Source organism: Trichosurus vulpecula, chromosome 6 (genome assembly GCF_011100635.1).
Source record: "Trichosurus vulpecula isolate mTriVul1 chromosome 6, mTriVul1.pri, whole genome shotgun sequence".
In the NCBI taxonomy this organism is placed as follows: Eukaryota; Metazoa; Chordata; class Mammalia; order Diprotodontia; family Phalangeridae; genus Trichosurus; species Trichosurus vulpecula.
This window is the reverse complement of record NC_050578.1, coordinates 163129847-163201935: the sequence shown is the minus strand read 5'-3', so window position 1 is coordinate 163201935 and position 72089 is coordinate 163129847. Positions and strand designations below refer to the sequence as shown.

Here is a 72089-nt window from a genome sequence, read left to right as displayed (position 1 = left end):
AGAGCAAGAAATACGGGGGAGACATAAACTGCTGAGAGAGTAAAATGGCAGGTCAATAGTAGTAGTACTGACATTTACACAGTATATTAAAGTCTGTAAAGCACTCTATACACTCCTCATTTGAGTCTCAGAAGATGTACCTATCATCTCTGCTTTAGATGTGGTGTACTATAAGTTACTCTGATCTAGTTCACTCATCCTAACCTGAACTCAGACTGATAGGGCTCGGATTCCAAGAGAGGGGGGCTGCTCACAATTGGCTACACCTCACAACCATGTCTCAGGATTCTAAGGGTAACCCTGATTGGAGGAGGACAAGGTTGTATTATTCGAAGTTGTAGTTCCTAAGGCCTAATTGGTATATTCCCTGTTACACAAAATCAGTTACTATGATATAATTACCTCTTAAATATAAAACATTTACTAAACGATAAGGTTTAACCAAATGTCATAGTTATTCCATAGAAGGCAAAAGCAGGAATAATCAAAATATCATTGTGACTTGTAAACCTTGGTAACACTCTCCCAACAATTTATAGTGTCTATGGTAGAGAATGGGTTCACACTTACAGAAGCCTAGCAGGGAGGCAAATACATAGGTTTGAGTGAGGAAATCCATATGCTTAAGGCAACTCTGAAGTTGAACCGAAGGCCTTGATGTCTTTAGTTCCTTCAAAAGCCATCTGTGCCACATAAAGCCACTTTTCTGCTAGCTGCTCCCCTTCTTTTCTTTACCACCTTCCTACTGGGAAGTTATCCCACTTTGCTATTGAGCCAATGAAGCAGTGACAAGAGGTGCCAGGAATCTTGCCAGTGTGCCATACCACCCATGGATATATAGCTTTCAGGCATGAACTTGATCCCAGATCTCTCTGACCCAACACTTTAGACACTGTTCTTTATACAAGACCTTATTTCAGGGATTAAGTGTTTTGCAAACTTTAAAGCCCTATGTAAATATATGATTTGTTTCTGCAGTTAATAACATATCAAGACACAGCTCAAGTAAACACAGCTTGAGACATATTTACAGGCTCATTTAATGATAGGATAGGTGAAATCACACATTAGTATTTCCTCACTTCCCAACTGTGCCATATGCTTGGACCACAGATTCTTCCAACTGTTTATGACCCAGAACTTGCATAGATCCTTTGTGATGCAGAGTAATGATAGAGCCATGCATGAAGTTTGAAAGAGTCATTTTCTTATCCTTTATAAAGGAATGTGAAAATCTTTAGGCCTTTATCATGGCCCCTGATGGTCTTCATTCCCAAGAAGATGTGGACTTTCTGTATGCACATCCACTATTGTGACAATACCACAGTAGTCTTAATAACGATGGTCAAAGATGTCTCTATCTCCCCCTAAAGGACATTCTTGCTAAAGGCAGCAGAGAAAATTCTGGATTTTCACAGTTGCCTGAGAAACATAACTGTGTTTCTGCAAGCTGGCTAAGGCTTCAGTGAAGTTTTTAATACTTACTTAGCTGAGTGCAGCTGTCTTTGCTATTTAATATGTATGCTTTTGAGGGGGGAATTTGGATTTTTGCAGATTCTGGTGGATGGTCACTAAACTTTAAATAATATTTACAACAATTAACATTTATTCAACACTCAAAGCAAATTCCAAAAGAATAATTTATGCTGCAGATTAAAAAAAACAGAATCATTAACTTATAGGCTCTATCAGTACTTCTAGCAAAGGCAAATAAGTCCCTTGTTGGTGCCTAAAATTTCCTGCTCCAAAGAACCTGGGACTGCTCCCAACACAGTTCTAGATAGAGTCTACCATGAGCGACTGTATTTATACAATTCAGTGTCTGTTTTAGTAAAGGGAAGAGGGAAGAATGTGGTTACTATGGAATGAAGGATGCCTTGTGTGTCCTTTTACTCTCTCCTGATATAGTGGACATATATCCCTGACTGTCTACATGTGGATAATGCCATGTGTGGAGGTACTGTGTCCTATAAATATCTCAGACATGCAATCTGGGAAGGAGGCATGGCTATCTATTCTGGAATGAGGTGATAATGAATTAAATGTGAGAAGGTTGAAGATTATTTCATAGTCCATTGTCAACTTGGATGGTGTAGTCACTAAAGACAATAAGATTAGGAAGGGTGGGAAGAGAAACTGTCTCTTATATTCTGTCGTTTGGCACAGTGGTGAGCAGCTTTTGGATGAAACACTATGCACCTACTTGTAGGCTGTACTAAAGAAGATGCTGTCACTATCCTATCCTAGTTGTTCTAAGATTCATGTGTAGCCAAATTGAGGTTAAAATCTTCTTAATAATATGTTATGTGCTTCAAGACACATTGGATCAAAATGCATCTTTGAAAGTTCTCCTCAAACAAGTTAACAATGAGTTTTCTCACTACCGAAGGAAATGAACCATATCTACTCTCATTTCTATGTTAAATATAAATATTTATAAGAAAGCTCTATGCATGCATCAAAGACTTCCTTGATGAAAACTTGAGAAAGAAACATCTTAAATTTCACAGATGATTTTTTTACACTGGACTGCATCTTTATGGTTCTATAGACAGCGAGGTGTAACATAATATGGAATCTTACTATTACTATTATTTACTGATTTTAAGGAAGTGTTTGACTCAGCAAAGCCAAATTCACAACTGAAGTCTTTCCTTAAGCATGATGTGTCACATCTAAATTATCTAAGATTCCAAGACAGGTACAATGACAAATATTCTTTTGTTCAACAACCTACAGAGTAACAACATCTAGCTATGTGCTAAACAGAGAAATGCATGCTCACCAGATTTGTTCACCATGGCCTAAGATGTCTTGAATGAGATTCAGGCAAAAGAAGGATTTTCCTTTTTTCTTTTTTTTTTGTAATATTTAAATCTTTTTTCTGTTTTCTTTTATTTCTTTAACATATTTAGTTTTCAGCATTGGTTTTCACAAAAGTTTGAATTACAAATTTTTTCCCCATTTCTACCCTCCCCCCACTCCAAGATAGTGTATATTCTGGTTGCCCCATTCCCCAGTCAGCCCTCCCATCTGTCACCCCAATCCCCTCCCATCCCCCTTTCCCTTCTTCTCTTGTACGGCAAGATAATTTTCTATGCCCCATTGCCTGTATATTTATTTCCTAGTTGCACGTAAAAACTTTTTGTTGTTGTTGGTTTTTTTGAACGTCTGTTTTCAAAACTTTGAGTTCCAAATTCTCTCCCCTCTTCCCTCCCCACCCACCCTCCCTAAGAAGGCAAGCAATTCAACATAGGCCACATGCATATCATTATGTAAAACCCTTCCACAATTCTCATATTGTGAAAGATTAACTGTTTTGCTCCTTCCTAAGCTATCCCCATTTATTGAATTTTCTCCCTTGACCCTGTCCCTTTTCGAAAGTGTTTGTTTTTGATTACCTCCGCCCCCAGCCTGCCCTCTCTTCTATCATCCCCCCTTTTTTATCTTCTTCCTCCTTCTTTCCTGTGGGGTAAGATACCCGGTTGAGTGTGCATGGTATTCCCTTCTCAGGTCAAATCCAATGAGAGCAAGATTTACTCATTCCCCCTCACCTGTCCCCTCTTCCCTTCCTACAAAACCACTTTTTCTTGCCACTTTTATGCAAGATAATTTACCCCATTCTATCTCTCTCTTTCTCCCTCTCTCAATATATTCCTCTCTTATTCCTTAAATTGATTTTATTTTTTTAGATATCATCCCTTCATATTCAACTCACCCTATGCCCTTTGTGTGTGTATATATATATACCTACATATATACATACATAGACACACACATTTTATATATATATATATATATATGTATACACATATATATATGTATATTCCTTTCAGCTACTATGATATTGAGGTCTCATGAATCATACACATCATCTTTCTATGTAGGAATGTAAACAAAACAGTTCAACTTTAGTAAGTCTTTTGTGATTTCTTTTTCTTGTTTACCTTTTCACGCTTCTCTTGATTCTTGTGTTTGAAAGTCAAATTTTCTATTCAGCTCTAGTCTTTTCACTGAGAAAGCTTGAAAGTCCTTTATTTTATTGAAAATCCATATTTTGCCTTGGAGCATGATACTCAGTTTTGCTGGGTAGGTGATTCTTGGTTTTAATCCTAGCTCCATTGACCTCCAGAATATCGTATTCCAAGCCCTTCGGTCCCTTAATGTGGAAGCTGCCAGATCCTGTATTATCCTGATTATTTTTCCACAATATTCAAATTGCTTCTTTCTGGCTGCTTGCAGTATTTTCTCCTTGACCTGGGAGCTCTGGAATTTAGCAACAATGTTCCTAGGAGATTTCTTTTTGGGATCTGTTTGAGGAGGCGATCGGTGGATTCTTTCTATTTCTATTTTACCCTCTGGCTCTAGAATATCAGGGCAATTCTCCTGGATAATTTCTTGAAAGATGATATCTAGGCTCTTTTTTTGATCATGGCTTTCAGGTAGTCTGATAATTTTTAAATTATCTCTCCTGGATCTATTTTCCAGGTCACTGGTTTTTCCAATGAGATATTTGACATTGTCTTCCATTTTTTCATTCCTTTGGTTCTGTTTTATAATATCTTGATTTCTCATCAAGTCACTAGCTTCTACTTGCTCCATTCTCATTTTTAAGGTAGTATTTTCTTCAGTGGTCTTTTGCACCTCTTTTTCCATTTGGCTAATTCTGCCTTTCAAGGAATTCTTTTCCTCATAGGCTTTTTGGAGCTCTTTTGACATTTGAGTTAATCTATTTTTTAAAGTGTTGTTTTCTTCAATATTTTTTTCAGTATTTTTTTGGGTCTCCTTTAGCAAGTCATTGACTTGTTTTTCATGGTTTTCTTGCATCATTCTCATTTCTCTTCCCAATTTTTCCTCTTCTTCTCTAACTTGCTTTTCCAACTCCTTTTTGAGCTCTTCCATGGCCTGAGACCAGTTCATGTTTTCCTTGGAGGCTTTTGCTGTAGGCTCTTACACTTTGTTGAATTCTTCAGGCCATATGTTTTGGTCTTCTTTGTCACCAAAGAAAGATTCCAAAGTCTGAGACTGAATCTGGGTGCGTTTTCGCTGCCTGGCCATGTTCCCTGCCAACTTACTTGAGCCTTGAGTTTTTCGTCGGGGTATGACTGCTTGTAGAGCAAAGAGTACTTTGTTCCAAGCTTGAGGGGATGCGCTGTTGATTTCAGAGCTATTTCTGTACAGCCAGCTCTGCCACCCCAGCACTCCTCCTTCCTCAAGAACCACCAACCCGGACCTGACGCAAATCTTCAGCAGGCTCTGCGCTCCTGCTCTGATCTGCCACTTAATTCCTCCCACCATGTGGGCCTGGGGCAGGAAGTAACTGCAGCTGTAGTTCTGTACCTGCACCTCCCCTGCTGCCCCTGGAGCAATGGCCGAACCTTGAACTCTGTCCCCCCGCAGCTTTTCCCACTAACCTTCTCTGTTGTCTTTGGTGTTTGTGGGTTGAGAAGTCTGGTAACTGTCACAGCTCACTGATTCAGGGTGCTAAGGCCTGTTCTGCCTGGCTCCTGGTCTGGCTGGTCCTGCTGCCTCCCATGCTGAGCTCTGCTCCCCTTCACTCCGTGCATGATAGACCTCATCCGTTGACCATCCAGGCTGTCCTGGGCTGGAGCCCTGCTTCCCTCTGCTATTTTGTGGGTTCTGCAGTTCTACAATTTATTCAGAGCCATTTTTTTAGGTTTTTGCAGGGATGTGGTGGGGAGCTCACGCAAGTCCCTGCTTTCCAGCTACCATCTAAAGGAAGGATTTTCTACTGATAATAACATTCACCAAAGTGGTGCAGTTCATAAATAGTAGACCCAATAATGCCTTGTCTGTTGAAGGTGGTCAATAAATACTCATCAAATGAATACATATATACAGGATTCACTTACCTAATAACTTACATGATTGAACGATCATGTTAAGTTTCTCAATGATGAAAATGACTTGGAAAAATGTACCATGTTGCAGAATTCTGTCACTTGGAACAATATTGAGCAGCTTTTTCAGTGAAACACTGCACACCTACTTGTAGGCAATACTAAGAATTATCAGAGTAATTTATTTGGAATAGCAAATGAATAAAATATTTGTAGATACAATGAGGTACTTCTCAAGTAAAAGAGATCTTAAAACTCTAGATCACAGAATATGTGAGCCTATGACTTTTGACTTATCTGAAGACTGATTAAAAGACTCACCAACTGAACAGCCATGGAAGTCTGATGCTCATATGTCTTCTCATTAGAAAATTTATTATGCCAGAACGATATGAAAAAGCATGTGCAGATAGCATACGAACCTTTCACCACATATGCACTAAATATATAAGATGGATGGAGAAATAATAATGATAATTAGAAACAGTTATGGAAAAAGTTGCCAGCTTCACAGTTCTTCAAACCTATACACTCATGAAATAACTAGAAATTGGACAATGTTTGTTAGGAAAAAATTGATTGAAAAAAAACCAGGGGATGTTTGCATTACAGTTCCATTTTAACACAGTGGGTGCTTCACTGTACTAACATCAGAATTTTGTATTAAACTACCAAAAGCTTTTTTCAGAATATGAGGAAGAAATGTTTAATGGAGCTGAATGGCTAAATGATATTTTGTCTAAGTCATGAAATATCTACAGACAGTGACAACAGATAGATGTTCACATAAATGGATCACAGCATAGAAAAGAAGCATTCGTTACAAGCTAGAAAAAATTATTTACCCACTTGATGCCATGAAGCATTAATTCGTTATTGAACAATATACCTTTAACTTGCAAGCCTGGTAGTATACAACACCACCATCTCACAAAATTACTGAAAAGACCAAGAAAACAAAGGTACATTCTTAAACTAGAGAAGGTAATGCCCTAATATAATTAAACTTAAAGATGGTTTAACGTAACATTCAAACTCAATCACTACCAATATGTGCTCAGCAACAGCCAATGTCCAAATTTAAAGAATGAACTTTATAATTACTTTATTCTGAATGGCTACAAAATTTTGCATAATGAAACAATGGAACCAGAAATATCCACCCAAAAGCAAAGCCTGCTTTGTCAAAATATGAGAGATTGTGATACAAAGCAAATTATCTCTATGAATTAACATGCCTTTTATCTTACATACATTATCATTTCTGAAAATGTCAGTTGCCTTTTTAAAAAAAAGCTACAAGAAAATGACTCAACTACATAAGACTACAATGTTGAAGGATTCTTTATATTTCATAAATCCATGAGATAGAAGCATCAGCAAGATGACAGGACATAAAATAAAATGAGATATAAGTAAAACTATCTTATCTTCAGTGACTTAATAAAGCAAAATACCTAAAAATATCTCAAAGGTATGCCCAGCACATTCTCTTCTATGTTTTTATAATTGTTTTCTTCACATGGAAAAATTAAAGATAAAAATAAGAAGAACGTTACTGGTTCAGACCATTGCTTCCCGATTTACGAGGCAGGACCCAAAGTATTACTGAAGTCCCACTAGATTACATCTACTGTTTGCTGTTTTATCTCCGTGACACGGTACTGTATCAAAGAAAAAGAAGTTGGTTTGGAAGAGTTCCCTCTTCTCACAAATCATGTTAATTGCCCTTCTAGGTGATTACTGAATTGATTGTTTGACAGTTTGTTCTGGTATCTTCACAGGTATCAAATTACCAAAGCTTTCCTTTCCTGGGGGTTTAAAGATGGGCTCTGCCTCTGACCTTTCTGATTCTTCAGGTACTTCTCCCTGAAATAACAGTATATCAATAATTCTCCAGACAATCACTTATTATCCAGCCCAAATAGACTGCTCATAAAGTGAAGGTCTTATTGGAGTGTTATATCCCCTACAGCAGCTGTTCAGTACAATCCATTGAACATGTTGATCAGGCCACTTCAATAGATCTTCTATCTTGAATAAAACAAGAAGGTGCCTCCCCCCCCCCCGCCCCAATCAAGGAAGAGACTGTGACTTGCTATGTATCCCTAGCCAAGTCACTTAACTTCTCTAAGTCTCAGTTTCCTCATTTGTAAAATGTGGATACTAATATTTAACACTACTTTGTAATTTCTCTAAATTGTAATTGTAACTGCTCAAAATTCTGTGCTCTTTGTAAATTTCAAAGTGTGATAAATGTAAGTTATTATTATTTTTCATCATCATAATCATAAGCTGGGGTGTTGCAGAAAGAGTGTTTTATTTGGAGCCAAAAGTTCTGGTTCAAATTCTGGTTCTGCAACTTGATATCTGTTACTCAAACTTTCTTGGCCTCAGTTCTCTCATCTGTAAAATTAAGCTAATGATACTACCTCTATAGAAATGATCTCATCATAATGTCACAACAACTCTCTGCCATAGGTGCCATTATTATCCCAGTTTTGCAAATGAGGAAACTGAGCAGCAGACAGGTTGAGTTACTTGCCCAAATGGCCGTAATGTACGTACAATATTTTGTAAAGGTACACATATACACATATAATACAAATTAATTCCTGTTATACTTAATATATCTCTCTTTAAGATACAATATTATATCTATACATAGCCACATAATGGCTAGATTATGAAGACTTTCTGTATGGGAAATATCTTATTTTTTGGTGCCCTCACAATGCTCAGGACTATGCTAGGCTCATACTGTTTGACTGACAGCTTGATGATAACACTGTTTTATGAAAGCAAGGATGCCATAGGTCAGTAGCTTCATTTTTTGCATGCCCAGAACAGTATTAACTTGCTATTATTCTTTATGCCTATGGTCAGTAGGGCATGCACTTTGTTAGTTTCAATGTGGGTTTACATTGATCCATCTATATCCCCCTTGTGACTGACAGCATGCATACAAGTTTGTAAGAGGGCTGGCTAGAGATAAAGGTATCTTTAGGTATCACTGGAAAGAGCATTCTAATCCACAGGGGGATTGAATGCAGGATCTTTGCCTCATTGGTAACATACTAAACTAATATGCATCAGTTGAACTAAAAAAAATACTGACTACCACAGTACAAAAAAACCTGTTTCTATAATATTGTTCCCAAATCATTAATGATGATTCCAAATGAAAGTGAGCAAATCCTGGTACAAATTCAAGCTCCCAAGTAGACAAATTCAATGAGGGAAATCCACAGATACCGAGCTCTGTCTAAATGTAAGTTATGACTCACCCTCACCTTTTTTCCTCAAGCCCAGCAACAGATCAACTTTTTCATTCAATTCAATTTTTCATTTTAAGTTTCAGAACTTGTCCAAAAAGAGAGTTTTCCCTGGAGTTCCTGTAAGCAGGTCTCTGAGATCTACTTCACGTACATGTTAAACTAGAATTAGAAAAATACTGTTAGGAACAATACAGCTGCAGCATCATCCAGGAACATAATGTTAACTGCTGCTTGCAGCTGCCTTTGGTAGTCATTTTGAATTCCTGTACATTAGGATCTTTGGAGCACTGGAGACCAGAGTGACTATGGATTTGGGATAGAAGGAAGAAAGTAGGGAAAAGGGAAGACTAAAAGAAAAAAATGCTGTTCAGGGGACCTATTTTCCCAGCAGCCTCCAATCCAGAAATGAGCTTTACTGTCCAGTCTCTAACTTGGTGGGGAAGAGAGAGTATTGCTTACTTGGGGAGTTGTTTGTTTAATGGTAGCTGATCTCAACTCCCAGAAGAAACTGAATTCAAGCTTCACTGTGCATCTTGGGTTAAGTGATTAGTAATGAGAATATTTGGTACTGTGTGCCAAATTCTGCTCAATCCACATTTTTATCTCTTTTTTCCCCAAGTAAATTGTCAATAGGTTGTTAGTATTATGGAACTAAAAAAATAGACTTGGAGACTAGTTTTGTTTTGAGGAAAATAATTCTGTCAGGCAAAACCTCCAAGTCTCTGAATGTTGGACTCTACTAGAAATCAAATACTTTGATTTCCTTCTTTATTATTATTATCCTCCCCCACTTTAAAAAAATTGTCTAGACATGACTAATTTTCCTGTGCTACCTTTATGATAGCCTAGCTCCTGAAGGAGAAGAAATTATAGCATCTGTTAATTTACTTTCACGTTATCATTCTGGTGATTAATGACTGGCTGAACCAGGAAGACCACTTTTCATTTTTTTTCATTAAAAAAACATACAAGAAATGTTGACAATCCCAATGCCTCCTTTGTAGATATTCTAGGCACAAAAATATTTGAAAACTATTCGTGGGTTTTAAGCAGATTTCAAATTATCCTAAAGGCAATGCTTAACTCAATTCAACAAAGATTTATTGAATATAAACTCTGTGCTGAGTATTCTGGTAGGTACTCAGGGAGCTAGAAAGAATGGGCAAGATAGGGTTACAGAATTGCAAAATGTCAGAGTTGGAAGGGGTCTCGGAAGTCATCTTTTCCAACTTGTACTTGAACAAGAATGTCCTTGTCAACCTAGAGTCCTTGTCCTCACAGAGATTATAGTCAAGTAGGTAGACCTGATACGTACCCAAAATAACTAAAAAGTAAAATACTTTACGCTAAATGCAGGAGAGAGGTATAAATTATCTCATGAGATCCAAGGGAATAAAAATTAGTACAGATTGGCAACACTGGGGAGGCTTCATTTTTGAAGAAAAAAGACTACATATACTGTGCTCTGTGATTTAGGCTTAAGTGTTCCAGAAACAATTTTATTAACTTTAGCATTAACATAACTTGGAGGGTGATACGCAAACTGCTCTAGTCCCTCAAGTCCTCTGACATGGCTTCCTACCCTAAGACAATTTATTATAACAGTTATAGTAATCTTGAACAAGGAAAATATTATAAAATGTGAAAATACAGTGTTGTATTAATATTCCAGAATAGTCATTACTCAGTTCTTTCCTGGATCACTTCCCCTTAAAAATTCCTGTTTTTATTCAGTATCTTAATCTTGAATTTCAAGACAATCCATCGTCCCAAGGAGGTCATGAGATCACTTCTGGGCATAAAAAAGCAAGTGTTTCCATCTAAACAAGAGTAGCTTACTCCATTTCAAAGGAAGGCCCTAGTCTTTATCCTTCCTATTTTCTTAATGAAAAAGTCTGGAGAGGGTTGTAGGCTAATGAAAAAAATACTATTTCTTAATATTTCTAGAAAAACTAAAAATAAGGGTTTTGGTTTTTTGTTGGCTTGTTTGTTTTTAATATACTTCCACACACTCCAAACATCCTAGGACACCTTACCATTTATTTGCCCTACTGCTGCCTCATGGGCACCTGGAATAATCACCTTTAATGAAAGAGACCTTCTTCTTCCTAATCTCCCTACCTTATGAACAGATTCATCACGAAACTCCACTGTGGGGCTGATCTTGATTGTTCAATGAGTGAATGGAAACTCACCTCAAGTGATACCCTGACCATACTTCAAATTCATCCACCCACTACATCTTGGACACTAACTAAAAAAAAAAAGAAGAAGAAGAAGAAGAAGAAAATGTATTACAAAAAAATGGGCAGGAGGTGGGAGCAGGATTTCCCATACTTTCCAGGTATGGGGAAAGCCTTATTTAACTATAGTATAGTGCATATGGAGGGGATAGTCTAGGAAGGTAGGATCCACAAGATTGTGGAGACCTTGAAGTCCAGTTATGATTTTGAAATTTATTTGGCAGTCAATAGGAAATAATAAAGAGTTTGATGTACAAGTGTGATATGATCAGTGCTATGAATATTATGAAATAAAAGCCTACTGGTTTTTTCCCCAAAGGATCCTAAAGCATGTAACGTTATATAAGTAATTGGTGGACTATCAGATTCATTGCTCCCCTGTGAGACCAGAGGGTTGTTTTGTTTTGTTTGTTTGGTGGGGGAGAGAGGTAGGGTTCAGGTGGATGTCTAAGTACCTTACTCTTTCATGGAAAGCTAGCCTCTCTGCAAAGAATGTCCACATATTTTCAGGACAGACTGCTACATTGGGGAAAAAGGCTAGTTTAACAAAGAGTAGGCTTCTAGTTGTAAAGAGGGGAGGATAACTTTAAAGTAACCAAAATTACTTTCTCAAAGGAAAGCTTACTAGTTTATATACCTTGGTGGCTACTAAAGTATGTACGTGTGTGTGTGTGTGTGTGTGTGTGTGTGTGTGTGTGTGTAATTTGGTTGAGAATAAAAGCCTCACATGCCCCAAAATGTCATACTCATCAACTTGGCACAGTGTCTAAAAACTACTATTAGAGCCTCTGTATTATGGAATTGTGTCTCCAGACACTAGGCCCCTTTGAAAATGCGAACATTGCCTAAGAAAAGTGACCCACTAATCTATTCACATCTATTAACACTTTAACTTAGATTAATTAATCAGATTAGCTAATAGTCACCTAGGTCAGACTTAAATCCTTAGGGAGTAGGAAAGTAGACAAGTAAGATTTGATGGGGGTGTAAGGTAGAGGCAGAGAGAAAGCTTCAGCACATAGACTATTACCAAAGGTGGGCCCGTCAAGTGGGGTACTACGGTATGGGCTCCATTTTTATAAACTTGCTCTATTCCATTTTCATATGCTTTTAAAAGATATGTTCTATAATTGGTAAGATTTCTTTCTTAATTTGGTAACTCCAAGTTCTTTAACAGAAGGTGGATTTCTTCTGATTCTGTGTAGGCTACACTTTACAGAAAGGTAGAGAGTTGAGGCAGATATGAGGTAAATAAATACCAGATGGGAGCCGACACAAAAGAGTGCTCCTCACAAAAAGGAAGGCAAGAAGGTATGGAGGAAGGTACAGTGTGTAAGTTTAGTTGGGCCCCAGGACCTGGTTACCAAATTAGACACATAGCCACTAAGAAAGGTTGAGATTAAAGGCCTCTACACCACACAGTCTTCTAGGCAGCCACTGTGATCTTCAAAAAGGTAAGGTCAACTGCCCAAGGAGATTAAGCCTTTTTCTGACACCGTTATCACTAGCACTTTTCTAGGCAGGTCACAATGCTAATGAGGCATGTGATGGGAGGAAGGAGCGGATAGAATAGTAGAAGCTGTTCTACTGCATGCCACCTCAGTCTAGAGGTGGCCTTTGCCATAGCAGGCATCTGACCTTGGCACCAGCCCCTCATAAGGACTGTGATGAAGAAGAATGGAATCAAGCAATCAACAAACATTTGTCCAACACCTACACTTTGCTAGGCCCTAAGAATACAAAGAAAAGTGAAATAATATGTGCCCTCAAGAAATTTATATTCTTTACTGCAATGGTTCTTGTTGGGGTGAAGTCTATAGATCTGCGAGCTTGGATGGGAAAAAATATTTCTTTATTTTCACTAACCTCTAACTGAAATTTAGCATTATTCTCAATTATGTAGGTAAATAACAGACATCATTTTGAGGAGTGCATTGGCTTTGCCAGACTGCAAAAGGGGTTCATGAAACAAAGGTTAAGAACTCCTGCTCTGAGAGGAGACTGAAACTCAACCTCCCTCCTCTCATTAACTGATATTTCCTCTATCTATTGGCTATCCAATTCCTGCCTCACATATCTGATTCCTCATGATTTGGAGATCCCTTTTGTTGAACATTAATTCCTCCTGGAAAACGTTTTCCATGATATTTAGACTCATAACTAAGATAAAGCAAGCAGGGCTTTGACCCAGGATTCTACAATTTAGAGGAGGTCACAGTACTCAGAACACTTTCAGCATATAAAAGGAACTGAACTTACCTTCTACCCTGAAATATACATACTTATATTCATATGGTATCCCCTGCTCTCCACTGGGGCCATGAGGACAGAAATGGTTTCATGTTTTTAAAAAAATTTCATTCTTAATGCCTAGGAGAATGCCTTGTAATTGTAGGTTATAAATATTTGATGATTTAAATTTTTGAATTGAATAACTAGATCTGTCCATAAAGAAAATTAGTATGCTAGCAGTATGAAGGATGTATTTTGTTTTTTGAAAGTTGAGGCTAGAGTCAAGGGACCAGTTAGGAGGCTGTGGCTTTAGTCCAGGATGGTGAAAATAAGAGTCTACACTAGGAGTAGTGGTAGGGGATAATAGAAATAATAACTTGGATATGGGTGAGAGAGACAGAGAGGGAGGGAGAGAGAGAGAGAGAGAGAGAGAGAGAGAGAGAGAGAGAGAGAGAGAGAGAGAGAGAGAGTTGTTACTCTAACTGAAAAATGTATTAGGTTAGCTCTTAGTAATAACACCTGAGGGTTAAATGTACAGTGCAGATGCTAACAATTATGCTCTCTTCTCTTTGCAGATTTGTTGAGAAGGATGCTCTTTGTAAATAGGAAAGTGACAAATAAATACAAACTGCTTTTTTAATAGGGCAAAGAAATAACGTAGGCAATGAAAATGACAGGTTTGGGATCTTGTGATCAATGCCTATAAATACTTTTAAAAAATACTCTTAAAAGGGAAGGGGGTGCTCATTCATGTTTCCTATGTAGTTAAAAAAATGATAAACTGCTCTTGTCAGAAATGATATTCAGTTTAGGTGCTTTTCAGAGATATAAATTCTTAAATAATGTCATAAAAATGGCAGCATTACTGTGTATATGAAGGCTACATTACAAAAGGACATGGGCTACTTTAAGGACAGTCCTGCCTTTGAGGTTGATGTCTCTTGGTACTAGATAGAATACAGGACTAAATGGGTCAATAATCCAGTATGGTGACTTTTTTGTTTATATTTGTTCAATTTGTGTCATCTGCAAGTTTCCAAAGGTCAGGGGCTGAATCTATCAAATTCAGTCATCCCACAAACATTATGGAGCATATTTTGTATGCAGAAATCAGATCAACTACCAAGGGCTATGTGTCCAGGACTCTATTCCTCTTCACCTACCAAACCCAACCAGCTGCCATCTTATTAATTCTACCATTGCAACATATGCCCTTTTCTCCACTCACATAGCTAATACTCTGGGTCAGACCCTCATCACCTCTTTCCCGGACTGTTACTACAGTCTTCTATTCTTCCTTCTAGCCTCAATTGTTTCTAATACATCATACTATCGCCAAAAGTGATCATCTGAAAACAGATGAAAACATCTTACCGTGTTACTCCCCTGCTCAAAAAATTCCAGTGGTTCTCTGTTCCAGTGCCTCTAGGATAGAATAAATCCTCCTCTGTTTGGTTTTTAAAGCCCTTCACAATTTGACTCCAACCTACTTTCCCCTTTACTCATTTTTCAGCCCAGCCAAACTGGTTTACTTGTTCTTCATACATAATATTCCATCTACCAACTCCGTGACTACACAGGCTATATGTTCTGTATTACCTCCTCTCTGGACTCTTCAAGTCTATGGCAACCAGAGAACAGTCATATCCTACCAAGCTGGAAAAGTCTTAAACATGAACCCAGCAATGGAGTGCCTCTCTGCATCCAAGGACCAATCTAGATAATGAATGTTTTTTACTCACCCCACAAACTCCTTAAACTAAACTGCACTGGTGGACAGAGTATCCAAGTCAAAGCAATAGTAAATCTTTAATTTAACAAACCAAGTTTTTTTTGTTTTCATATGACTTTAGACTTAGCTTCAGCAATTAACATGGGAGGAGGCAATATGTCAGGAGGAAAAACACTAACACCCAATCTGGGCCCCTCTGGAGTCAGATAAAACTCCCAGGTGGAAACCTGAGCATCCGAAGCTATATCATCAGCGTCACTATTGACTTTTTCACTTGATTGTCAACCATCTTGCTGTAATCTGTACTTTTCTTGTCACACCCTTGTCTGCTCAATAGAAAAAGCCCTTTGCATCTGAGTTGCCAGGTGTCCATTTCTCTCAACTGCCCCCACTTTTTTATTAAATAAGAAGCATCAATTTTTAAAGAGTCAACAAATTGCAGTGCTGATTGAGATGCTCTCACTGCAGCTGCGTTTCAGGAAGCAATTGAAATTCTGTCTGAACTTTTCACTCCTGTGGTGAGAGTACTGCTCGGGCAGCCACCTCCCTTCATTGACGTGTGCTCTTTATCACTTCCTTCCACTGCTACTTTGGATTCTATGAAACATTTAACACATGCCGCAGTACATACTGCTTTTCCTTTCCCATGACCTAGTGCTCTCACTCACTACCATGGTCCCAATGATCTTTTACTGTTTCTAATCAGTCTCCAAAGGTTCAATGCCAAGATGAATGAAGCCACAGTGATGCATGCATGGTGCCCTGCCAGAGCTTGAGGGATCTTCACTTCTTGGCTATGGGAGACTATTTTTGGTGCTGGGTTTGCCATATTCAATTGCAATAGAAGGCAAATGGTATTCTGGGGATTCACTAATTAGCCATGCTACATGTTATGTACAGTAAAATTAGCCATGTCTTATTTGAGAATATCACTCACATTTATCCTGATATGGTATTTTCATGATGATCCATTACACAGAACTACTAATGTCAACCAAGTCCAGTTAACCTTTTCACAGATACACAGAAGATTGCACCTGGAAGGTACTTTGGAGATTATATAATACAATTTCACAGACAAGGAAATGAGGACCAGAGAAGGGAAGCGGCTTGTCCTCACATAACCAGGAGTTGCAAAGCCATGAATTGAACTAGGCAGGAAAGAAACAAGCATTTATTAAGGGCCTACTATGTGCCAGGTGCGATGCTAAGCACTTTACAAATATTACCTCATCACATCCTCACAATGACTATGGGAGTTGGTAATATTATGATCCAAATTTTACAAGAGAGGAAACTGAGGCAGGCTGAGGTTAAGTGCATTACCTAGAGTAACCCAGCTACCAAGTGTCTGAGACTAGGTTTGAACTCAGGTCTCCTTACTTGAGGCCCAGAATGCTATCCACTGTGCCAACTAGTTGCTTCTCGCACTTGTGACTTCTCATTCACTACTCTTTATATTATACTATACTAGCCTCCCTCAACTTTTAAAAGCCTGAGAGTTCTGAAGTTCTTTAGCTAGTATCAGACTTTTGTGTTAAGTGTACTTGATAACGAAGTTCTTTTCCAAATTTTTACCCTGAGACCCTATCTCTCAGACTGATAATGAAGTCAGTGGTTTTTTTTAAATTGTGGGTATTCATTTATTCACTCATCAAACATCAAGAAAGCTAGTATGGGGGAGAAAATGGATACTTATTTAGTTATAATATGGAGTACAGTAAATGAAATGAAGATACAACATACCATGAGACCTGGTTGTTTTACATACATATACACATGTATGTATGTATATGTGAATATACATATGTTTGTATCTGTATATGTATATATGCAAGCAGAGTTATTTATATGTATATATGCCACAGAATCACAAGTTAGCAAAGACATTCAAGGTCATCTAGTTATCTAGTGAGAATCTCAAAAGCTCTCAGTTACCCCAAGCAACTGACAGTATAAGTCATCAAACACCTGATGATCTGCATTGGTGAAGGGAATTTCCATAGCAGAAATTTCCTACACTGATAAAAACACTGTTTTTGACCCCAAAATCATTTTAATATAATTTTATTTTTGGTCAAATTGTCAACAATATCATGAAAAATGTTCATGAGATTACCAACAAGAGAGGTAGTTTGGCACAGTAGACAGAAGGTTGAAGTCAGGAAGACCCTAGTTCGAGACCTGCCTCTGAAACATATTATTTGTGTGACCATGGACCATGGACATCCTTTCTGTTCCCACACACAATGCTCCACTTAGCAATTCTACACATGTTCGTTGGCCGTCTCTCATGACTAGAATGCCTAGAATATTCTCCTTCTGTACCTCTGCCTCCTAATCTTCCTGGCTTCCTTCAAGACTCAACTTTAATCTCATTTTCCACAAGAAGCTTTTGCTACTCCTTCTATCCCTCCACTGCTAGGGTCTTTCCTCTGAGATTGTTTCCCATTTACACCACGAACCATAGTTGTTTGCATGTTGCTTCACCCATTTGATTGTGAGCTCCTTGATGGCAGGGACTGTGTTTTTACCTTTGTATGCTCATGCTTAGCATAGTACCTATTACATAGGAAGCTCTTAACAAATTCTTGTCAATGGATTGATTCTATTTTTATTTAATTTATTTAATATATTTAGTTTTCAGCATTGATTTTCACAAGAGTTTGAATTGAGAATTTTCTCCTAATTTCTACCCTCCTGCCCACTCCAAGATGGCATATATTCTGGTTGCCCCATTCCCCAGTCAGCCCTCCTTTCTGTCACCCCACTCCCCTCCCAGCCTCTTCTCCCTGCCTCTCTTGTAGGGCGCGATAAATTTCTATGCCCCATTGCCTGTGTATCTTATTTCCTAGTTGCATGCAAAAACTTTTCTTTTTTGTTTTTGAACATCTGTTTTTAAAACTTTGAGTTCCAAATTCTCTCCCCTCCTACCTCCCCTCCCACCCTCCCTAAGAAAAGCAATTCAATATAGGCCATATGCATATCATTATGCAAAACCCTTCCACAATACTCACGTTCTGAAAGACTAACTATATTTTGCTCCTTCCTAACCTATGCCCCTTTATTGAATTTTCTCCCTGACCCTGTCCTTTTTTGAAAGTGTTTGTTTTTGATTACCTCCTCCCCTATCTGTCCCCCTTCTATCATCCTCCCTTTTTTATCTTCTTCCTCCTTCTTTCCTGTGGGGTAAGATACCCAATTGAGTGTGTATGGTATTCCTTCTTCAGGTCAAATCAGATGAGAGCAAGATTCACTCATTCCCCCTCACCTGCCCCCTCTTCCCTTCCTACAGAACGGCTTTTTCTTGCCACTTTTATGCGAGATAATTTAACCCATTCTATCTCTCCCTTTCTCCCTCTCTCAATATATTCCTCTCTCATCCCTTAATTTGATTTTTTTTAGATATCATCCCTTCATATTCAACTCACCCTGTGCCCTCTGTCCATATATATAAACACATACATATATACATACATACATACATACACACACACACACACATATATGCATATTCCTTTCAGCTACCCTAATACTGAGGTCTCACGAATCATACACATCATCTTTCCATGTAGGAATGTAAACAAAACAGTTCAACTTCAGTAAGTCCCTTATGATTTCTCTTTCTTGTTTACCTTTTCATGCTTCTCTTGATTCTTGTGTTTGAAAGTCGAATTTTCTATTTAGCTCTGGTCTTTTCACTGAGAAAGCTTGAAAGTCTTCTATTTTATTGAAAATCCATATTTTGCCTTGGAGCATGATACTCAGTTTTGCTGGGTAGGTGATTCTTGGTTTTAATCCTAGCTCCATTGACCTCCAGAATATCGTATTCCAAGCCCTTCGGTCCCTTAATGTGGAAGCTGCCAGTTCCTGTGTTATCCTGATTGCTTTTTCCACAATATTCAAATTGTTTCTTTCTGGCTGCTTGCAGTATTTTCTCCTTGACCTGGGAGCTCTGGAATTTGGTGACAATGTTCCTAGGAGTTTTCTTTTTGGGATCTATTTGAGGAGGCAATCGGTGGATTCTTTCTATTTCTATTTTATCCTCTGGCTCTAGAATATCAGGGCAATTCTCCTGGATAACTTCTTGAAAGATGATATCTAGGCTCTTTTTCTGATCACGGCTTTCAGTAGTCCAATAATTTTTAAATTATCTCTCCTGGACCTATTTTCCGGGTCAGTGGTTTTTCCAATGAGATATTTGACATTGTCTTCCATTTTTTCATTCCTTTGGTTCTGTTTTATAATATCTTGATTTCTCATCAAGTCACTAGCTTCCACTTGCTCTAATCTCATATTTAAGGTAGTATTTTCTTCAGTGGTCTTTTGCACCTCCTTTTCCATTTGGCTAATTCTGCCTTTCAAGGAATTCTTTTCCTCATTGGCTTTTTGGAGCTCTTTTGACATTTGAGTTAGTCTATTTTTTAAAGTGTTGTTTTCTTCAATATTTTTTTCAGTATTTTTTGAGTCTCCTTTAGCAAGTCATTGACTTGTTTTTCATGGTTTTCTTGCATCATTCTCATTTGTTGTCCCAATTTTTCCTCTACTTCTCTAACTTGCTTTTCCAACTCCTTTTTGAGCTCTTCCATGGCCTGAGACCAGTTCATGTTTTTCTTGGAGGCTTTTGGTGTAGGCTCTTGCACTTTGTTGACTTCTTCAGGCCATATGTTTTGGTCTTCTTTGTCACCAAAGAAAGATTCCAAAGTCTGAGACTGAATCTGGGTGCGTTTTCGCTGCCTGGCCATGTTCCCTGCCAACTTACTTGAGCCTTGAGTTTTTTGTCGGGGTATGACTGCTTGTAGAGCAAAGAGTACTTTGTTCCAAGCTTGAGGGGATGCATCATTGATTTCAGAGCTATTTCTATACAGTCAGCTCTGCCACCCCAGCACTCCTCCTTCCTCAAGAACCACCAACCCAGACCTGATGAAAATCTTCAGCAGGCTCTGCGCTCCTGCTGTGATCCACTACTTAATTCCTCCCATCATGTGGGCCTGAGGCTGGAAGTAACTACAGCTGTAGTTCTGTAGCTGCACCACCTCTGCTGCCCCCCGGGGAGGTCGCCAAACTGTGAACTCTATCACCCTGTCCCCAGCAGCTTTTCCCACTAACCTTCTCTGTTGTCTTTGGTGTTTGTGGGTTGAGAAGTCTGGTAACTGCCACAGCCCACTGATTCAGGGTGCTAGGGCCTGTTCCACCCAGCTCCTGGTCTGGTTGGTCCTACCGCTGGGCCCAGCTCCCCTCCACTCCCAGCTCTGTGTGTAATAGACCTCACCCAGCGACCATCCAGGCTGTACTGGGCTGGAGCCCTGCTTCCCTCTGCTATTTTGTGAGTTTTGCGGTTCTAGAATTTGTTCAAAGCCATTTTTTATAGGTTTTTGGAGGGACCTGACAGGAGCTCACACAAGTCCCTGCTTTCCAGCTGCCATCTTGGCTCCGCCCCCCATTTGATTGATTCTTAACTTCTTAGTGCCCCCAGGCATCTCTCAAAGACTAAAATTTCAAGTGATTTGCCAATCTCCAGCAGTTGAAAAAGTTCCCATGCTAATAGTTCCCTACACACATGAAATCATAGAGCAGGACCAAAAGAAGAAAAAGAAAACAATAAAAACATGTTGATCTTTCCCTTAAGACCATCCTAAAGGGCTGGTGTCAGCTAAGGACTTATTACTCTAGACTGACCTCCAAGTAATGGAAAATAAATCATCTCTGTTGTTTACTGAAACAGTAAATGATTGGCTGCCACCCTCAAGGTTTTCCTCTGACATGGCCTGGTTGACACTGATAAGAATAAGAAACCTTCAGAAAATGATTCCAGCCCTCAACTCACAAATGAAAAGTGGCTTACAAAACAAGGACCTGTGAGTCTGTCATCAAGTAACAGGTGGTGTTGGCAGTGGTGATGGGCTAAGAAAAAGAGGGGACAGGAAATTTTCTATTTTAAAAAAAATTGACATTCCTAACTTGGGGAGTAAAGCGGAATGGAAAGGATTGTGTCTTTGAGTACCATAAAGGTTGCTGCAGCCTCAGGGAATAGGCTGTTGTGAACAGGACCTAGGTAATTCAGATCTTCTATTTCTAGCACATGTCCCCAAATCACATTTGTCAAAATGTAGGCAGTTTCTTATTTCCAAGTGAGTATCTACCTTCTGCATACAATCTTTACTTCTTATTCTACTAGCAAAATGGAAAAAAATGTCTCAAACTCAGATAAGAGATGGTGAAATACTTGGGGGAGAGGGGGAGTTGTCAAGTGAAACTTGATTAAACCAGACAGAAATACTCCCAAACTTATTATTTTTCCTTTTTTGTCACAAAATCCATGCTACTGAACATAAATACATACCAGTTTAAAGTAAAGAAATTCTCTCTCTCTCTCTCTCTCTCTCTCTCTCTCTCTCTCTCTCTCTCTCTCTCTCTTTCTCTCTCTCCAAAACAGCCCTCAACTTTTGATGAGAAGACTCAAGTTTAAGTTCTGGCTCTAATACAAACTGCCCTACCGTGGACAAATTGTTTAACCTCTCTGAACCCCAGTATTCTCTTCTGTGGTGATACTAATGCTTATACAACCTACCTTATAGAGTGTAAGCAAAATACTTTGTAATCTTAAAAGTTACTTAGATAGAAACTATTTCTTATTTGTTTTAGCATCTCCCTTGGTAGCCAGTACAGTGCATTGCACAAAGTAGGCATCGTTCATTAATTATTGATTGAAAGAAACAAAAACAGTAGGGACAAGAATTAGATCTCAACAGAATGCTAAAAATACAAGAAATTTTGGACAGCCCTGGACTCTATAGAGCTTCTATCCATGTGCTAGCTAACTTTGACACTTCTGAAATGAATATAATCAAAGGTCAATCCTGAGCTTTTCTCTAAATGTTAGAAAAGTCGAGCTTTAAAATCGCTTCCTTTTTCTATACCATCATCATCTCTTTTGTTCTAGAGATCAAACTTATTAGTCATATCAGGCATTGGTCAACTGGAAAAGTAAATCTGAATAGAAATCAGATGTAGACATAAAGAAGTTCTCTACATCAGTAGGTAGCACAGCTCATGGCTTGGAAGTTTCAAGAAGCACAGATGGGATGTCAAGTACTGGACACCCAGGACAGAAACCTCCTGGGCCTGCAGGGAACAGCCAGGGAATGTCAATGCTTTCATGTAGGCCTGCAGTTGGCCAGGATATTTATGGGATTCAGAGTCAGGAGACAAAGCTGGTACATCTTTAAACAATCTGGCATTCATGCATGTGCACATGTGTGTGTGCATGTATGCACACACACACACACACACACACACAAAGGAATAAGCAAAGTGTGCATGGTGAGACAGTAGAGAGACCCAGGTGAGGGTTGGGAGAAACTATGTAGCTAGTGTTCCACTGATTTAGAGCTTCTGGATTTTCTCCTTTAGTTTTCCTTCTAATGAGTATGGTGTGTCCTCTGGATATCTATGTGGAATCTAGGTTCATGTGTTTGTATTACTTCAGAGCCTAGAAACTGCATCCCTTAGATGATGAATGATGATGGATCTGTGTTCCATATTTTCCTAGAGATGCACAGTTTATTTGTACCAGTCACGGTACTAAGATTAACAAGAAACAAGAGCTGCCTGCTGGCCCATACCAGGACCTGGCAATCAGGATCCAAAATGTTTGTATCTAATGGCTCCCTTAGCCTGTAATGTTAATGAGATTTGAAGGTCTTCCCCCCCACTCCATTAATGGGCCTCATGTGGAGCCCATTGGAGGAGGGACTTGCCTTAGGGGAAGCTTGCTTATAGGAAGGCTCACACCTTTTGCTAATTTCTAATTAGGTAATGAGTCACAGGGTTATGATGCCCTCTGGCTCTGAAAAGGGTATATATACTCTGAGGTGAGGTTTTGCTGTGGGGGCTTACTCATTGGAAGAATATTCATGTGATTTGGCCAGATGAGACCCTGGGTAGCCATTAAGGGGACCCCTGGCTTTGAAAACCCAGATGTTGGTGCTTCTCTCTCTGGTAACTATGTATGCATTACTTTGGTCAGACAGTTAGAAACCTTGTCTGTTGATCTGTGCTTTTTCTCTGCTTGTAATTTCTGTTTACCTGTATATTCTCTATGTTCAGGGTATTGACTTTTTCCCCTGAACCAAGTGAATGATATATATGTTTAATTAAAGTAAAATTGTTGACCCCTTTAAAGTTGCTTTCCTTTAGAAAAGGAGATCAAATAACCCGTACTAGCAGCCATCCTGGTTATGCCAGTGTGGTTGCCCTTATATAACCCCACTGCAAAAGAGATCATTTTGCAGAGGACCAAAGATGTATCTATAATAGTAAAATATGCATCTAATTTATTATACAGACAAAATTTAATATCATTTTAGAGCTAGAAGGTCCTTGCAAGATTATCTAATCCAACCACTTGACTTTATATATGAGGAAACTGGGGCCCAGAAAAGTTGGAACTCACTCAATTTCACACCTATTTAATGTTATATCAGTGGTCCAGTGCTCATGGCAGGACTGTGCCAAAATAATAAAAATGACAATATTGCCTAAATCAATTACACAATCAGTGCTAAACCAATTGAGCTAGCAAACTAGCTTATAGAGCTAGAAGAAAAAAATAACAAAATCCATTTGGAGAAAAAAAATAGAATATCAAGAAAAATAATGACAATATGAAAGTAAGAATGAGGAACAGTATTTCCAGAACTCAAATAATACTATAAAGTAGCAATCATCAAAACCATTTGGTAATGGTTAAAAAAATAGATTACTGGAACAAACTAGACAAATGAGAAAGAGAAATAAGGGATAAATAACCCAATGTTCAGTAAACCCAAAGACATGAATTATCTATACACTCTCTCTGATAAGAACTGCTAGGAGAAGTGGGAAGCAGTCTAGCAAAAATTAGGTTTAGGAAAAACTTCACTATATCCCACAATAAATACAGAATATAAAATGAATTGAATATTAAAGGTCACACAATAATAAATTAGAATAGAAGCATATCAAATACTTTTCAGAGCAATGGAAAGGGAAAAATAATTTCCTAAACCATGAATAGAGACAATTCCAAAAGATATAATAGATAATTTTGATTATATAGAAGAAAAAACATTTGCACAAAGAAAATTAATGCATCAAGGATAAGGAAGGAAGTGGTTGACTGGGGTAAAGCAGTTTTATATTAAGTATCTCCAATAAAGGTTTAATATCACCAGACATATAGAAAACTAAAAGAAATATTTAATCAAAAGACATTCTTCAATGGATAATCTATAAATATGAGCTAACAATTCTCCAAAAAACTGCATACATGTAAAACAAACATATGTAAATACATATATAACAAACATATAAAAGAATACCTAAATCAGTAATAATGATTTAAGTGCAAATCAAAAGATTTCTGAGGTCTCATCTCATATGTAGTTAGTTAGCAAAGATGACAAAAGATAAGAAAAATCATTATTCTGGAGGGGTCCTAGAAATACTACATTCTAATGAATTGATGGACCTCTGAATTAGTACAACAGTTCTAGAAAGCAATTTGGAATTGGACAAATGCAGTAGTTAAGATATCTATACCTTTTAACCCAGGGATTCCCCTGCTAGGCATATTCCCCAAGGAGTTCGTTAACAAAATGCAGACTCAATATACACCAAAATATTTATAGTAGCACTTTTTGTTGTAGAAAAGAAGTGGAAAAAAGTAGATTCCCATCAGTTGGGGAATGGTTAACCAACTTGTGATATATGAGTGTAATAGAATATTACTATGCTATGAGAAAAATGAATAGAATGAATACAGAGAAGCATGGAAAGACTTAATGAACACACACAAAATGAAAGTAGGAAAGCCAGAAAAACACTACATACAATGATGACAACATGTAAATATTAAGAACCACCAAAAAACAATAAAAAGGAATGTTAGGAAATTACAAAGCCCAAGCAAGTCTTCAAGGAAGAGATATGAGAAGACACTTCTCACCATTTATGTGCAGAAGTGGAGATACTGCATGTATTCCTAGATTTTGTGCTGATTTTTTTTCCTCTTCTTTTTTCCTTTTTAATAAATTTTTTGTTATGAGGGATGGCTTTCTGGGAGGACAGAGAGGGACAAGGGAGTAATCAAGGTAACACAAAAACAAAATATATCACTGAAAACTTATTTAAAAAACAAAAATTCCAAAGTTGAGATAAGTGAACTTTTGGAATTCATGAAGATACAATCTGAGCTTTTTTTTTAATTTAGAAAAACACATTCAGTAGCAAAAATCTCCTACTTACCTTTGAATGAGCTTTTTTTTAAAGTTTTTTTGTATAAGCACTTAATGACTTCAATAGTTTTCTAAGTTTAAAAAATTATCTTATTTTTGCATGATAAAGTGGGTGCTTTAAAGTACTTTCAAATTCAACAAATTTCTCAAAAAGACTTTTTGAAGTGCTCCTTTTAGAGAACCTACTGTATCTGCTTCTCTCTACCCACTTCTCCCCCTACTCACCCACCCCAAAGAAATTCTTGGACTTAAAGCAATCAACAGGAGAAGAAGTACAATAAATTTACTGATCGTCAAGATGATGGCCTCCAAGTGACCAATCTACCAAAGAGGAAAGAAGAAATATTAAGAAAAACTAAAAAATAAAATATGTATTTTAGTATAACATTTTATGTTGAACAATTTTTTCTTTGAATTATTAATCAATTCATATAGAAAGACTAACAACCAAAGACTCTAATTATGATTTGGTATTTCAGTGAATTTGCAATCTCATCAATATGGGTATTTTCTCTCTCGATGCAGATTACAACCTAGCCCCACTTTCTAATTCTTTGTAATTCTTGTCCATGTTTTTCCATAGATCCTTTACAAAGCTTCCTTGGAATCAAGCAACTCACTTCTCCTCCAGGCATAAGGAAAGTACACGTAGAAATAATGGGTGAGTATCTCAATACATCGAGATTTTCTAATTTTCCTTTTGTACTTATACTGGAGAAAACTGTGTGTGTTCTACTTGATATCTCTTCCTAACCAATTCTCCAGGCACAGGTTTAATACTGCTATAATAAAGTGCTTTCTGGGCAGAACCCACAGAACAGCAGAGAGAAGCAGGGCTCCAGCCCAGGACAGCCCGGATAGTCTCTGGGTGAGCTCTATTCCACACGGAGCTGGGAGCTGGGAGCTGGGAGCTGGGAACGGAGTGGAGCAGAGCCCAGCCTGAGCGGCGTGGACGATCCAGTCCAGAAGCCGGGCGGAGGGGGCCCTAGCGCCCTGAATACGTGAGCAGTTACCAGACCCCTCGACCCACAAACACCAAAGACTGCGGAGAAGGTTAGTGGGAAAAGCTGCGGGAGTGGAAGGAGTTCGCGGTTTGGCTTCCAGCCCCGGGGGCAGCGGAGGTGGGGCAGCTACAGCTGTTGTTACTTCCGGCTCCAGGCCCACCTGGTGGGAGGAATTAAGTGGCGGATCACAGCAGGGGTGCACAGCCTGCCGAAGATCTGAGCCCAGTCTGGACTGGGGGTCCTTGGGGAAGGAGGAGTGCGGCTCTGACAGAGCTGGCACCTCCCCCCCAAATGTAGAACATAGAACTCTGTAATCTACAAGCAGTCATACCCCACTGAAAAACTCAAGGGTCAAGTTAGTTGGTTGGGAATATGGCCAGGACGCGAAAACGCGCCCAGATTCAGTCTCAGACTTTGGATTCTTTCTTTGGTGACAAAGAAGACCAAAACATACAGCCTAAAGAAGACAGCAAAGTCATAGAGCTTACAACCAAAGCCTCCAAGAAAAACATGAACTGGCCCCAGACCATAGAAGAACTCAAAAAGGATTTGGAAAAGCAAGTTAGAGAAGTAGAGGAAAAATTGGGAAGAGAAATAAGAAGGATGCGAGAAAACCATGAAAAACAAGTCAATGACTTGCTAAAGGAGACCCAAAAAAATACTGAAAAATACACTGAAGAAAACAACACCTTACAAAATAGACTAACTCAAATGGCAAAAGAGCTCCAAAAAGCCAATGAGGAGAAGAATTCCTTGAAAGGCAGAATTAGCCAAATGGAAAACGAGGTCCAAAAGACCACTGAAGAAAATACTACTTTAAAAATTAGATTGGAGCAAGTGGAAGCTAGTGACTTTATGAGAAATCAGGATATTATAAAACAGAACCAGAGGAATGAAAAAATGGAAGATAATGTGAAATATCTCCTTGGAAAAACCACTGACCTGGAAAATAGATCCAGGAGAGATAATTTAAAAATTATTGGACTACCTGAAAGCCATGATCAAAAAAAGAGCCTAGATACCATCTTTCAGGAAATTATCAAGGAGAACTGCCCTGATATTCTAGAGCCACAGGGCAAAATAGAAATTGAAAGAATCCATCGATCGCCTCCGCAAATAGATCCCAAAAAGAAATCTCCTAGGAATATTGTTGCCAAATTCCAGAGCTCCCAGATCAAGGAGAAAATACTGCAAGCAGCCAGAAAGAAACAATTTGAATATTGTGGAAACCCAATCAGAATAACCCAAGATCTGGCAGCTTCTACATTAAGAGATCGAAGGGCTTGGAATGCGATATTCCGGAGGTCAACGGAGCTAGGATTAAAACCTAGAATCACCTACCCAGCAAAACTAAGTATCATGTTCCAAGGCAAAATATGGACTTTCAATAAAATGGAGGACTTTCAAGCTTTCTCAGTGAAAAGACCAGAACTGAATAGAAAATTTGACTTTCAAACACAAGAATCAAGAGAAGCATGAAAAGGTAATCAAGAAACGGAAATTGCAAGGGACTTACTAAAGTTGAACTGTTTTGTTTACATTCCTACATGGAAAGATGATGAGTATGATTCATGAGACCTCAGTATTAGGGTAGTTGAAGGGAATATGCATATATATATATATGCATATATATATGTTTATGTATATATATATAAGTGAATGTGTATGTATGCATGTATCTATGTGTATATGTATGTATGTGTATGTATGTGTATATATATATATATGTAAAAGAGAGAGAGCAGACACAGGGTGAGTTGAGGATGAAGGGAAGATAGCTAAAAGAAATAAAATGAAATTAAGGGATGAGAGAGTAACTTACTGAGAGAGGGAGATAGGGAGAGATAGAATGGGGTGGATTATCTCCCATAAAGGTGGCAAGAGGAAGCAGTTCTAGGAGAGGAGGGGAGTGGGCAGGTGAGGGGGGAATGAGTGAACCTCGCTCTCATCAGATTTGGCCTGAGGGGGAATACCATACATACTCAGTTGGGTATCTTACCCCACAGGAAAGAAGAGGGAGGAAGATAAAAAAAAAAATAAAAGGCAGGGGGATGATGGAGTGGAGGGCAGATGGGGGTGGAGGTAATCAAAACAAACACTTTGGAAAGGGGACAGGGTCAAGGAAGAAAATTCAATAAAGCGGGATGGGTTGGGAAGGAGCAAAATGCAGTTAGTCTTTCACAACATGAATATTGTGGAAGGGTTATACATAATAATACATGTGTGGCCTAGGTTGAATTGCTCAACTTCTTAGGGAGGGTGGGTGGGAAGGGAAGAGGGAAGGGAATTTGGAACTCAAAGTTTTAAAATCAGATGTTCAAAAACAAAAAAACTTTTTGTATGCAACTAAAAAATAAGATACACAGGCAATGGGGCGTAGAAATTTATCTTGCCCTACAAGAAAGGAAGGGAAAAGGGGATGAGAGGGGAGGGGGGTGATAGAGGAGAGGGCTGACTGGGGAACAGGGCAACCAGAATATACGCCATCTTGGAGTGGGGGGGGAGGGCAGAAATGGGGAGAAAATTTGTAATCCAAACTGTTGTGAAAATCAATGCTGAAAACCAAATATGTTAAATAAATAAATTGCATTAAAAAAAAAATAAAGTGCTTTCTTTGATTTCTCCTTATACAATACTGGAAAGGAATTATGGAAATGTGAGGAACCCCCCCCCACCCCCCGCAAGAACACATTCAGCAGAAATGTTAAAATGCTTTGGATAGGAATGAATGTGTCTGCTTGTCTCTGCCTCTTAGAATCCTTCATTTTTTCCAAACTCAGATCAAATGCTACCTTCTATATGAGTCCTTTTCTGATTCTCCCACCCCTCTAGCTATCAATGCCTTCCCCCAAAAATTGCCTTGAGTTTATTTTCTATGCACTTATTTTCTATGGACTTATATGTTGCCTCCCCATCTAGAATATAAACTCCATGAGGAAAGGAACTGTTTCATTTTTGTCTCAAGTTCCTAGTCAGCCTGGCATATAATAGATGTTTAACAAATCCTTATTGATTTATTGATAATATATAGATTTATTGATAATAGATTTATTGATAAGTCTATCAATAGCCATCCTCTTATCCTGGCAGCATATTGCTGTGCATAGTCTGGGTTCTAACATGAGCCTAATGAAATGGACAATACTGGTCATCAATAAGAAGACTCAGAAACTCATCTTCCCTTCAGGTTAAGGAGTTCCCTTAATATGCACAAAGGAAAGCCCAGGATAGTTTTCTATCCTATTTTTATAACCATCTATAATACCTGTACTTTACACCTACCAGTATAAAGAAAACTATAAAGTAAAAAATCACATTGAATTAAGGACTGACCATATACTACTGAGAACTTCTTTAATTTCTCAATTAACTTTCCACAGGACACTTTTAAGAAGCAAATACCCTTAGTACATGCGATTTTACTTGATACACAATTCTTCATGAGTATTTCTAGTGAGTCAGGAGAGGTATAACTATATCCCAATTATATTCTCTACTTAAGAAGAGTTATGGGAAAAAATTCTTTAAAAGAATTATTTTATTTTACAGTCATTTTATTTTTAGATCTCATTTTACAAACAGAGAAGTAAAAATATCTTTCAAGCCAGAGAAGCTTCTTTATCATCTTTAAATGTTGTTCTGTTTCTCAATTTACTATTATCTATTAAGAGGTAAGAAAATTCATACCATTAGAGTAGGTTAATCCCTTTCTAAAATAACTAGGCACGCAAACAAAGAACATACAATAAAACTATTCCAAATATGTTAGAAAACAGTCAAGAGGGCAAAAAGTCCATAAAGTAAGGCACAAGGGTAGGCAACTAGAAGTTGCTGTCCTTCCATTGCCAGTGCTGAACTGAAGATTTTGGATGCAGATAGACTACACCATCCAATGATGATTAGTGCTGCTATGGTCCCAGTGGTCCCCCTAGAAGTAAGAAAACTGTATGATTAATACGCATTAAGATGAAAGGAAGTCAAAAATTCAGAGCCAAGAATCTTACTAAATCCAGCTATAAGCTTTAGACTTTGGTAAAAAATAAAAAAATCCCCTGGAAATAGGAGAATCCTCCAGAAGCCACTCTCATCCTGCTGCTTTCAAGTCCCCATATCTCATCTCTTGAAGTACCTTATTATAACATCTATCAAAGCAGCTGTGTAATCAGATACAGTTCAGATATTGGCTCTAATTCTCTCTTTACCATCCCAATGCCCTCCCTCTAATGTTGGGGCTGAATGTTTCCCTACCTTGAAAATGGAGAGAATGGCTCAACTTTTAACTTTTCTTGGTGTATTGCTGGCATATGCAAATGTAAGTATAAAGTTTGGGGGAGGGGAGATGGCCACAATAAGGAAAACCAGGTCCAAGGATTCTGCTGAATTGTGCCCCAGCTCTGTCATTATAGTTACCTACTCCAAGCCTAATTTTGCATTCACCAATTACCAGAGCAGTTCTACCATTAATGACCTTAAACGGGTAATTTTACCTCTTCGAGCATCAATTTCCTCATCTGTAAAAGGAGGGGGAGAAACCATATGATATCCAAGTACCCTGGTAGCTCCAACACTCTAGGATTCCATGAAAGGCTTGGTCAAATATTGTATAGGGAGGAGACCATATGTGGTGGCAGCATGGCAGTATTCTAGTAGCAACAAGGCCCTGAATGTTGGTCACTAAAGAATTTAGGAATGAGGTGGAGGAAGAATTTCCTTTTTAGACAGAAAAAGTATATTGTTCAGAATCATAAATCTTTATCATTGCAAGGGCCTTCAAGATGTCAGGTGGTCCAGGATTCAGACTGTTATCATAGTAGATTGTTAGCTGCTTGAGGATGGTGATTGTTTTTGTTTTGTCTCATATGCCTATGGCTTAATACAGTGCCTTGTACATTTGGGGGAAGGAGGGTTTCAGACCTTTGATTTCACTGGTGAGTAGAGAATTCCTACTGAAGAAAATTCCTTTGGCAATTCATACAAGACTGTGTCCTGAAACTTTATAGCTTTAGAAAGTTGCCTGAGTCACTGAGAGCTGAAATGACTTGCCCATGTAACAATCAGTATATGACAGAGGTTGAGTTTGTATCCAAGTCTACCTGACTCTGGGACCAGCTCTCTTTGCACTCCTCTATATTATGTCTCTTTCCCATAGAAAACATTCAACACAAGCTTGCCAAGTTGCATTTTATTGGCTTATTATTGTTACTTCATAGATCTCCTGCTATAATCCTATTCCATTATAGGGTAAAAGTGACCCCGGGTTCTGAAAGGGTAGGCCATCAAGTTAGCAACTCTTGCAGGTTTGACCAAGGTAGAAAGGCTTTAAGTATCAACCTGATGATAAGGACTGTCTGCCTCTTATCCAAGGACCAGCCTAACTATGTTTGAAAAAAAAAGGTTAAAAGGTTAGGCTGGGTACAGGGTGATTAATTTTTCAGCCATGGTAACTCTTCAAAGGCACGTACTAAGTGATGAAGTGGTTTTGATCTGCCTGAGGGCAAGGAGTATCCACACCAATAAAAACATGGGCCTTTAAGGAAGTATTTTACAGATGAGACAATTTGAAGCCCCAAAATGATAAGGTGACTTGCCCCAAGGTCACACAATCAATAAGCAGTGTGGTGTTGAGAGGTAGGGGAAGGAGTAGGCTCAAATGTCTTGCCTTTCTGGTAGAACACAAGCTCCTTGAGTGCAGGATGTGTCCCCAGTGTCTAGCATGGAGCTCAGCAATTAATAAATGCATGATGATTGAATCACTGACTCTGTCATTCATTCACTATCCCCTTCTGTCTCTCTTGGTTTTCTGAGGATAGGGAGAGATGGCTTGGAATTTTATTTAGTATGTGGGAGCAGCAGAGTTGCCCTCTATTTCTGTGCCAGCAAAAGCATTCTGAGAAATCTATTGTGAAACACTGCTCAGATAAATATGTTCTTAGACCCTCTGCCCATCAAGAACATTTTAAAGTAATGCAATAAATATTACATGTTGGTTCAATCAACATCAATTAGGAATAATTTCTATAGTAATTTATTTTACTGATTTTCTAAATGAAATTATAAAATGATACCTGATTATTTAGTGCAGTTAATACAATCAGGGCACTTGAAAGTATTTCTAGTTTAATGGTTTTAGGGACTAGATTTGTTTGTTGTTTCATTATAGTCATTCACGATTTAACCACTTAAACCTAATGACCAAAACACTAAATTACAATAACTTACAAAAGGCAAGATGGTTATCCTAAACTCAAATACTTTGAAAATCTACTACTGACATTTTACAACTATTTATGCCATTTGATATTATTGGCTTAAATTTCAACTTCGCTTAAAATGCTAATCAAATATAGGAACAAATCCCCTTTAAAAAAGTTTTGTTGATATACACAATGACAGCAATAATGCAAATGAGAACACTAAAAAAGAAGTTGAATGTTGTTTAATTATAATGCCTGCTCTTAGACCCTGAGAACTGATCCTGAAATATTACTCCCTCTTCTCAGTAGAAAGAAGGGAGACTACAGAGAAAGAAATTTGGTATAACTTATCTAACAGCCTTGGTCTCTGTGTCACGTTTTGCTTAAATGTTTTTCCTTGTTACAAGAGAGGATTCAGTTGAGATTTGGGTGTTGAGGTGGAAGTTGAGGAGAAATGTCTTTGGCTCTACAACAATCAAAAAACTCATCAAATAAAACTTTTAAAAATAAAAATAAACAAATGGCAGTTTTGCTAAGATGTCCCTAAGGTCTACCCATTAAGAAATTTTGGTCTATTACTTCACCTCTCTGGTTCTTAGTTTCTTCATCTGAAAAATGAGTGGTTTGTACTATGTCAGGGTTCCAAGCAAAGGTCTTAGCTTGCGGTCTATCAATAGATTTCAGAGAGTTCATGCACTGAGATGAAAAAAATACATCTTTCTTCTTACTAACCTCTAGCTGAAATTTAGCATTTTATTCAATTATGAATGTAGACAACAAACTACAGTAGTATTGGGAATCACTAGTCTGCCAAAGGAGTCCATGACACAAAAAGGTTAAGAACTCCTAGACTAGATTTTTAAAGTTTCTTCTCACTCTAACATTCTATGACTATTAAAGTCTTTTCTAAACAAGAAAAAAATTGGACCAACTTTTTAAAGGGCATAATATACCATAGTATAACCTCCTTTCATTAGCATGTTCAGGTAAATGCATTCCATATCAGGTTGGCTTTTAGGGCATCCAACCATCCAACCATCTGTTGTTTCACTGCAGTGGGTTCAGGCAGGAATAAAGCCCTTGATGCTGATACTTGAGGAACCCTCCACACACACACACACACACACACACACACACACACACACTTACTAGTTCTTTAAGTTGCATTAAAAAAAAGTGACAAAGTGACTGACCATGGGTTCTAATTCTTGAATGTTTATTCCACAATAGATTAACGAGGACTGTTTCCAACTAACCCAATCTTACTTAAAACAATGTCATCCATGATATGTGAGAGGGCTTTTAAAGGCAAAAGTAAATGATTTTTCCCAGACTTTTGTTCTTTATTTTGCCCTTTTCCCAGTTACTCAGAGATTCTCCTACCCATCTGATGATCAATGGAAAGAAATGCCAACAGAAGCTCTGCCCACTCACATAGGCAAAAAACCTGCTCCTAGGATGACTTTGTTGCTTCATGGCTTTGGATTTTAGCAGGTGGAAGAACACAAAGTGGAACTAGCATATTCATAGGCTGAGACAATGTTGAAGTGGCTTGATATAATACCCATACCATTGTTAAGTGCTTCAGAATCACAAATATGAAGGCCTTGGTGACAAAGATAAAATGAATTTCATTATTTTTAAAAATATAGCTTTTAGTTTCAAAACTTCAAGGATCTATGCTTTTTGCTAGTGTGGCCACTGCCTCAACCAACAAAGCTTACAAGCTCTCTATGACAGTCTTCGAGTGTTGCTGTGACTGAAAAATTCATCATTAGAGCCTTATGAGGACCCTGATATTGTATGAGTTATGGATGACCCCATTTTTTTTACAGATTTAGAAATGGAGGCTCAGAGTTTAAGTGTCTTGCCAAGGATCATTGTAGTAAACACCTGATGCTGAATTGGAACTGAATTTTCCTGACTCTAATACAATACATGACACACCATGCCTCACTATTTTTCACAACCTATGGTCATCTCTACTCATAATGACACATTGGAGTAAGGCTTTCTCCTTATATTGAGACAAAATCTGCTTCTGTACTAATAATAACACCTTCTACTTATATCGTTCTTTATAGTTGACAAAGCATATATATATCCCACAGTGTATTTATCACAAAGTCACAATGTCCCCTTCAGTGTTACTGGGAAGTCTTTACTGCAAGAAGTCATGCTGAGATAGATCAGAGTTCCTCTTCTCTTGGGTAGTAAAAGTGCCTGGGAGCCCAGACAATTTGTCAATGTTCATAGAGCTCTTATTTTTAAAAAATCAAACAAGTGAATGTTTTGTTTGTAGTCATCATACTACCCAAGGCACCAGTTCACATTAAGAGACAGTAGCTTACAGGACGACAGCTTAAAAGGTGCCAGGTTTAAAGAAAACCTCGGATTTTTAAAAAAAAAGTTACAGAGCTGGATAATGCACCTGAGACCAACACTGACCTACTTTTCCCTCTTTTTGCACCTTTTTAATAACCATAGTCCTACCAATCCCACAACTAAAATGTTCAGAAGCAGGAAACAGCTGCTCTGGTATGCCACTGTCTTAGCTGAGATTGTGCTTGTGGGGTCAATTAGCACACACAGGTACTTACTGCAGTGAGAAGAATATGGCACAGCTGGACAGGATGACCATAGGGAGCAGACAGTAACCCAGCACGCTTGCCACACATCCATATGACACTCCTGAAATGCTCATCAAGTTCAGCAAAGCATGAATCCCAAGGCACCCAATTGCACTCATGCCATACACGTAGCCAAACTGAACTTTTCCCGCCTGAAAGAAATGGAAATATCACAACCTAATCACATAAGCAAACACAATCCACCAAGAGGAAATTCAGATGGCAATGAAAGGGAAGAATATTTTAAAGCCAGCTTGCTGCTGGCTCTCATTCCTACAGGACTGTCCTTGGGGAATCTAGGGAATTCAGCTACTGGAAAAAGCTTTATTTACAAAATATTGCCCATTTCTCTACTTATCCTTGTGGGATTGTAGTTGGGAGAGGTTTGCAGAAGCATAAAACATTGTGGAGTTACTGAAACACTGCAGAATACTTCAATGAAGTAGAGGTTTTGTGAGGGCTTTCTTTCTTCATGTGTGATCAGGAATCATCTGCTAGTGATTATAATACAAACGTGATCAGATTAATTTGTTTCTGTTTGTATAGAGCCTAAGAGCTGGGAAGGACCTCAGAAACCATGCAGTTCAACCTGCGGCTAACTTCCTACAGTATGGCCAACCAGTGGTCATCTAGTCTTTGCTTGAAGGCCTCTAGAGGAGTGGAATACACTATACTTCCTGCAACGACCTATTCCATTTCTGGCCAGCTCTTGTTATGATATTTTTCTTTAAATCAAGCCTACATATATCTCATTGCAATTTTGAATCAATGCTCCTAGGTCTGTTCCCTGGGCCAAGCGGAGTCTTAATCCCTCTTTCACATGACAGTTTTTCAATACTTGAGGACAACAGTCATCTCCCTCATGAGTCTTTTTCCGCTAATCCTTGTATCACCTGCTCTCTAGTCCCTTAACCATCCTGGTTACCCTCTTTGGGACATGTACCAACTAATCTGTGCCTTTGCTAAAATATGGTACAGGAAGTACAGAATATAGCAAAACTCTTAACACCATCATCCTGGACATTATGATTCTCTTAACATAGCCCCATATAGCATTACCCCAAGAATAGAAACTTAGATTTATCCCCTTTAAATTTTGTCTTACTCCCTTCATCTCTTTGTTCTTTCCTGTCAAGATATTTTTAGATCCAGCTTCTGTCAGTCAATGTATTAGTTATTCTTCCAAGTTTTGTCTTCTGCCATCTAAAAATTATACCACTTGTGTTTTCATCCAAGTCATTGTTTAAAACGGAGCTGTCCACGATGAGGTCCACAGGCTGCATGCAGCCCACAGTGTGATTTATGTGGCCTGCCTACAAGTATAGAAATTTACATAAATGCTTTAGTAAACGAAGCCAAGCTACCTCAGAGCTCTCACTAAAATGGCAAATCAAAATATATTGTCTATTGTTTCAATAAAAACCTAAGGTTGGATGGCCCTGGTTTAAAAGGTTAAACAGGAGAGCTCCAAGGATATATTCCTAAAGCAATACTAGAAACCTCCTACCAACTTGACATAGATCTAGTTATGCTCTCTGGGGCCCACCAGAGAAAGTAACTGAATTGGTGCCAAATCATCTAGCTCATATCTACCCATTTTTATCACCATGGGAAGCTTTATCGAATGCTTTGCTGAAATTTAAGTGTATTATGTGTATAGAATTCCTTTGATATAAAAGTCTATTAACCCTGTTATAAAATAAATGAGGTTAGTCTGTCATGACCTATTCTTGATGAAGCCATGCAAGCTTTCAGTGACCACTGCTTCCCTTTTTTAAGCATTCACCTACTACCCTCTTAATAATATGTTATGGAATATTTCCATAAATAAAAGTCAAGCTCGCTGGACGATACTTTAACAATCTCCATCCTCTTCCCTTTAAATAAAATAGGGAAAAAGTGTACTTTTCTAATCTGGCAACATCCTTTCCATTCTCTAAGATCTTTCAGAAAGCACTAAAGCAGCTCAGCCATCATTTTTGGTGGTTCATTCAGCTCTCTAGGATATAATTAATCTAAGCCTGCTGGTGTGAATTTATTGAGGGTAGGTAGCTAGATGCTGCGTAATTTTCATTTCACTTATGACTGTTCACCCGTTACAAAACCCTGGGAGTGACAACACTCCCAATTCCAGTCCTGCCCCTACAGCAGGCATCTGGAGAAACAACTCCTGTAGAGAAGGGGCCAGCCATCCTTTACATTTGCCAAACAACTGTCACACACAGAGCAGGCAAGCCAGTCTAGCTGAAGTAGCAAGACACCTTGAGGTAAGGAAAGGGGGCAAGTTTGAGGCAAGTCAAATCACCACACCACCACCATCTTGATCAGCATCTCCCTTCAGATCCTGATGGGGACAGTCTAGCACCTTGAACCAAAGAATTTTGTGAATAGTAGTGCCTCCCCCCAAAAAAAAAACAAACCTTCTTCTAGCCCAGCACCCACAGCCATCACTGAGAGAAGAAATCATTGTGGAAAAGGAGCCCATCTTCCCTACCACCCATATTACCATTACCAATACTCCAACCACCCCAAGCAATAAACAAAACCTTTCTTTGATAATCCACTTGACACCTATATAGCAAGAGAAACAAGCAAACCTCAAACAATTTTTTGATTATTTGTATTCATTGATATCCTTAGCTCATTCTAGGCTCTAGCACTTTATACCAGCCTTTACAGGGCTATGTTAGACTTCTTTTTTCATTCTATGCTCCCATATTCTGTATGCCTGTTTTACATATGTTTGCCATTGAATTCCTTGTGTACCTACATCCATATCTTTAAGCAACTCTCATTTTTTTCTCTTCATCAGAAACATATCTGCTTATGTCTTCCGAATTTCATTCTTGTTATCTTCCCACATATATTGAAGAGACTTCTTTTTTAACAGATTAATCTATTAAATGCTATTTATTTATTTTCTGAATCCTCTAAAATCAGCTCTGCCAGAATCTAGGGTACACATGACTCTGGATAACTTATGACTTTCCTCTCTATCACAAACTTTAATGAATTGTTACTCCCCCACCAGTTTTTGTCATTCATAATTCAGAAGTGAGTTGTTCCTTTTCTATCAGAATTAAGTCCAACTGGCAGTTCCCCTTTTTATTACTACCTTTTAAAATATGGGATAATCATAAATGCAACTCACAAATTTATTGGCTATTTTGCCTTCAGTAGAGAAAGAGCACCAGCAGGATATCCAGATTATTGAAGTACTTATCACTATAATGCCATGCCACTGTTCTAAGTTTGTGATGTTCCCAAACTCCTCATCCAATTCTTCTTATCTAGGTGGTCTGTAGTATAGCCCTCCAACAACATCACTTTTTTTTATTTCCCTGGATCCTCCCTGAAGTGATCACCACTATGCTTTACTCCATATTTTCCTGGATTTCCTCATATGGCTACATGTTATTTACGTTAATACCAACTTATAACCTTTTGAATTTTATCTAATCTCTTCCTTTTGAATAAGCTAAATTCTAGTCATGAACTATATACCACCATTTTCTGTAATACCGATGAGGTCAAATTTGCCTCTTTACATTAGGATCTCTAGCTCCCGCTTATTATCAATGAATTACTCATTCACATATAGGCATCTGATACCAAGAGTTTTACTGTTGGCTCTTTTCTTGGATATTGTCTTTTAAGAATTACAAGGTTTCTCACAGAATGTGTGTGTGTGTGTGTGTATGTGTGTATACATATACACACACAAATGTATATGTATATATACATATACATCTATACAGAGTGGTAGGTTCAATATAAATGTGTATAGGTTTGTCCAGTCTATATGGAGAGTCTCATATCCCCCTTCCTTTTTAATTTAAAGTTCTCTTGATTTGACTCATAAGATTCTGGCAAATATATTTTCTGGGTCTTGTTAGATGCAAACCAAGATGTCCATTTCTATATTTTGAGCTATTGTCTAGAAATTCAAATCCCACACTGAGGTATCTTCTTTCCAATCTTCCATTTTATTCAGAACCCCTTAATTTCGACAACTGATAGCAATGAAAACACTATCTCTGATACCCCGACACCTTCATGGTTTTTTGTTAGTGTTTTTTCCCCAGAAATTCATAAACTAACCTTGTTAGTTTCCTTCTTGTAGGATCATTTATCCCCACAATTAATTTCTAGAAAGATTACTAGAAAGAAAAGTTGACAAAAGTTTTAACAATTCTTGGAAGGCACCATAACTATCCCATCCCAGACACACATAACAGGAATAAAAAAAGATTTCTCTGTGGCCTATCCCAGGTTATTAACTAGCTACCATAATATCAACTCACTACTCTTCCTTCTCTGAACACTATTGCTTAACCTCTTAACTAATGCTGTCTGGATATCCACATTATTATTTCTTCAAGCATCAAAGATTCTTCCTCCAGGGATGGCCCAACTTCTTCTTTTTTCAGGAAGGGTTTCATTCCTATTATATAACTCCAAATAGTCATGGATTTTTCTTCTTCCCTTCCCATTCAGTGTCATATTCTTTGACCCTCTGCCTGCCCAATACACGTGAGATTTCCCTCAGCTTTTTATATAATCTTCTTTCTTTTCCTTATGAATCATCTCCTTCATTCTTTTTTTATTTAATATTTTTAGTTCTCAGCATCGATTTCCATAAGATTTTGAATTACAAATTTTCTACCCATTTCTACCCTCCCCCCCACTCCGAGATGGCATATATTCTGATTGCCCCATTCCCCAGTCAGCCCTCCCTTCTGTCACACCACTCCCCCCACCATCCCCTTTTCCCTTACTTTCTTGTAGGGCAAGATAGATTTCTATGCCCCATTGCCTGTATAACTTACTTCACAGTAACATGCAAAAATGACTTTTTCTGAACATCTGCTTTTAAAACTTTGAGTTCCAAATTCTCTCCCCTCTTCCCTCCCCACCCACCCTCCCTAAGAAGGCAAGCAATTCAACATAGATAGGTCACACATGTATCATTATGTAAAATCCTTCCACAATACTCATGTTGTGGAAGACTAATTATATTTTGCTCCCTCCTATCCAGTCCCCCTTTATTCAATTTTCTCCCTTGACCCTGTTCCTTTTCAAAAGTGTTAATTTGTGATTACCTCCTCCCCCTATCTGCCCTCCCTTCTATCATCCCCCCTTTTTTATCTTCTTCCTCCTTCTTTCCTGTGGGGTAAGATACCCAATTGAGTGTGTATAGTATTGCCTCCTCAAATAGAATCCAATGAGACCAAGATTCACTCATTCCCCCTCACCTGCCCCCTCTTCCCTTCCAATGAACTGCTTTTTCTTGCCACTTTTATGTGAGATAATTTAACCCATTCTATCTCTCCCTTTCTCCTTCTCTCAATATATTCTTCTCTCATCCCTTAATTTTATTTTTTTAGATATCATCCTTCATATTCAACTCCACCCTGTGCCTTCTGTCTATATATAAATATTCCCTTCAGCTACCCTAATAACGAGGTCTCATGAATTATACACATCATCTTTCCATGTAGGAATGTAAACAAAACAGTTCAACTTTAGTAAGTCCCTTATGATTTCTCTTTCTTGTTTACCTTTTCATGTTTCTCTTGATTCTTGCATTTGAAAGTCAAATTTTCTTTTCAGCTCTGGTCTTTTCACTGAGAAAGCTTGAAAGTCCTCTATTTTATTGAAAATCCATATTTTGCCTTGGAGCATGATACTCAGTTTTGCTGGGTCAGTGATTCTTGGTTTTAATCCTAGCTCCATTGACCTCTGGAATATCATATTCCAAGCCCTTTGATCCCTTAATGTAGAAGCTGCTAGATCTTGTTTTATCCTCATTGTGTTTCCACAATACTCAAATTGTTCCTTTCTGGCTGCTTGCAGTATTTTCTCCTTCATCTGGGAGCTCTGGAACTTGGCAACAATGTTCCTAGGAGTTTTCTTTTTGGGATCTTTTTCAGGAGGTGATCGGCGGATTCCTTCAATTTCTATTTTGCCCTCTAGTTCTAGAATATCAGGGCAGTTCTCCTTCCTAATTTCTTAAAAGATGATATCTAGGCTCTTTTTTTGATCAGGGCTTTCAGGTAGTCCAATAATTTTTAAATTATCTCTCCTGGATCTATTTTCCAGGTCAGTGGTTTTTCCAAGGAGATATTTCACATTGTCTTCCATTTTTTTCATTCCTTTGGTTCTGTTTTATAATATCTTGATTTCTCATAAAGTCACTAGCTTCCACTTGCTCCAATCTCATTTTTAAGGTAGTATTTTCTTCAGTGGTCTTTTGGACCTCCTTTTCCATTGGCTAATTCTGCCTCTCAAGACATTCTTCTCCTCATTGGCTTTTTGGAGCTCTTTTGCCACTTGAGTTAGTGTATTTTTAAAGTGTTATTTTCTTCAGTATTTTTTGGGTCTCATTTAGCCAGTCATCAACTTGTTCTTCATGGTTTTCTTGCAGCTCTCTCATTTCTCTTCCCAATTTTTCCTCTACTTCTCTAACTTGCTTTTACAAATCCTATTTGAGCTCTTCCATGGCCTGAGACCAATTCATATTTCTCTTGGAGGTTTTTGATGTAGGCTCTTTGACTTTGTTGGCTTCTTCCAACTGTATGTTTTGGTCCTCTTTGTCATCAAAGAATGATTCCAAAGTCTTAGTCTGAATCTGAGTCTGTTTTTGCTGCCTGGCCATGTTCCCAGCCAACTATTTGACCCTTGAATTCTTTGTTGGGGTATGATTGCTTGTAGAGTAGAGAGTACTTTGTCTCAAGCTTGAGGGGCTGTGCTGCTATTTTCAGAGCTACTTCTACACAGCAAGCTCTGCCACACCAGTGCTCCTTCTCCCCCAAGAACCACCAACCAGGATTGCGACCCAGATCCAGGCAGGGCAAAGCAGGCTGTGCACTCCAGATATAATCCCATTCCTCCCACTAGGTGGGCCTGAGGCCGAAAGCAACTGCAGCTGTAGCTGTGGAAGCAGCCTCAGAGTTGCACCACCTCCACTGCCCCTGGGGCAATGGCCTACCTCGAACTCCTTTCACTCTGTCCCAGCAGCTTTTCCCACTAACTCTCTCTGATGTCTTTGGTGTTTGTGGGTTGAGAAGTCTGGTAACTGCCACAGCTCACTGATTCAAGGTGCTAGAGCCTGTTCTGCCTGGCTCCCAGTCTGGTTGGTCCTGGCATGGCCCATGCTGGGCTCTGCTCCACTCTGCTCCCAGCTCCATGTGATAGACCCTTCCCAGTGACCACCCAGGCTGTCCTGGCCTGGAGCTCTGCTTCCCTTTGCTATTTCATGGGTTCTGCAGCTCTAGAATTTGTTCAGAGCCATTTTTATAGGTGTTTGGAAGGACCTGGGGGGGGGAGCTTAAGCAAGTCCCTGCTTTCCAGCCACTATCTTGGCTCCACCCCCCCATCTCCTTCATTCTTACAAGGGTATTTCATTCTCCCTGATAACTTGGATGGCAGAAATTCTTCCAGACCTTTCACTTTTTCTCAGTTTTGCACTTTGGACATACATTAGTGTTATGGGGCACAAACAAAGTACACTTTTCATGATCCACAGTAAAATTCTTCATGGCCCTCATAATTGTTTTAAGGACATCTTTTCAACACCAATATTCTTCTGGTGAAGCTTCAATGATTGCAAATGCTGGAATACAACAGTCTCTAAAGAATTAAAATTAAGTGCTCTAAAGAGGTACATGGTAGACATGAGTAGCCTACAGTAACTCAACAGTAAAGAATTGTACAAGACAATTAGCTTAGTGGATGACTTAAAGGCAGAGTGATATGTATAATCAGAGAAAAAAAGTGGTAGAGTTATGTAGCTAGAGGGATGGACAGTCTGTGTTCTCCATTGGTATCTATACAATGTTAAGAGGGGAGGATAGAATGTTAGGTAGACTCTGAGGACAGCTTATGGACTAACGTGAACAATAGTCATACAGACTGAGAAAACACTCAAAAATGGTTTGAGACTGTAGATCTGTCAACGTATAGAAATAATCCAATATTAATCTGAATCAAATTTAAGATCATCAAACTTAATACTCAGTATGAAAAGATTCAGAAACATATACCTGATCAAGCAATATTTCATAGAATATTTGAATTGAAAGAAACTTTAGAACACCTGGAATATTTTGCAGATAGTGAAACTGAAATCCAGAGTTAGATCCCATTCTCCTGACTCTTATTAATTAATTTACTTATATTTTCACCACTGTACCATTCTATCTCCTTATTTAAAAACAAAGAACTTTTGACTATCAGAAAGTACCATTATAAATTCAAAATATTTTTAATAATTCTGCCCTTGAAAGAGGAAGATTATATTCTCAACAGAAAAACCAACAATTGCAATGTTACAAATGACTTGGGAAAAAAAGATTAGTTAATATATTAAATTGATTGTTTCTGACTATTTGATTAATTGACATAGCCTTCCTTAGCAGCTTAATCTAAGATTATCAAATTACTGTGACAAAGACAGAAGAAGGGAGGTCAGCAGCTAAATTAAAACTCTACTTGATATGGTGTTTGATTTACAGGGACTTTACATCTGCTTCTGTAGAGAGGAAAAAATAAGATAGTATCACTAAATGCTATTAGTTCAAATGGATATGATGTGGTTTTTACTAAAACAAATTACTATGCAATGGATACATAACACTAAACTGACTAATCTCATGAAATGAGCATTTTAAAATATGTTTAGTTAGATGAGCATTTGCAAAGTAGATCTTTCAGTTATGATTTCAGTTTTTATTTGAAAGGGAAGAAGCTTGCTAATTTTCAACGAGGATTTTTTCTTGGTTTCTAAATTTCTTTTATCAGTTTGTATGCCCTTTGTTTCTCTTTCTACATTAATGGAACTGTCTGTTTCAGATTCAGAAGTTTTATGTCTCGAAGTTTGAACCAAGCATAGCAAAACAGTACAAGTCAGGGAGAAAGGACACCTAATTTTTGTTGTTGCTCTGAAACTTGCTAGCAATTCTACCTTCAGCAAGTAAATTACTTTACCTCTGTAGGCTTCAGGTTGCTTATATGAAAATTAGGGGACTAGAGTACAGAATCTTAGAGTTGTGAGGGACCACTTAGACCCTCTAGTTCAAGCAATACCTAAAAAAGAATACATATGCCCCACCACCAGAGGCAACCGATTCCACTCTTAGACAGCTCTCATTATTAGGAAGCTTGTCTTTATATCAAGCCTATGTTTCTTTGAAATTTCCCCATTGGTCTTGTTTCTGCCTTCTGGGAGGAAGAAGAAGCCCAAGTCTTCTCTTCTTCAGGTGAAACATCTCTAGTACCTTCAAGCAATCAATGTATACCATGAACTTGAGGCCTCTCACTATTCTTCTTTGCCTCCTCTTTGACATTTTTCAATGTCCTTTCTAAAATGTGTTAATCAGAACCAAACACACTACTACAAGATTGATTTGATCACGGTAAAGTATGTTGGTATTCCCTTATCCCTAATCATAACATAACTCACTTAAAGCAACCTAGTGTTGTATTGTCTGTTGGCTGTCATCACAATGTTGACTCATTTTAAGTTTGAATAAACTGAAAGCCCCATAGATCTTCTTTTATTTTTTTTCCAAATGAACTTAATTATAAAGAATATTCTCTTTGAAATGGTATTAAAATCTTTACATATCACAAGAAGTTTGGTCAAGGATATTAATTCACAAATTTACATTTATTATCCTTCTTTCTATTTGAACTTATTTATAGATGCTATTTTTCTCACCTCATTTTTTTCCGGATTCATTTCCTTTCTCTTTTTTACCTGACACATTTTTCAAAGCAAGAAATCTTAATCCCAGTCTTATAAATGAATACAAACATCTAGAGATTATTTCTTTTTTCATTAACCATTGATGAGTCTCAATATAACAACTAATAGAAGGATACAAAAGAGAATCTCACTATCGCCAGCATACAATGGAAAATGAAATTCTAGTCAAGTTATTGTTTTAAAAAGTGAAGAACTAAAATAACCAGAAAAGAATTCCCTGTGAATGAAGAATTAAAGTAACCAGAAAAAGAGTTCCTCATAAATAGATCTTGTGAAATCTCTACAAAATAAATCTTTCACTCAAGCCCTATATTTTAGTTTAAATATAAGGCACCCTCTTTTCTACCTATACTTTACCTTTTGTAATAAGGAAATGAACTAGAAAGCATTGATTATAATTCCCTTTAATGTAGTTTTGACACTTTGTACTGTTACAAAGTCATTTAAATCAATGCCTTATCTATCTGTTACCTATAATGGTAGTTTTGCATGAGTATTATGCTTTGATTAAATCTTGTGCTGTCACTAAAGGAAAACTCAAGTTAAGTGAATACTTTTGACCATAAGAAATGAATACTTCCTTCCTAATCTATAGTTTGCTTTTTTTTTCCCTATTCTTAAGTCAGCGTATCAAAGTCTTCTGATTGCAGCCATACATTACCAGAAGCAGGGTTGCTCCCAGGGCGATGCAGAAAAGCATGGGGCCTGTGAGATCAGTTTCATTCATTATGCTGCCATCTGCTGGTTTCAGAGGATTTAACACTGTCAGCGTTTTTTGCCAAATATGATCAAAATTTATTCCAAGTTCTGCAGAAGAAATAGAATGATTTTTCTTTTACTTGAAGTAAAGAGAAGCCATTGACAACCCATTTAAACAAAGTCGGGCTTTTGTCATATCCATATCATGACCTATGACAAATGCACAGTGAACCAAGGCCCACCTGAAGTTATTTTGCAGGCTCTTGCAGTGCATCCAAGCTTAAATTCTACTTGCAAATTGAGAAATACTTATTATCTTCTCTCAAACAAAATCTTAGCTAGTCAACCAAAAAGCCTGTCCTACTGCTCATCTCAGTGTTTCTTTTTTGCAGATTAAATTGCTAGTATTTCCAAAATCTTATCTGCAACATTGAATGATTTTTTAATTAGCAGCAACTGCCAAACCAAAGGTGACAACCCAGAGAGGCTGTAAGGTTTGTTTTCATTTTTTAAATTTTCCTCTTCCTGATGAGAAAGCACAGTCCTTATGCTAACCGACTGAAGAATAAACAAGAGGAAACAAGATGAGTCCTCCCACCAAATCGAAGCAATCATAGCTTATGTGAATGATTTTATAAGGTCAATGCACATCCATGGTTGAGTCCATGTAGATGAAATTCCAGAGACAAACAGATTTCCCTTTTGATTCATTAGCCAAAGGAAAGCAATGGTTCTTAGACAGTGCTAAAATCAGGACAGCTTAATAACCATGGATTTACTTTGCTATGCATTTTTCCCAGATTTCACAGAGCCTATTTTCAAAAAAAAAAATTTAATAGGATTAGATTAGGTCCCCTGATGAAACCTGCTACTACATGGTACTGTTTCTATATTAAAAAATAAAAACAGAATATGTATACTGGACATAGAATAGATATGTTCTAGATGCCTGTCACTTTATCTCCAATCACATAAGATTATATTTTAAGAGGAATCATGGGGGAACGTAGCTCCAGCACTTAGAAAGTAGCCAGTCACTCAGCTGCAAGCAAAATTAGAACAATGAGGAAGTAGAATTATGAAAAATTATTTTATGAATATAGTGAATTCTACCTGGGAGGCACACAAGGGATGATTTTCTCAGAAGTTATTTTTAAAAAGTAGATCTATAGATGATTAAATTTAAAGAATGTATTATCTATAATGATTGAATTTGGGGGAAGAAGAGAGTGTAATTGGCACTGATAGTACAACTTATAATGCAATACATGCTGGAATCTTCTTTTCTTACTCCTTCCCCTGCTGCTAATTTAGGGGAATGATAGCAATCTGGGGGAGTGTATGGGTAGAGGAAAGAGAAAAGACAGCCAGAGGAAGTAGTTCATAACCGATGGAGATCGGAAGGAAGCAAAGGAGGTGAAAGGAGAGATGGAGAGAGGACAATGGTGGGAGCAGTAAGACAAGGACTGAAAAGTTTGCCCCTCCGTAAGGAAGGTGGTGCTACTGTAAGACAAAGAACCTGAGAAGACCCAGAGCCCTCAGCTCCATGCCCCATTCCCCTTGCTCAGCTCAAACAGAGCAGTTCCAACCTTGCTAAGAGAGCTGCTACAGGATCTAGCTCTCCTCTGATCCCTGTGGCTCCTTGCATTTATCCTGCATCATAGAGGACTACGGATGTACCATAACCACCCCCACAGCAGTAACGGTTGGTCTGCTCTTCCTTTGATGGAGGCAGCATGGTACGGTGAAAAGTTTAATATACTTTGAGTTCAACATAGGTTTGAGCCTCAGTTTTGCCACATACTAGATATATGATCATGGGCAAGTCATAGAACCTCTCTGCACATCGCTTTCTTCCTCGCTATAGTGGGGATAAAAACATCAGCGCTGGAGGGTTCTTGTGAGAAAACTATGGTATGATGGACGTAAGACTGCATTTGAAATCAGAGGACCTGGTTTTGAAGCTTGGTTCTACCACCTTCTACCAGCACGGTACGGTATGGTAGTATAACAAGAAAACCATTCTGGTCCTTAAGATGGAGGTGCTGGGTTCAAATTTTACCTCTAACTCTTACTACCTATATTTCCTTGGGCAAATTAATTTCTCTGGGTCTCAGTTTCCTCATCTGGAAAATGAGAGGTTTGTACTAGGTGGCCTCTGAAGTCCCATTCAGTTCTAGATCAATGACTCTTGATTTGTGTGACCTTGGACAAATTAGTTTATCTCTTAATTTCAGTTTCTCCAACTGTAAAACCAGGCAGTTATACAAGATCATCCCTAAAGTTTTTTTTAATGTTTCCTCGATTGACCTGAAAAAAACCCTATAGAAGAGAATAATGCTATGAAGGTGAAGAAGTGGCTAGGTGTCATTTTCAATTGCATCCTACTCTTCAGGACCCCATTTGGGGTTTTCTTGGCAAAGATACTAGAGTGGTTTGCCATTTCCTTCTACAAGTCATTTTACAGATGAGGAAACTGAGGCAAATAGGGTTAAGTGATTGCACAAGGCCACACAGCTAGCAAGTGCCTAAGGCCAGATTTGAACTCAGGAAGATAAGTGATCCTGACTCCCTGCCCAGCACTCTGTGCACTATGGTACCACTTAGTGGTCCGTTGTAGACACGTAGTAGCAGCTGTTCCACCCTGAGTGAACCATTTAATCTCTCTGAGATTCAGTTTTCTCATATGTAAAACAAGGAGAGATCTACCTCAAAGGGATGGTTTGAGGTTCAAATGTAATCATCTTTATAAAGTGCTTTGCAAATGCTAAGACTAGTAGGTAGGATGTAGGGGAAAAGAGGACCTCCTTTTTGAGGCCTTTTTGGGATTAACTGTAATTCATTCAATGAGTTCTATTTTGTTGTCTTTTTTAATGAAATTTTCATCTGTAAGACTTTGAACTATATGTTTGCATATGGGAAGTTGTTCTCAACATAGTGGGGGATACCAGGAATAGATTTTAGAAGGCTTCCTAGGTCAAGACATATGAGTCAAAAGAAATGAAAAAAATCCCTTAAAGTGAACCCAAGTCCTTTGTGCCATGGGAGCCTCTGACACAACAATTCTCTGTCCCTGGGAATAAATTATTTCTGCACAGGAAAAGTACCTGTATCCATGACTTCACAAGGCTATGCAGCACCGTTTGGAAGTTTGGCAAAGAGCAGAAAACTATTTTTTAATTCTGCCCTAGTCCTTCATACCCATAAATCCCTGAAACCTAAATTCTATGCAGAGAATATAGAAAGGCCTTTTAATGGCCAGTGTGGATGAGAGTTGAATAATACCGCTAGAGCAATGACCAAACATTTCTCTCTCTGGGAATTGATTGGTAACATTAGAAAACCTGAATGAGATTGAGATGGTTTCCCTTCTTCTATCTGCATAAGGACTTGTGTCCTTGTACAGCTAAAGAGCTTGTTAATTTTATTGATAAAGTAAATTCCAAAATATTTTTATCTTGAAAATAAGAATAAAATTGAATAAATTATTTGTTTATGTGATGAATATTTACATATTTCTTAATGTACGAATACTTTGTAAACAGGAGCAATCTATCACACTTAAATCAGCATGGACTATCTCATTCAATTTTTATTTCAGGAATTAATAGGCTTTACAGTTTAATTCTACCTGAGGAATTTATTATTTCCAAACTTGGCAGTTTTGTTGTGAACTGGCTTTCATTAACCATATGTTTTCATTGCTTAATATGATAAATTAACTTTATTTTATTCCAAAGTACTGAAGATAGGGCTTTGGGGGCAGCGTTACGTGAATGTTTACTGAAAGAATGAAGTGAATGAATACGATGACCACCTCTTCCCAAAAAAATGCATAACTGTCCTTTAAATAACCAAAATGGAATGTATTTTATGGAATGTTATAAGTATTCCAAACCACTTGTTAAATGGCACAATTAATTTCTGCACATCTTTTGGTTTTGCCCAATAAATCAATGAACTAACAAAGTCTGAAAGCTCTTTTATAAGAACTGGGGTTTCAATGTTTTGTTTTGTTTTGTTGCTGAAGTAAGCTACCTTCATTTTTGCTTCCAAATCTATTGCCAAATACACAAAGAAGATTATGGTAAGTATTTATTAATTATAGGAACTCTAACATAATATCTTATTATGCAAAATAAAAATAGAGGAGGAAATTGCCATGAAATGTGAATTCAAAATTTATTGCTTTGCTGTCATCTAGTGGTGGCAAAGTGTATGATGTATGTGCTATAAAAATGAATTACTATCTTTATTTTCTATGTAAATTGTGGCCCTGGCCTTTCAACTACAAACACTGGCCTATGTTACAAATATAAAATATTAAGTTCTACTGTGTTTTCTAGTCTGACTTGTGAGAATTGATTATTATCTCAAGATTCATTTGTTAACATGTTGATGTTGCATTATCAAGTAACAAAAAGTTATTCCTTCCCAAAATTAACCAAATGTTTTATATCATAAATCATTTCCAGAATAAACAGACACATTTCTCAAATAAGGTAGTTTGAGTGACAGGTATGTACATTTTACAATCCTATATTTTTAAATACTACAATGACTTTTCCTCAAGAAAAAAAAGGGAATAAAATGCCATTTATCAACTTATCGTGCTTTTTCAGGTCTCTGCCCTTAAAAATTCCGCCCAACCTGGAGGAAGTATGTTATAGCTGGTGGCATTAAACTAGTGAGAAGCTCAGAAGAATTGATTGCAGACAAGGGTCAACTAGAATGGTTTGATGGACATGGAGGAAAGGGAACAGGATTCCCTTTTAGCCGGTATAAGCAAAAAAGAAATATAGTAATTTCTTCTTCACATTAGAGTGATTTGATTGATGAAAATGGGTCACGACTTTGAGGGAACTGGTTAAGAAAGTAGTAAGAGAAATTAAGTCAGAGTATATTGATGATTTTAATGATATTGGAGTTTAGGACTAATTTTAAGAAGATATTCTAAATGTCATTGGAAAGTAAACTCATCAAACATAGTTAGAAAATTGGGTTTTATGGACAACAACAGGTTTAGGTGAATGGAGACATTATAAATATGTACACATGTCATATATTTTCTCAATTCTTCCTCCCCTCCCTGAATCTAATCACCAAACATTGAGTGTTTATGTTTAATGCTCAAACTAATGAGCATTCATTAATCCTTTCTTTGATAATGCAACATATCTTGCATTACCTTAAAATCCTTAGATGTGTGGAAATTTAATATGAGTAAATGTAAAATCCCACAGGAGTTCAAAAATTCAACGGTACAAATTCTGTTTGTAGGATGGAAAAGATATGACTAGGCTAGTTATTGTGATAAAAGGCTTAGGGTTTTAAGTAAGATGCAATTTCTAAATGGGTCACTGTGATGGGGCAGTCAAAGCTGACAGTACAGTCTTAAGCTATATTAATAGAGAGAATCTCTTCAGGATGAGGGATATGACAGTAACTCTGTACTCTGCATTGATCATAGCTTGGCTGGATAATTCTTGAACTAGTTTCTCTTGCTAGCATGGTTGAAAATGTGAGGAGATGTAGTTTAGATGACCAAAAAAATGAATGGATTAACCCAAAGAATAGTCATTATAGGTTGGATGTCAATCTAGGAGGAGGTCTCCAGTGGAGACTGCTCAGTGGCTGGTCTTGTGTCGTTTGGCACTGTCAACAATGACTTAGATAAAGGCATAGATGATGTGCTTCCTGACAGAGTCAGGATCCGAAAGATCTTGACAGATCTAGAAGACTGGATCCAATCTGCCAAGATAAAATTTAATAAAGATAAATGTCTCACACTTGAGTTTAAAAAAAATCAGCTTCACAAATATGAGATTAAGGAGGTATCATTTCACATGAAGAAGGAATTGAATCTGAAAGACATCTGGGGGTTGTAATCTGCAAGTTTATTATGTGTGATGTGAGAGGTAGTGATAATAATGATAACGATAACTAACTGTGCTAAGCTCTTTACAAATAGTATCATTTTATCCTCATCCCCAAGAGGTAAGTGCTATTTTTTATTCTCATTGTACAACTTAGGAAACCAAGACAAAGATTAAGTGACTTGCCTGACTTCAGGCCTAGCACTTTATCCACCGTACCAGCTAGCTGCCTCAAGAAAACAAATGTTTTTAAAGAGTAAATTAAAAGCACTTCCAAGATTCTTTGAATATAACAACATATTATGTGCCAAGCACTATGCTAAGCATGGTAGGCTAAATAAAGGAAATATTTCCTAATGATTAACCTAACCAAAAGTGGAGGAGGCTGCCCTAAGAGGTAGCAATTTCCTCATTACTTGAGGTTTTCAAATAAAGCACAGATGAGCATTTGTTGGGGATATTGAAGAATAGGTATCTTTTCAGGTTTTGGTTGGACTAGATGACCTCAGGGATCCTTACCAACTCTGAGTCAGTGATGTGTTCAAGGTATTAGTTTAAAAAGGGTTGTAACTGGTTAAACATAACTTCGAGTATGTACATCTTATAGGTAAGGAAGGAAGGAGATAGGTGATGAGTATGGGGGAGAGGTAAGGGGAGGTAGATATAGAAATATGTTGATGTTTGAAACCTTGCCTGGAATCTTAGTCTCTGTCTCCCTCTTCTGCCATCCCACGCTAAGCCATCTGCCAAAAACCCACGGCCACAATCCCACTCACTGTTACTCATCCACCTCACCTCCCACTCTATAACTTAAATGTAGGCATTGACGAGGTCTTAAAGGTATAGATACCCTTCTTGTTTCTTAAGGGTCAAGCAAAGATGGATTAACCTTTGAAGTTTCTTCATTAAAGACCAGATGAGCTAAGTCTGAGGAGAAAAGAGGGTATGACACAATGAAGCCGAATGTTTCCTGTCTGTCTGTCTGTCTCTGCCTGTCTCTGTCTCTGTCTCTCTGTATCTCTCTCTCTGTCTCTCCCCTCTCCCCTCTCCCCCTCTCCCCCTCTCCCTCTCTCCCTCTCTCTCTCTCTCTCTCTCTCTCTCTCTCTCTCTGTCTCTCTCTCTGTCTCTCTCTCTGTCTGTCTCTCTCTGTCTCTCTGTCTCTCTCCTCTCTGTCTCTGTCTCTCTCTCTCTGTGCAAATTGTTGGGTTGTTATTTTTTTCTATTACTCCTGACATCAGAAACCACTAACATGAGAACAGTCTAATTCCATGAACTGAATTATAGTTAGAATGGTAGCATCTCTCCCTTATCCAAAGATTTAATGTTTTTCATATTTATTTGTGCTGACAATTGGCCCAGGTTCTGTCATCCCCACTAGTGAAAATCCCAAGGAAGCCCTGAGAACTTGGGATTTTGCTCCAAAATTTCCCAAGAATGAACTTCCCTTAAAACCAAAAATTTTCTTGTTCTCCCCTACCAGCCATGTAGCTGACATAAACATCCCCATTAGAGCTCTGAAAAGGGGGGTGGTGAGGAGGGAAGGTATCTCCATGACAGCAAAATAACAAGAAACCTCTTCTTAACAATACAGCTTGAGAACACACACACTCACTCACACAAAGCTGGGAATGAGGTGTCATAGAGAAGAGTCAGGCTTCAGCTAGGTGATTGGACCAGTAACTTCTAAAGAGCCTTCTACCTAAGATTCTCAGAGTCTATGTGATTCTAGTTGGCCAAATATATTGTTCTGGGATACTTTATTAGCTGGAAGACTCTTTTTCAACTTTAAAATGTTGTCTTTCTTGTGTACATGTTCCATAACAGCACATAGTAGTCGCCTCATGAATGCTAACTGATTGACTGACTGATGTACTCAATTATTGTTACAGGAGAAAGTCTAGCTGTAGAAAGAAGAAAGGTGATTAATAATAGCTTGTTATTCAAATGAATAACTTAGGATCATAATCTGAATATGTGCCATTCACATTCCCAATGAAGACATGCATCTAGTTGCTGCAGATTTCAATTTATAGTCCTTTCTCCACAGAAGAAATACATATAAAGTTTAGGACACAGCATACCAATGGCACTCATTTAATGCTAATTATTTCCATTTTTCTCTAAAATGCAAACAATATTAATAACATTTGCTTAACTTATCTTCTAGCAAAGGTGGCTCTTCATCAAAACTGTCTGCATAAGCCGGTTGTGAATAATAATCCGAATTATATGTTGGCTGAAAAAATGGTCTGGTGTAACCTGAAGATGCACTCATCTCTGGAGGAATGAAAGCTGCAGGATGGGTCAGCTCTGTTGAATGCTGTCTGGAATGAAAAATATTGCCAGTAAACCATCTGGGAGATTAGTACAATGATAAATAAAAGAAAGAAGTCTGCTTTAATTTTTTTCTTTTGCCAGATTCACCTAATTTTCTTGGATGTTATTTGGTTCTCGTAGGTACCTAACTACACAAATACCATGTTTAAAGCTTACCTTCAGTTTAGAGTGGGCTAACTCTTTTTAAGTAAAGGTTTTCATAAGGCTGTGAGTTAAAAAAAAAAGCCAAGTCATCGATGATGACAGGCCTTACAAATATCAGCACTGCCCATATCAATAAAAATAGATATAGGAACTAAATCTGTGATTCATAGATATAGAGAACACCAATGTGAAAGAAACTCCCTCCAGACATGCAGGGTATCACCTTCTCTGCAACTTGTAGGCTTAGAGAGGCTCAGTGACTTGCCCAGACTCCCACAGACAATATGGGTCAGAAATACAACCTGAACCCAGATCTTCCTGGCTCCAAAGTCAGAGCTCTATCCACTATGCTTCAGTGTCCCACAAAAATCAAAATACAGTTTCAAAATGATGCTTCTCACTTCACAAAGAACCACTGTACATAGTCTACAAAGCAGTCTTTTCAGCCACAGTCTAGAGATGGCAATGACTGTAGGCAGAGTCACCTTGGAATAGCAAGGCTAGAAAGATGTCAATAGCATGTTTTCAAAGATGTTTCCATTCACAAGTATGAAGATTCACTTTGCCCAAGTGAGACCTGTTCAATTCTCAAATCATTTGTGGCTTTATCCATGTCTATGTGAAGGGTAGAAATGAATAATCAGCAATCTTACGAAAAGATTGAGGGGAGGAGAAAAAATCATCAGAGATGGAGATGAGGAGAAGAAAGGACGAGGGCTAAAAGGAAAGTTTGGGTATTTTGGTAAACTGCTTTTGTCTGGGTTGAGGCAGTATACATATATATATATATATATATACACACACACATATATTGAAGAGAGAGGGTTAAGAGTGTTTGTAAATTATTTACAAATGATCATATCTAATCAAAATTAAAATCTACATCTTAGCGAAAAGATATTTCAGGTGATATGTATTCTCAAGCACCTGAATTCAGATACCAAATCCCCCCCAATCAAGCACCCGTAGAAGTGCTGAAGAAATTATGTCTTTTAACCCTTTCAGTATTATTCTTTTCAGTGACCAGTAGAGTGCCTTGTACCTGGCAGAGACTCAGTAAACGCTTGTTAAATAAACGAGGCTCAAAATGAAGACTTCCCTTAGCTTCTTTACTAATTAATGCCCGATAGAGCAAAATTCTGTTATTAAAAAATGAGAAATGTATTCATTCAACAATAAATAAGAATGGCATATTATACTTCTTTGCAGCCCCTAAAGCACTGCAAATGGCACCCTACTTATAATAGGCACTTCACATATATTTGATCATTGGTTGACTGGAAGCATTTAGCACAGTGCTTACAACAAAATAAGCATTTAATGAGTATTTTTTCCCACTCTTTACCAAACATATACTAAGTGAATTGTACTGTGCTAGAAGATGGGTAAGGAAACTTCACCAAGAAAAAGAAAGCATAATTCATGGTCCCTAATCTCAAGGAGCTGCCAAGAAAACTGTCTACAGACTTGAGCACTTAGTATTGCTCACTAATATCTGGACAACTCATTTCACTTATGATCAAAAATTTCTTTGTTTTTGATTCCTCTAGTTTCTTAAGTATCTGTCTGCAAATGAGTGATTCTTCACACATAGGTTGCACCTAAATTTGTACTTTCTTACATTTTCTTTTTTTTAACAAATAGAATCCATGCCTGTAGTTTCCTTGATATGGGGAACTCCCAGTGTGGAAATTTCTTCCACAAATGGCCAGTCTGCACCTTCTCTGTAGTTTAGAGTTTTAGTGAGTTGCCGAGGGTCCTGAGGAGCCAAAGAGCCTCACATAACTAGTATGTGCCAGAGGAAGTATTGGAACTCATATCTTCCTCACTATCCATCACATGATGCTACCTCTACATAATGGAATAAACCTTGTATGTATTTTATATAATACATGACCCAAGTAGTTCAAGGCACATATTCAAATGAAAAAATTAATTATTCAGCAATCTCCTAGCAAGTAAGTGGAAAATATTCTTACTTTATGTGAGGAAACTACGTTAGAAGGGAGTTAAGGCATTTGCTGAAAGCCACATAGCAAATCTGAAAAATAATTTTTCCTGTAGTTTATACAAGTAAAACAAATAGCTTTTTGACCATCTTGCTACCTCAATAACTTCTATTTATATTTTAGTTTCCTGAGTTCATTATCGTAACTAGAACCGTGAATTAGTTTTATAAAATTCTCTGGTCAGTCTATTTCTTTCATCCAGACTTTTGTTTTTCATTAAAAATGAAAATTCTTTAGGAATGGTCAGAACAAAGACTTGAAAGGAAGGCAAATGATAAATCCAAGGAAATAATGAGAAAGAGTAAAGTTCCTACACCAGCCTTTGGAAGTTTCAGTTTTTCTAAAGTCTAGAGATTCTAGAGGTAAACATCTCTGGTAGGTAAAAGATACAAGGAGAGTGGAAAAATCCTCTGATGTCTGGAACTAATCAAGACCTCACTCTGGGACCTGCTATATTATGTCAGTGAACTCCTAAAAGCAAAAAGAAAAATTGATGGGCAACCCATTCATTTATTTCACCATAACAATAAACCTAGATCTGCAATGTAAATTTCATCAATATATTATGAAGTATGTCTATATCTATCTATATATGTAAAAGATTTTTTTAGTTCAGTCAGAGTATTTCTTGCTGCTAAAAAGAAACAGTAGTCGTCTGCAAAATTTCTCCTATTTAAATATATACCCAGAATTCTGACAAGGTGGCAGAGTTGAGAGGTCATAAAAGAAAGAAAATCTGATGCCAAATAAACAAATAAATATGGAGAGGAGAAAGGGCAGGGGAAAGACAACAAAAAAAAAACCACATGAAAATAGGCTAGATTCTGACAAGGAAAAGACCAGGAAGTAAAAATGCAGTTGGAGGGGAAAAAACCCTTCAAAAACAACAAATAAATATTATGGATTAATGGTCCAAGAAACAAAGATCTAGCACACGACACATCAAATTGGATTATAAACCTTTTTAAGAAAATTAATGAGGCTTTGGTGTCAGTAAAGAAGTATCTAGCATATGTAATGAGGTCTTTTACCAGAAAAAAAAAAAACGGAACAAGAAAAATTGGCGGGAAAGAAAAAAAGACATCAGTATAGAGAAAGTAGTAGAATGTCTGAAGAAAGAGAAGGGAATTGAATCAATGGAAATAAAATTCTCTAACTGGAAGACAAGTTTTCAGAAGGCGCAGAACATACCATAAACCATGATCAAAGGACAACAATTAGCAAAAGTCTTAAAAATGTTGCAAGATCGTAGAACCAGGAGAAAGAGGTCAGATAGATGATCTGAGTGATATGATTACCTAAAAAATTCAAAGAAAGAAATATCCTGGGGATCGTGTTTCAGTTAACCACTCTAGAAATTTTCCCAGAAGTAGTCTGTCAAGAGATAGACTAAAAATTGCTACACTTCACCAGACACCTCCAGGGAGAAACATCAAATTCAATTCACCCATAGAGATTGGCATTATACTAAAAAGCTTCATTGATGGAGAGAAATTTATAAGTGACTAAGAAGAAAAGTATCATTTATCAAGCTATTTCGGTTGGAATTTAAAAGGATTATTCACCCATCACAAGAAAACAAAGAAAAGAAAAAGAAAAACAAAGAAACTTTGGTTATAAGAAGGGGAAATTTAACTTAGATGCAGAATCTGGTACCTATTTAGATTAAAAATAATATTTGAATATTAAATAATAAATTTACCAGAAAATATGAACACAGTTGGATCACATAATTTCTGTACCTTTCTTTCAATCATGTGACTATAAAGATCTTATTTAACATAGACTATCACTTATGAAAGTTTACGTGTTCCCTTTTCATCCCTTCATCAAGGATATCTTTGGTTTGTGTGCATTTTGAGGATTTTATGGGGATGAAAATGACTGGTTTTTTTCTATACATTTGGTATCTTCCTTCCTTTCAGTATCTTAAGAATTAACCCCTCAAATTGTGACATCTCCATTCCAGATTTCCTCTCTACGGACTTGAAAGACATTTTCTTTTAGTGTCATGTCTACTCCCTTGTGTATCATATCAATGATATTAGGTTTAAAAAAAGAGTTCCTTATAGAACTCTTTACAGGTGTTTTCCTTTTGTTTCAATTTCTTATTCTCTCTCCAGTTTCATATTTAAATGCTCTCAAAATAATCTCATTTATGTGGGTTTCTGATCAAGATTTATGTAAACTTGTTTTCCCCTCCCTGCTTCTTGGGTTGTTTTTTCTTGAGTTGAGGCCACTTACAGTCTTCTACCACCCTCTTTCATTAGATTTTACAAAGAGTGTTCATTCTAAACCCATGTTCACCTTGAATGACATATTTCTCTTTAGATATTGGCAAAAAGATTTAGCATTCTCTAGCTGAGGTTGTTTCTAGTTTTTTGTTGTCTGCTCATTTTGATGACTTATTTATAACAGTTAAAATTCCTTCAGAAATTGTGCTGAGCTCTGTTCATTTGGGATTTTTATGCACTTCCCATTGATTGGCCTCAATAATTTGTCTAAATAGGTCAAGCTATAGTTGCCTCAGTAGCATCTCGTATTTTCTCATTTGTATTTTTCCAAGTGATGTTGTTCTGTGTTCTAAGTTTGTGATTTGGCTCTACAAAAACAACTGATTCTGAAATGACTCCCATACCAGTAAGGGACTAATTTTATAAATAAAGATATAAACAATTTAATTTTGAGATGTCATTTGGTGAGTTTCATGTACCAAACTCTTTTTTTTTTTGAAGGGAGAAGGCAGGGCAATTGGGGTTAAGTGACTTGCCCAAGGTCACACAGCTAGTGTGTCAAGTATCTGAGGCTGGATTTGAACTCAGGTTCTCCTGACTCCGGGGCCAGTGCTCCACTCACTGCTCCACCTAGCTGCCCCTCCCAAACTCTATTCTTGATGATAGTGTCCTATGATTATATAAATGTCAGACTTTAGTATAGTCTTTAAAGTACTGACTTTTCTTATTTATTAGTTCTGAACCATGTTTTCTATATTTTCACCACTTTTCCCATTCCTATTTTTATATAAAGTTTATGAAGGATGAATAATTATGTAGATTTAAATGGGAAGTTTGTTTCAAATTCTTTCTACCTCTTTATCATCTAGGACAGATATTAGCATACTACTTCTAATTAACCTCATATTTGTCTTTTAATGGTCTTTAATTGTTTTTAAATGGTGTGTACCTAGAGGCCACATGGGATATTTAAGAAGTCACTAGAAGGCTGTTATCTAAAATAATTTCTCTATATTCCCCTGATACAGTAGCCTAGTAGTTCTCAAAGTATGGTCTTTGGACCCCTGGAGGTCCCCCACTTTCAGAGGGTCCATGAGGCCAAAACTATTTTTATAATAATACTAATATGGTATTTGCCTATTGAAATACTCCTTTTTCCAACTACGTATCTTTGTGAGGCCAGATTTACTTCATACTTCAACCAAAATAATGCCTCATTACAGACTGAATGCAGAAGCAGAATGATAATCCAGCTGTCTTCTATTAATTCATACATAAAATAAATTTGTGAAATTATATAAAATAATGTCACATTCCTCATTAATTTTTCTGTTTGGAAAAGTTATTTTTCATATAAATACACTATGCTAACATCTAATTAGTATATTATTATGTCAAATTAAATATTTTAAAATTTGCCATTTTAATTTCTAATATAGTAAATATTAATAGATCTAACCCACATAAACAAAAGCACTTTGTGATCCTCAATAATTTTTAAGGGTTTAAAGGGGTCCTGAGACCAAAGATTAGATTTACTTTGAGGCCTGTACTTATGAAAAGTGGGGAAATACTGTCTCTTCCTCCATGGAAATACTCCCTCAGAGAAACCAGGCCTAAAAGGAGCATGGAGCATATTAGAAAACTGGAGTCTTAAAAAACTGAGTTTGCATCCTGACTCTGCTACTTCTGTATGTGAACTTGGGCAAGTCACTCTGGGCTTCTGTTTCATTATCTTTAAAATGAGATCCTTAACCTTTTCTACTTCATAGACCTCTTTGGAAATCTGGTAATTTCTCAGAATAATATTTTAAATTCAGACAAGAAGATACAGAGGGTTAAAAAGGAAACCAATTATAATATGTAATTATTGATTGAAAAAAGTTCATGGACCTCAGCTTAAGAACCCCCATATTAGATGATCAATAAAGTCTCTGCCAGCTTTAGAGACTAAAATTGGTCCTTATGTTTTGATCAAAGTTAGATACTTTTATAATATCAAAATGTAAACTCTTTAGTAAAAGGGAATTCCATTGATGTATATGTAGTATACTTACTCTCTGAATCCATATGTATTTCTATAAGCAGCAGTATCATCATAACCTTGTTCTTGATTATCAATAGTATAATTAGACTGGTAAAAGTCTGCATCAAATTCTCCCATAGTTGACATTCTGAAAAATTACGAAAAAAAAAGGTTTTACTAATAGTGAAAAGTAAGGATGAAGAAAACTCGGTCTTGGTTTGGAGGGAAAAGGAGTTTTTGGTGGCACAACTGACTAGCTCACCACTAACAAGTAACTCTTTAGAGAAAAACTAAGCATTTTGGAAGAGGCACTAGAAAGGTGCATTTGAATATCAATTATAAGATGCCAGCCTTGTAAAAGAAGAAAGTATATACTTCAGGCTCCCAGGCTCTCTTTTCCCAAGTCCTTGGCCTTCTTACCCATCCCAGCTTCCCAGTGTCATGTTCTCTCCATTCTTTCTAAATCCGTTCCCAAAAAAATATCAGTCACTTATACCTTAATGTGAAATTTATTACCTCTTTCAGAAGATATTTATTTTTTAAACTTTGACTCTGACTGTGGAATTTTGTTTTTGTCTCCTGATAAAGAAATATCAGCAAATTAGCAAGGAGATAGGTTACTTATTTTTTGATAACGAGGCTTTAAACTCTAGAAATTATATCCTATATGTGGCTAGGTACCTACTCACCTTCACATTAAGCCAGCCCTGTAGACAATGGTAAACAATTCTTCTATTTGTACATTGCTCATTGCTACACCCGCTCAGATTCCTTCCACTGTACATTTCCCCATCTCCTCTTGGAAGTAAGGTGTGAAAACTACACTGCCTGCTGAAGCTCTGGGATTGTGAGTGGAGTTTTGCCTGAAAATGGGACAATCTTAGGTCAGAATCCAGAATGGAAGAGGAAAGGAATGTGGTTTGCTTTTTTTCCATCAGCATGCTGAGATGTAATACTTCTACCCTCCTAGATCATGAGGAGAACTCAACTAATTACAATTTAGAACAAACTACAACTATTTTTTAATTAGTTTCTTTTAAAAACCTGATTTTTTCTTTTAAACAAGATATGATCATTTTAAAAATCACTAAGAGTAATTCATGTAATTACAGTCATCCATATAGCGCTGCATTTAACAAATTTCAAATTATATCCCAGAAACTGCCTCAATCTTGAAAATCAACTTCATTAATCAGCAACATTCAAAGTAACAACTGTCCTATATATATATCAACTTTGTTTAGCTTAGAGGAAAAGAAAAGATTTTTAAAAATTAGGTGAAACAGATTTATGTGTGTTAATTTTAGCAAATCAAGATTTTTCATTAGTAATGTGTATAAAAGTATTTATGAATTATGTAAACTAAAAATTAGGACCAACAGAGTGATAAATCTTTTAACAGTTTATGATTTAGGGAACTTAAAATTTAATAACATTAGCTTTCAAAGGCACTGAAGTGCCTTCCTATAAAGCATGGGAATTGATTTCATTAAAGAAGTCAAGAAGTTTTTTAGAATATGCAAACCCTTGCAAATCATGTTATTCACATTTAAATCTACTTTTACATTATCAAGCACATACCTTCGTATTACTTGGGGTCAAAAAATCTTCTGATAGATATAACCAACTTGAGGAACAAAAAGGTTCCACTGGGTGGGGAGAGGATCCAGGACTATTTATAATTTTCTAATTTTGTCCCTTGACCAGTCCATGCCAAAAAAAGAAGGAAAGAAGCCAACTAGCAACATGACCAGGACATAACAACACTTTGCCTATTGCACAAACATTCATTTGAAAAAAGTGAGTCACAAAAGTCAATTATTTTCATGCCCATTTCCCATTAAATTCCGAACCTGACTCAGTTCTTTGGGTGTAAACAAGGTGGTCAAGGGATCCTTAATTTCTATTCATTTGAACCTGCATAAGATTATTCAGATTGTTCAGTGAGTGAGCTTAGATTGTTCAGAATTTGTTAATATCTTAGAGTGAAAAGCAACACATGTTGCAAGATTTCAGTGTGGCTAGAATTGTGAGACCTAGAGCTTCCTGAAGTTTTTAAATGTGATTTTGAAAGTATATCTCAGAGCAAAAAGAAAAAAAAATTAATATAAAGCACCATTTATATGGTTAATTTTTTTAGCTCTACCCTGAGAGAAGGGAAATTTCATCATAAGACAAGGAATCCTGTGCTTTTCATGCTTTTCTCAATTCAAACTCAGTCTTTGTCTAATTTGGACAATATTTTGGTGGAACCGAGTATTTATATGTCCACCCTTACAGTAATTTACCAATCAACAAGCGCTTGTTATATATGTGCTATGAGCCAGTGGCACATGGCAGGCACTTAATAGTTACCATTCACTACGTATGAGATGTAGCATAGGAGAGTGAATATAGAATTGGCCCCAAAGCCAAGAGGACCTGCAGCAAGTTCCACTTCTGCACATACTTCCTTGTGACCCTGGGAGAGACACTTAAGCCCTCAGTGCTCCAGGCTGCTCCTCTAAGACTGTTTGGTGAAGGGAAGATTCCGAGCTTCATTGATCAAAGTTTCTTATCCCAGTAATTGATTAATGAAATCACAAATTTATGCGTGTATGCCAGACACTTCCCCGAGTTCTGGAGTGATGACCTTGGAAACTTTCCAACTTGTATGGTGGAGCCAAACAAACCCTCCCAGCACATATCTCCTTTCTAGGAGATTTTGTCTCTATAAGGGCAAAGTGTCCTGGACTGATAGCAATTTTTTCTTCCATATATCCTTCTTCTTGATCCCCAGAGAAACTCGCAGTGGGCATCACTATCCTAGTGTCCTTAGTGTACCACCGTGACATTAAATATTTCCAATCATCATCTGCCCAAGCAGCTTGGGGTGATTTTATAGTCATCCAACTTTGTCCTTCATGAGCAACAAGTCTGATTAAATGAATTGCCTTGACAGAAAATAGCATATAATAATGGAACATTAATCTAAGCCTCAGGTGCACCATAAGCTATGAAATGTTGGAGTCCAAATGACTTCCATCTCCTGAGAAGTACATTAATGGACCATTAATACATATCCTGGAGGGTTTTAAAACTATTCTTCTACATGCATATTGCATTAAAATGTGAATTAGAATGTGTTTTCATGAATCTATACTTCAATTTTAAGGTTTTTATTTTAATTTAATTGAAGGATAGAAAGTAAATCTAATATTTTAATAACAATGGCTACATCATTTTAGATCATCTGATTTAGAAGTATGATTTTTAATTAGTCTAACAAAGTAAAAGTTTTGAGTGATTCAGAATACTTTTTAATATGAAATGTTATTCTCACTTGATGCAAAGATTTAAATTCATGCTCTTCTCAGAACCCTTGCAAATATATGGCCTTCTTGGGTCTGACACCTAGAAACATGGCATAGTGGCAACAGTGCAGGATTTTAATTCAGAGCTTCTAGATTTGAATACTGTAATTTGTCACTTACTAGCTACATGACCTTGAAATTAAATGACCTTAAATAGGTCATTCAATCTCTCTAAGTCTCAGTTTCCTTACAAAATGAGGATTGGATTAAAGAACCTTCAAGTTCTAAATCTATGACCTTATGACTCCTGGGAGGTTTCAGAAATACTACAAGGGTTCTATAAATACATATTCAAAGCTAATATCCTGGTGATTTTTACATAGTTTTAAAAGAATAAGCAGCATGAGTCAATATAATAAATAAGCAAACAAACCTTCTTTAGATTAAAGTAATAATGTCATATGTATTATGATTTTCATATTTTTATAGATGCTGTTGTGATTAATAAAATAAATTCATTTAATATAGTAGCTAAGATTATATAAAATTTTAATTTTTACATACTTCTTATCTCATTTGATCATCACCACAAACATGTCAGATAAGTGTTATTATTATCCCCTTTTTACAGATGAGGAAAATGAGGTTGAGAATGCAAATGTCTTGCCTGGAATCAGGCTTTGAACAAAGGTCTTCAGGATTCTAAGTCTAATGCTTGATCCCCTGTACCACCTAATGCCCCCCATTAGGCCTTAGTAAATATTTATTGCTTGCTTGCCCATCTAATGGTTTGTTATTGTATATTTTCTCAACCAATGTATACCAAAATTATACCACTACTACCACATAGGCATCCACATTTTTAATACTAAAAAGGGACCTCATATTCAAAAAGACTGGGAGCAAGATGGTACAGTAGATAGAGTGCTGGGCCTAGAGTCAGGAGGACCTAAATTCAAATCTGGCTTCAGATACTCACTAGCTGTGTGACCCTGGGCAAGTCACTTAATGTTATTTGCCTCAGTTCCTCATCTATAAAATGAGCTGGAGAAGGAAATGGCAAACCATTCCAGTATCATTGCCAAGAAAACCCCAAATGGGAACAGACATGACTAAACAACAACAAATGCTATGCTTCCACACCTTACTACTTCTAAAATTCCCTCCATCACATAACACTAAAGTCACAACCCTGTAGTAAAAAGATACAAAGACAAGAGGGTAGCAGGCAGAGTGGTAAAATGAGGTAGTCTGCCTATCCTACCAGGCCATAAAATCAAGGAAATAGTAAGAAAAAATATAAAGAGAAATGGGATACTAAGCTAGAATAACTAAGGCAAAAACTTGGATTCAAGTATAAAATGGGTTAAGAGGGAAGGGTCCATGGAAGGGAGGTTTCTGGGGAGCCATGACAGGCAACATATAAGGAGCCAGGAGTAATGTAGACAGTGGGGCAGTGGGTTGGAGCAAAGCAAAGAACCGAGACAGCAGAAAGAGAGAGACTTTATTAGTAAGAGGGGAATCTTGACGTAAAGGGAAAGCCTGCCTTCAAGAGAAGCCTCTTACATTTTTCTTTTTATACCAAGAACCAGTGATTGGCTTCTCAGTGCTAGACCAGGTCTGGAAGCTCAGATTGTTACAAGGCAGAAACTGCCACACCTAAAAGATCCTTTTAGTAGTTAATTCTTTAGCCCCACCTTTCCAACTGTTCACACTTGATTTCTCTAGGACATTCCACATCATTCCCTTGCACTCACTCTACTTTCTAGCCAACTTGGCCTATTTGCTATTCTCTGAGCTCAGCATTTTGTCTCCCTCTCCCTCGCTTTTGCATTGCCTGTTACAGAAGCCCTTTCTGGAATATACACCCTTCTTATCGATGCCTTTTAGAATTCACATATTTTTTCAAGCATCAACTCAAGTATTACCTTCTCTGTTAAGCCTTCCCTGATCTCCTAAATGTTAGTGCACTCTCCCTCTTCAGATTGTGGTTGTTCAGTTTTTCAGTCACGTCCGACTCTTTGTGACCCCATTTAGGGCTTTCTTGGCAAAGATACTGGAATGGTTTGCTATTTCTTCTCCAGCTCATTTTACAGATGATGAAACAGGAGCAAAAATGACTAAGTGACTTTCCCAGGGTCACACAGCTAGTGCATGCCTGGGGCCCCATTTGAACTGAGGTGTTCTTGACTCCAAGCTCAGCCCTCTATCCACCGAGCCACCTACTTGCCCTCTCTTTAGATTATTTTTGCAATTATATATTTGCATATACGTTGTCTCCTCTAGTAGAATGTAAGGTAAAGCTAATAGGATCTGGTCCACGTTCAGACAATCTCTGATGCTCTTTGTTATGTGGAAGAGACTGAGCCTGCTCCTAGGACAAGTACAATAATTAAGAACTGTGAGCGATACATTGACCATCCAAAAGATTGCTGATGAAACACAGTATCTACCAACTGACAGAGAGGTGACAGATTTATGGTTCAGAATATGTATGTATGTATGTATGTATGTGTGTATGTGTGTATATGTATATATGTGTGTATACATGTGTATATATACACATACACATACATGTATTGACTGTACATATTTATTACGAGGAATTTCTTTTTCAATGGAGTTAGTGACAGAAAGTAAATAGACTTTTCATAGACAGGTGGGAGGTGCTACAGCTGCGGAATGTTACATGCACTTTCAGAAGAGGTCATTGTTATTGTTAGTTTTGCTTAATTTCTTTATTACAAAGGATCTCTCATGAAGTGGAAGGATAATTTAAATATTTGTAATGTAAAAACAAAATAATAAAACTTCAAAAAAGTATTTAAAGATCATATGCATTAAGAACAGTAATGTTGGAGATGCTCACAAAAGGCACAAAAATGAAGGTGTAATTGACTTTGTGTCCTATTCTGATATGAAAAGCACCCCTGAAGAGCTAGATGGAACCAAGATAAATGTCAGGATAATTAGACTAGTTGAAGATATTTTTCGCTCTAGATAGCAGCGTTTCTATTGCAGAAGGCACTCAAGATCTCACTCTGATAAAAGCAGAAGCTATGGTGGCAGTAGCAACATCATCCTAAAAGTAAATCCTTATCCAAGTCTGGTGCCTATTCCAGGAGCAAGAATTGAAGCCACAGCAAGAGCTGTAGTTGAGGAAAGGAAGAAAAGAGAAGGAGTTCAAGAAAGGGTGACAAAAGCAGGAACTACAGCCATAGCACAGAAAAGTCCTGGAGCCAAAACAAAAACAGAGGAGAAATTCAAAATATTGAAGATGATGGAAAAGCCAAGAGTCGTAGTGTCAATAAGAGAGTGGAGAAGAAGGAATGGATGGAAAGTATAAGAAGCACACGCAAAAAAAAAAAAAAGTCTAAGTCAAAAGAAAAGCATCAAGATTAGAAATAGAAACAGAAGCAAAAGTAAAGGAGAGAGGAACAATAGGAAGAGGGGCCATAGCAAAAGCAAGGTCAAGAGGAAGGGGAGGAGGAGAAGCAGGGACAGGAGCAGGATTGGGAACAAGATGGACAGTAAGAGTGGGGGGCATGCACAATATTTCCTTCTGACTTTCAGTCCGGTATGTGGAGGCTTTGTGAGCCTACTCCCAGACACGAGTGAATGAAAGGCTAGTGCTTTGTGGTCATGAAGAGTTCTCTAATTGGCTTCAGAGTCAAGGATACATGTACCCCTCCCTTTGTCCCTTTTTAAAACTTCTGTCTTCCCTAGTGGTCTTTGATACAGGAAGAACTGCTGTAAACCTCCAGATGGAGTTGGAGGAAAGTGTCTTCAGCTGCCTTATCCCCTCACCCAGTTACCACATACCACAGTGCCTGTTCTGTTATGATAATTCTTTTGGGATCTTAGGTGAATGAGTATTTTGAGACAGTATGGACCAGATAATGACCTTGGGGACTTCAGAAGTCAGAAAAGCCTTCCATAACTAAAGCTAATAGCAGAGACTATTAGGGCTAGTAGCAACAGTAGCTGAATCTGATGAATAGGTAGCCTTCCTTGGAGGAGCAACCTGTTCTAACCTGCCCAGCAGTAGACTGATCTGGCAGTCAAGACATCATTTCCTGAAAGGAGCCATTCAATGTAAGCTAGAAAGCTACTCATCCACCAGAAACACCATAACCAGAAAGAGAAATATCGTTCCTAGGGTTAGCTAGGAATCTAGAAGTACCCTCTCAGCTTCATGTGATCCACACATGTGTGCCCCACTGCTTTTGTGCTGTAATTCTGGGACTGAATGTATGCATGGAAGAGAGTGTGCGTTCATTTTGGGAGGAAGGTTTTCTAACTATTGTACTCACTATGCCTTCTTAGTAAATATCTTTTTATAAAAGTCACCTAATATCAACTGGTTAATCATTTTTTTGAAAGAGCATACTAGATGGGGACTAATGAACAATAATATTAACAGCCACATGCCCTTGGGATTACCCCTAAAGTCCTTAAGTGAGAAGTGGTCATTGCCTTCTGAAATCCGTCCAGCCTGCGGAAGTGGGAGTTGGGAGGGTGAGCCCAGAGTGGGTGCTATAAGTACAAAAAGCAAAAGGCACAACAAATGAGAAAACAGCAGCAAGAAGAAAAAAAGGAAGACTAAAAGTATTTCTGATCCAGATCTCAACCCTGTTCTCATTCCAAGGAACACATAAAGCTGAAGACTGGCTCAAAAGTATACAAAGGTGGGAGAGGTGGCAGGGTTACGACATGGAAACAAATCAGGAAATTCAGTCCAGGCATCAGGAATCTAGTCTTGATTCAATTCCAAATAAAAAACAAACACTTTATCAGAATCCAGATTAAAATCAGCCTCATGAATCGGATCCCAGTCTAAGTCTAGGTCTATTTATTCCTCCAAATGACCTTGAAGGTCTGGGTCTAGATCCCACCCAAGGACTTAAACTGGTTGCCAGCACAGATGGAACTCTAAGAGTCTCTTGCACATTCTGGATAACTCTGTTACAAATAACTGCAGTAGAACACACGTTGATATTGTACCTTTTTAACTCTCCCAGTGGTGTGTCTATAATTGTGAAATCTCAGTGCCTGCTCTTCTTACCCTGTAAGGCTTCCTGGCACCAGGCTTATTTTCTTAAATTAAAGATCTTCTTTATTACATGATTCTCAATAGACCATCTCAAATGCCTTGGTTTTAAGGGTTGGCCTTATAGAAATAGACTCAGTACCTGATGCTTTTTAGGTTAGAATGATGACATTGGTAGATATAATGGCTTCCACCATTTCTGCCCTTTAACTGATGCCTTTTGATGTATGACATTTAGTAAAAATGCTTAGTCTTTGGTTTTGTACTTTGGACTTAACAAAGTTGTGAATAGTACAATCAAGAAAACTGATACTTGCCGAATCCATAAGAAATCAACGGTAGAGTTCTACATACTGCTGTTATGAATATATTCTTGTTTTACATATTTCTAAAAAATTTTTATTTTCTCCATCTTGCAAAGTACAGCAACTCCCATTTCCCTTCAATCTAAATAAAGATTACTCTTACACAATATAAATAAAATAAAATGTGTGATTCCAGAGTCATAAGCTGGTAACTAGAAGTAACTGCACTGGCAGGAGATAAAAAAATAAAGAAAACTGAGTAGTTCCAGAGGAGCGTGTTCACTTCGGCATTGGGAGGCTGCTAGACAGAACAGATACTAGAATTGGAATGATGATACCTGGGTTTTGAGCCTTCTCTCAGACACTTGCTAGCTATGTTACACTGGAGAGATCAGTTTACCTCTTATTAATTTCTTACTGAGATTCAGGCACCTACTAGCTGTGTGACCCTGGGCAAGTCACTTAAGCTCTGTCTACCTCTGTTTCTTCAACTATGAAAAAGGAAAATAATCTCACTTACAAGGTTGCTGTGAAGATCAAATGAGGGGAGCTGGAGCTGGGAGGGTGAGCCCAGAGGGGATGCTACAAGTGAAAAGAGCAAAAGGCACAACAAATGAGAAAGAGCAGTAAGAAGAAAAATAAGGAAGACTAAGAGCATTTCCAATCCAGATCTGCAGAATCATCCATTTCACAGTGTTATTGTGAAGATCAAATGAGATCATCTATGTAAAGTGTTTTGTAAATTTTAAAGCTTTACATAAGTATCAGCTGTTATTAGTATTGTTGTGAATTTACTAATTAATTTTTAATTAGCTTACAATTAATTTACTATTGTAACGTATGAGTATAAGCTGCCTAACAGCTGGAGCAGTGGATAGAGCTCTGGGCCTGGAGTCCGGGAGATCTGAGTTTAAATTTGGCCTCACACAGTTGCTGGGTATTGTCTGCCTCAGTTCCTCAGCTGTAAAATGAAAATGATAACAGTGCTTACTTCCTATGGTTGTTGTGAGGAACAAATGAGATAATATTTATAAAGTTACCAGCACAAAGCCTGACACAGTAGGTGCTTAATAAATGCTTGTTTCCTTCCTTCTTTCATATATGAGAATGGAGGTGGGGTGGTGCTAGTACTTGAACTGCCTGCTTCACAGGATTATCATGAGGCAAGCACTTGGCAAACCCTGATGTGCCATTATCTTTAGACAATACTCCTCTGGAAAGATAGTTTCCATATGGCAGCCTATATGCCTACTCCAGGAAATGTGGTATATCAAAAATGGCACATTAAGAGGAGGAAAACAGTGGTATGTTTGGAAATATTCATAATTTGAAATCCCAACTTCAGCATTTATATAGATGAGGAAAATGCCCAATAAGTCTGGTCTTTCCCAATGTAGTTATCCAAATCAATCCACTATCTCAATAGCTAGTATAGCTGGTAGTTGTTACTGAGCCATATCATTTGTGGTTATTTGGTCAATAAGCTTGGATGTTCTAGACTAGAAAATGAATGCTGTTCTAATTATGTAGAAATTGCAAGCAAGGGCTGTCATGTTGAGTGGAGAGCAAAGTGAGGAAAGAGAAAAGGTACAGAAGCTGTACAAGGTTAATTAGCCCTCGAATAAAATTAGGTGTTTACTTTGGATAGGCAGGTTAAAAAAAATCAGATGAGTTTTTTAATTGCATTGGTAAAGCTGAGGTAGAAAAAAGCACAAAGAAAGCAGAAATTATTTATGTTGAATTCAGAACACAAAATACAGACTTATCTATTTGTTTAACAGCTATTTATTGGGCCTATTCTTTATATAGACAGTTTAGATGCTGTGAGGAATAGAAAAATTAAAAGACATGGTACTTGCCCTTAGGGAAACGAAATAAAACTAAGAAGATAAAAACAGACACATGGGGGAAAACAAACACAGAACCAAAGACAAATACCGGAGACTGTAACACAAGCTGCATATTCATCTCTGAGGGATCACCATTAGGGTCCTAATCATTGTGGAGCAAAGTCTTTGATCCATTCAACTAATATTAAATGAATTCCTATTAGATGCAATTCTCAACAGTGTGAGGAATTCAAAGAGCAGAGGCAGCATAACATAGGGGGAAAGAGGATCCACCAGTCTTAAAGCCAGAAGATCTGGATTTGAGTCCTAGCTTTGCCACTTACTGTAATCATTTATGTAATCAAAACCTGAGCCTCATTTTTTTCCATCCAAAAAATAGGGAGAAGAATATTGGAACTGCCTATATCAGAGATTTGTTAGAAAAGAGCTTTTAAATTATAGTATGTTACATAAATATAAGAAATAATGATTATTCATAATAATAGCATAAAATGAGGAGAATCCTTTGAACTAGAAACAAGCCATCTGCTGAGTCTTGAGCTGGACTATGAATAAACTGATGGATTAATGGAGAATACGGCATGACTTAGCACTCCAAGTGGAGGGAACTCCATGAGCAAAGATATGGTGGTGGGGACGAACAACTGTGAGTAGAATACTATAAGTTAACTAACCTGGTTGGATTTAACACCATCTGGGCCTTCTTCATGTATCAAGGAAGCAATGCAACTACCAACTTTATCATGGAAAACTCTCTGGTCCCCATGAGTATTGTGTTCAGCTCCTACCAGAAAATGTTATCTAAAGGTCTCCAAAAGGATAAATCTAAGACATTTGAGTTGAGACTTCTTAGAGCTCTTTTCTTCAAAGAATCACAGAATTACAGAATATTAAAGTCGGAAGAGACCTAGGAGGACCTAGTCTAAACTATATTTGAACAGGAAACCTCCTCTACAATATCCTTAATAAGTGTTAATATAACTTCTCCTTTGTTTTCGAAGAAGACCATGACATCAGGGTGATGATGCGATGGCTTGCAGTTGACT

At 37.6% G+C, this 72089-nt stretch overlaps 1 protein-coding gene across 1 annotated transcript; it reads right to left on the bottom strand.

Moving 5' to 3' along the window:
* Positions 1–30163: 30163 nt before the first annotated feature.
* YIPF7 (Yip1 domain family member 7) lies at positions 30164–62209 on the bottom strand. The gene is made up of 6 exons (XM_036762510.1): positions 62127–62209; positions 60577–60693; positions 53956–54119; positions 45882–46027; positions 35422–35603; positions 30164–30555 (listed from the first exon to the last, which is right to left on the bottom strand). Exons 2-6 carry the CDS (start codon positions 60690–60692, stop codon positions 30393–30395), a joined length of 771 nt encoding a protein of 256 aa, XP_036618405.1. The 5' UTR covers position 60693; positions 62127–62209; the 3' UTR covers positions 30164–30392.
* Positions 62210–72089: the final 9880 nt, after the last annotated feature.

Excerpts from the sequence above, each read along its gene's own strand:
- YIPF7 (XM_036762510.1), bottom strand. The coding sequence starts at position 60,692 with ATGTCAACTATGGGAGAATTTGATGCAGACTTTTACCAGTCTAATTAT. Across the intron at positions 54,120-60,576 it reads AATACATATGGATTCAGAGA|ACAGCATTCAACAGAGCTGA; the intron begins GTAAGTATACTA and ends TTTTCATTCCAG. Across the intron at positions 46,028-53,955 it reads AGAGCCACCTTTGCTAGAAG|AACTTGGAATAAATTTTGAT; the intron begins ATAAGTTAAGCA and ends TTTCTTCTGCAG.